This window comes from Cynocephalus volans, chromosome 4 (genome assembly GCF_027409185.1).
Source record: "Cynocephalus volans isolate mCynVol1 chromosome 4, mCynVol1.pri, whole genome shotgun sequence".
Lineage (NCBI taxonomy): Eukaryota > Metazoa > Chordata > Mammalia > Dermoptera > Cynocephalidae > Cynocephalus > Cynocephalus volans.
Window position 1 is genome coordinate 117,974,136 of NC_084463.1, and position 60,263 is coordinate 118,034,398.

Sequence of the window (60,263 nt, forward strand, 5' to 3'; positions counted from 1 at the left end):
ATAAATCTCAATAAAGTAAAATGAAAAACATTACTTTTAATACATGTTTTAACCCTAAATCCTTTTACAAATCTTATCAAGGTCTGAAAAGTAACACTAGCATTCATGATCTGCATAATTATTTTTTAAAAGTGACACTGCCAAGATGTCATACTTGTAAAATGGCAAAAGTCATATTAGGTTAATAATCATTAAATAATGCATCAAATATAGGCATATAGTGTACGGAAAGTATAGAGAAGAACTTTCTCTTTTTTTGTATATTAAGGCCAAAGCAAAGAGTAGCCTTATAATAAGGTATGCATGCCTCAGGAAGAATCATTCTCTTCAAGGCTATTCTAAGGCTGAATTTAATACCAGGGTATATGCAAATTGAGAGTCTAAAATGCATGCTAATTGTCTTGTGACTAGAGACTTAGGATGAAGAAAGAATTGTTTGGGACATCACAATGTGATTTATATGTATTATCAAGAAAAAAATCCTTTTGGGGGGAAAAGTCCTTTTCAGGAAAAAAACTAGGCCCATAGTAAAAGTTGTGCTTATAATTCTTCAGCTGGATCATGCCCGAATGGCTTTACAGGAAGGACTGTGTACAAGTTGCTTACACACAGTGATATGCAAGTTTCATTCCAAATTTTCTTCAATTCTCAATTATACTTTTAAAAATGACAATTGGAAACCCTGGAAAAGATGTTATCATTTGAACATCTTTGCTTCAATACCTTACCCCAAGAATTGCTGGCCTGTGGTCATTTCAAACACATTGAGCAAAACAACCCAATTAATATCCATCATGACAAAGCCTTCCATTTGTCATGCATTATAGTTTGCCTAAGGACCAGGATCCAAGCCCTTACCCATCCTAGGGAACTTTTCACCTCAATGTACCACAAAACTTCAAAAAATGGACTAAGAAATCCAAAGGATTTATTTCATTTTTAGTTTCTGTAGGTTTTTAGATTTCATTAACTCTGGGTCCTAAGTCATGTAGAAAACTCCCAGTGCATTACTAAGATAATCTTGAAAGCATCCAGGACATTCCACATCCAGGATACATGATTTACATAAAAGACAGTGTGAATGGTGCCCCCTGGAGTACAATGTAGCATTCCTGCTCAAGTTAATAAAGCAAATAGCTTGAGAAAATGCCATTACTATAGAAATACAGAGCATTCTTGAGTTATTAGGAAGGGCTAGCTATTCAGATTTTTAGCATGAGGGAGACCATCTTATAGCATGAAAACCAACTGTACTCAGGGAAATAGGCCCCACTACTTGGGCACATTTCATTTCCCTCAGTGTCTGCTGTCTTACTGTTTGCTTTGTGCTGTTTAAACAGGCATTATCACCCCCTCTCATTCAGTGCAAGTAGTCATTTCTCCTACAACAAGTCAAACAGCATTTGCTGGGCTGCAGAAAACAAAGCCAGTACCATTTGTCTAATAAATGATCTTTGAAGCTTTTATGAAAGGCCATCATTGAGTCTACATGAGGGGAAATGAGCAAACCTGATGAATTATCTCCTTTCTTTGTTTCTCCAACTGAGCTCAAGATAGTGTGGCCCATCTTTCACAGTAATCAGAAAGATTGAGAGAATCCAAATGTGACCACCTGGAAGAATCAAGAGAAGAAAATACACCACGTGGAGATAGAAGTAATGTCACTCCTGGAGTTCCAAATGGACACAAAGGAGAGATCTTCCTCTCATCCATGTAGATAGAAAAATCCTATCTACATGGCATTAATGCCCCGGGCCCCACCCTGGAGGAGATTAATCAGGGTCCCTCGTCATGGATGCCAGGTATTAGAAGACTTTACAGGCTTTACTGTGGCAGAAACTAATCAATAAAGCCCCAGTCTTTCCCTACAGGGTAGCAGCTGTGCCCTCAATCTGCCTTTATTCATCAGAGGGGGTTGCGGATGTGGGTGGGGGCTCTGGTTTATGTATTACATAATGTTTTCCTCAGTGGGCAACAAAGCCACTGATAATCACACACGTACATAACCTGGATGTAACCTATGAAGTGTCTGATAGGGGAAGAGGCCAAGAGGACTCACAACAAAGCATAGCCAGAGAACCCCAGAGCAGCTTTTGTATCTTGTATTTTGTAGACAGTATGGGTAGATAAAGCTCACACAGCCATTTAGCAAGTTCAGAGCCACCTCAAAACACCACTCAGAGCCTCTCCTCAGCTCCTGCACAGTGAGCTCCATTCTTTCCTCTTTAGTCTGTATTCAGGCTCACCCCACTGAGAGTCAGGGAGACACACTCTCAGGTGTGCACCTGGCCAAAGGCACAAAACAGGAAGTTCCACAGGTGGCCATTCTGTCTGCCAACCGGCCCACACGTACAGCAGAAATGGTTATTGTTTGCCTCTGTAATAAATCATTGAGTACATTTTGTAGAGGTTTGAATCAGCCTCATAATCATCACCAGGCAACTCCTCCAGGAAAGGTGGGGGTAGGGGGGGGAGGTACAGAACTCCAGGGACACAAAAAATGACCAAGATGTGTCTCTTGCAAAGGCCTTGCACTGGAAATGCTATTAAGTTAAAAACTGTGCTGACCATGAGATCCAAGTAATAAAATGCAAAACTCAGCATAACTACAGAACCCTGCCACTTGTAGCAACCAATTCTTCCACTCCAAAGTGGAGTTCTTTCTGAAAGCATTGCAAAAAACACTGTTAAGGTCATGGGACAAAAAATAAGGGACACAAGACCACAAAAAAGTGACATCTGTTGTTCGCAATGGTTCAGCTTTCACTTGGTGGTAGCCATAAGAGGACTGTTAATCTTTCAGCCAAATTATACTTCTGAAAATCTCATGCTTGGTAAGTAACCAGCTGACTGGACTAAGACTGCCTCAAGGATAGGGAAGGTCAGATCCAGGTTTTGTAGCACCTGAAGCTTATTCAATTTGGGGGCCCTGTTCAAGAGAAATAATACAAAATTTCCAATTTAAAATTGCTAGGCACCTCCTAGGGTCTTGGGACCACTTGGGGAGCTTTAAAAAGTCCTGACGTCCAGTTCACACCCCATACCAATTAAATCGAAATGTCTGGGGGTGAGAGCCAGGCATCAGGCTCTCAATTCCAATGTGCACCAAATTGGAAACACTGCCTTAAGCTTAAGCTTTATTAGCTTCAGGTAAGTTTGCCTCTGGCTAGGGAGCATAGTTTTCATTCATTTATTTAACTAACATTTCTGGAGCAATTGCCATATGCCCAGCACTGTATCCCCAGCACTTAGCACTGTGCCTGACATGTAGCTGGCTATCAGTAAATGCTTGTTGAATGTTTAAATGAACACTATATATCAATGTATAAATGAACACTATATATGAACACTGTCTAAGTGTCTCCTGTTCCACATTGGAGACTGGTGGTACACTGGATTAGAATCCTCACTTATCTTTTTCTTTAGATGTATCAGCATTTTAAAGGAATACTCTGGGTTTATCCCAAGGTAAAGACGCTCCATTGCTTCACCATACACATTAGGAGGACCCTATGGATTCTGCATATAAAAACAGTCAATCAGCAAGCCACCTGAAATTAAATCTTTTTTTTATCTATGTCCTCCTCTTTGTTTTCTTCAAAATGAATCTATGTATGAGGAGGAATATTGAGTATCTGACTGCAGAGATTCCAAAAGAAGCCTGTAAGGATTCTCACTTATCTGCTAAAACTTAGGCAACTTCATTTCCTTCTACTCTTTCCCAATGTTTCAGGGCCTCAAATTCAACTCATATACTGTTTGTTACTCAGATGTCGAGAGAAAGGTAAGAGCTTCATTTTGTCTATAACAAATCTGGTGTTTCTCAGGAGCCCCCATCTGTTAGTAGCAGGAAAATTAATAAACCAAAGATTCAATTTATCAGCACCGCACTCTACTGAGTGAGCCACGGGCCGGCCCTCAAAGATTCAATTTAGCTTAAATTTACTCTGATCCAACAATTTCAACAGACCCTTTAAGAACTGCCCCATTTTTAAGTTAAAAAAAAAAGTTTAGTGTCTTAAATAACTTCCTTCTAAGATGCTGTCCAAGTGTATGAAGGAGTGTAGCTATGAGACTTCACGGTAGATGTGGGGAAAATAGGATAATTTAGTCAGCAGGTCTGGTTGGGGGTCGAGCAGCACATTTCCTGTAAACAAGTTGTGTGGGTGCAGTTCGTGCACATGTGCACCAATGTATCTTTTTAGTTTTGTTGCTATTGTGTGTTCCTCAGTTTGTGAAGCAGAGCTGGCTGGCAGAGCTCCTGTCTAAAAAGAGAGCATGTTTACTCTCCTGGCAGCTGCTCAGTTTTCCTTTGGACTTTGCCAGTAGCAGTTGAGTTTCTGAGTTTCTTTTTGTACTGCCTAGCTCCTAGACGTGTGTGCTGAATAAACAATATTCCTTCTTCAACCAAGGCTCCAAGGACCTTTTTGCCGGTTACCTAGCTCATAGATCTGCGTGTGAAGGGTTTGTGAACAGGCTCAAGGGGTCTGTGAGCTCCAGACCCACCCCTAGCTCTACAGTAGATGTGAAGAGGATTATATTCTTTCCAACTCTGGCCTCTCAGTTTCCAGAGAGCTGGTTGCTTTGCCATCATTTGAGGCTGTGTCCTGCAATTAATGTAAATTTGGGACTTTGTTTTTGTCTGGAGTGAGGCTCCACAGTGCTCCAAGTGACTAGGAGTCACTGCAGCTCCCACTGGCCACAAACCCTTGAATCTCTTACATACACATCATCCCTCCAGCCTCCTGGGCTAGCACCTCTCCTCCCATCCAGTCTCTGCCGTGGGATCATTGTGCCCTGCTATGGCGGGCATTTCCACTAGCTCTCAATTCAGTACTAATATTGCATGGGAACTCCAGACAGCTCAGGAAAGCTAAAACTCAACCTCCCTTTGCAGATGGGATGTGGCCAAGCCCTCAGTTGGAATGGGAGCAGTCTGAGAGGTGATTTCCTTGTTAAGTTCCACAAGAAGAGTCGGGGCAAGTGTATCTGCGGTCCTTAATTGTCCTGGGGGGCGGGAAGTGGTGGGAGGGTGCTGCTGGGCCTGTATATAAACCACAGAGAGATATCCACCTACAAAAGGACCTATATATCTCTTACAATTGTGTAAGCCTCAAGAGAGCTCCAAATCTCTGATTAGTATGTGACATGGAAGAGTGAGAATACATTGCTTCTGGGGAAGTGACATGGACCTTGAACTTTTGGAAGCTGATGGAATAAACAGCTATTAACTACCTCCCTTGTCTTGAATTGCTACCTCCCTAATCCCACTGAGCACAGTGCTTAACACATGGTAAGTACAAATCACAACATACCCTGGAATGAATGAATGAATAAGTGTTCACCTACAATCCAGTTTCTCTTACTGGTTTAATAAACTTCAATAAAGCACTTAGTAATCACTATTGGAAGTTTATCTCTGACCAAAAATATGACAGTCTTAAAAGAACCTATGTTCTGTTAACATCCCAATTCTCCCATGGAGGAACAAATACTCTACCCATTGAAACTCTCCAAGGTCTAATAGTAATCTTACAGTAATCAGCACTAAGAGTGTAGTCTGAGAGCTTGTAAGAGTGATGGCAGAGGACTGAAAAAAAAACCTTACAAATTTCAGAGCCAGAAAAGAATAGATTTTAGCCAAAGATAAAAGTATTTCCCAAGCTCTGGGATGTGGCAAATAAGCTCATGGTGACTCCTCTGTAGCAGACACAGATAAAAATCACTAGACCAGTCAAATCCTTCTGATGACAATCACGCCAACTACAAAAACCTCTTTCTGCTCCCCGTACAATTGTTTCTAGGACCATATGTCCACAGCTCCATAGGACGACCCTCCATGTGTACACTGCACCCACTGCCCAGTGTTTCCATTCTGATTGGAATTACTTAGGTTTAGCTGTACCCCTCTTCCTGCGCCTACCTTCTCCCAGCCACCCAATTGCTTTCTTCTGGTTCTTTGTGTCTAGAATTGCAAAAGAAAATAAACATCTTGGCTCTCACTAGACACAAATCCTTAAATCTCTCTCATCATTTCTCTAGATGAGAGGCTTGGAGGAGAAACAAAAGAGGAAGAATTTTTCTTTTTCAATTAACTTCCATTTCTTTCAAGTCTGAGTAAACTGCGGGCCCAGAACAACCAGGATGATATAATTATGGAAACTATTAATCTCTCCATCAAAGGAGAGTCAGCTCATGGTTACGGAGCAGTTTGCACGTTCCTCAAAAGGGCTTCTGCAGCATGATCCTTTTGGTTTCCTTTGGGTACAATCTTTTAGGAAGTAGGCAACTTCCTAAAAGACAAAATAGTCCTTGAGTATTTTGTGAATTGTTTTGGTGAATTGTGTTTTCCCTCAATTGCTCACAGCCAACCCACATTAAAGCATGTTCAAATAGAATTTAAAAAAGGAAAATCCACTAACATTTTGCAGAGCACTCAATTTGTGAAATTTGGATCTTTAAAGACCATTCAGATATCACTTGGAATGGGCAACAAAGGGGTGCATTTGGGGTAAGAATTCTCCAAATTTCTTTGAATATTAAATACTACAATCATAAACATAAAATAATTTCTAGAGGTCATTTAGGACAAACAGAACGGTTATCTGGTTTGTCCAAACCTAAAACAAACATAAAATTACAAAATTTAAATTAGGAATTTTGTTCCAGAGCCCACATCAACAATTTTTTTTTTCCTCCAATGATGACAGTACAGATTTCTCTGTGATAGGGGAGTTTCTTTTAGAAGTGCTTGCTGATTGGCAAAATGAATACTTATTCCTGAGTCCAGGTAGGGAAAGTCCAAAACCAGTTGCATTTTGAAGTACACCCAGGGACTTATAAATGCCACCAGCCTTCCCTAATACATATTATTCTATTTGAAAGGAAGAGTCAATTTCCAGATGCCAAATTTCCAGAGATGCCAAATGGTATGGGGTCAACAGGCACTACTTAAAACAAAACTACATGATCCTACGTTGACTGCGCGACATAATAAAGCCATGGTGTATGCATTCACTTGGATTGTGGACTATGATTATGTATTCACTCCCCACCCACACACTGTGCTTTCAAAGTATCCTTCTTCCTTGAAGCAGCCCATATTTCAGGAAGTCATTCTCCTCCAGGAAAATACAGAACAGCTCTTTGTTCTCTTTCCACTATTGTTAGAGTCTGCATGCACATTGGGCCTGAGCAGGAAGATGTCACTTCTGTGAAGGGACTGTTTCCAAAACTTCAATGTCTCATGTAATCATATAAACCCTGAATGGTAAGGGGGAAACCCACAGAAGTCATTATAAATAGATTCCATGACGTCAAAGAAAAAAACAGCTGGAGAAAGTGAGTTTAATAAGCAGCTTTCTTTTATTACAATTGGTTTGACATCATTATTTATTTCCATCATTAAAACACAAAGCCATGTGCTACACTGTGGACCAGAATGAAGAAGATATGTGGACTCTGCTGAGTATTTTAATATCCTCTTATTGACAGTAGATAGAAGATCTGAACAAGGACTGGGAACAGGAAATGATTTTAGTGATTTCATTACAGTATTAGAGAAAAGCATTTTCAATGCTAGTGTTTGGCAGATGGTCTGGTAAGGCTTCAATTTCTAAACAGCTGGCAGGTCAACAAGCCCAATATTGATACAAGCTCAGTATGTAAATTAACGAGGTATCCTAGCAAGCAGAAAAGTTTTTATAAATATAAGCTGTAGCCTTAGCAGTGGAACACAGAAAGCTGGTGTTTAAAAGTTAACTTAAAACCATTTCACAAGGGAAGTACAGTTATTGAGAAGAAGCAAAAGGTATACTGTAGGACCACAGCTAAAGAACTCTTGATGTCCCTGTACAAATCAAATTTGTAATGAAATATTGAGCACAGTACATCTTCACTTAGTTTATCTCTAGTGAAAAATAAATTTAGTTGTACAATTTTCAGATTTTTAAAGACTTTTCAGATCTCATTCAAGAAACCTAAAAAATTATCAGTCAATTCATTTTAACAAACATCAAACATCATCTTGGTGAGGTCCCCTTAGAAACAGATTTCCCTGGAATAAAACATTAGTGCTTGGAAGCTCCTTAATATGTGAGATTCGTACAGACCTTTACAATTTCCAAAGTGCTTTTTATATGAACTCATTTAACACTTAAGATAACTGTAACATAGGCAGAGTTTAACATCATCATCTCTATTTTATAGATGAAGATGCTCAGAAAGATTAAGTGACTTGGTCGAGGTCATACTTACCCTAGATCAATCCATTTTTTCCTTTTCACCATTAATGAGATCTATTTCTGTTTGATATGATCTATTTCTGTTCAATATTTTATGTGTTTTAACATAATCAAAATCATATGTCATATACAATGTGTTAGTCCTTTTTAAAAAAATGTGCTTTCCACCATGCCATACATGCTGTCAAACATGGATGTGAAATGTATGATCCTTATAGGAAAGCCTTTCTGTGAAAGGTTGTAATTTTGAGTATCCAATACCAATGCATCACACAGAGCTGTTTTTCCTGAGCCCTAACAGGCGTAGTCACTTTCAAAGGTGAAAATGGTGAATTTGGAGTGCAGCTTCTCCATAGACGGTTTCCCTGTGAACCCAGTCACTTGTAAACTGTAAATCTCTCCGAATTTAGTCCAGTGTCTCCCGGTATAGCCTGTGTCTCATGTTGACACTGTTAGTCCTTTAAATGTTTGTGTACCTTGGGAATTTGTCCTAAGTCCTAAATCTGTGTCTCTAGCCCCACTCTCTCACCACAGTAGCAGGTCCATATGGAAACTGGACATCTCCCATGTGAATGTACAACAGGTATTTAAAACTCAACATATTCAAAATTGAACACATCTTCTGCCCACCTTCCATAACTGTATCTCCTCCTGGGTTACCTTCCCTACCACAGTGAATGCTGTCATTATCCATTCAGTTGACCAGGCCAGAAGTCTGGAATTTTCAGACTCCTCATTCTCCCTTGCCTCAAATCAACAGCCAAATTCTGTTGATTCTACTGCTAAATCTCTGTACATCAATCCCCTCCTCCTTCATAAGGCTTTCAGAGTATGATCATGACACTTTAAGCTTCTCAATACCTTCAAGGTGACACTTAGCATGGTGATATGCCACTGAGGACTGGAGAGTCTCTTTGCCACTGTATTTTACACAAAATCCTCCTCCTCAGCCGTGAGGCAGGTGGTTTAGATTTCAAGGGCACATAAGCAATAAATCAGTTGGCTCTTTAGAACCTTATATCATGGATGGCTTGTATCCTATCAGAATTGGGGGACTTTCACTATCCTGATTCCTACCCTTCTGTAACCCCACAGATACTTCCACATTTTCTTGGTCTGTCTCTTTTATAATCCCATTTCTGGTGACATTTTCTATCTTAAGAATGGGAATGCAAATGACTATGTCTCAAGTGAAATTTATTATAAGTTAAATTTACTATAGGGATTCGGGGATATCTCACAGACACCAAAAGCAGGAATTATTGCTTGGACCTGCAGGAGACGTGACATGAAGCTGGAAAGCAGCTGAGCACCAAGGGCAGCTTCACTACTGCCTTGTCCTACAGAACAGAAAATGGTGCTCAACATTTCATGCGCTTAAGATTTTCTGAACGCCAGACAGAGGTTGTTTCTTAATGTCTACAGTTGGTTTCTGCAAGATGTGCTTCATCAAAAAAAGTATATAGGCTGAGAATCAGCTTTTAAACTTTTTCCCACTTATGTGCCAAAGTTATTCAGTAACTAATTCAAAGCTAAGGCAATGGGAAATGTTAGAGTAGAAAAAAGTCTTTTGATCTGGAAAGATGGATCTGCAAAGAAAACAGTTAGTTATATCCCATTAGCTGCAGGAGAAGAATCTTTTAAAAAAAAGTGGGGGGGGGGGAGGCAGAAGGAGACCATTTCTTTCTAAGAGGTTTAGACACTTCAAATATCAAACTCAAATTTAACTGGAAATACAGTGACATATATGTAACAAATGCTAACTCAGATTCCTCTTGTAATTTTCCCCCTCCCCTGCAAAAAAGTATACGGAAAAGAATGAGTTTGAATTTCATTTATACATATAAATTCAAATTTTACATTTATGCTTCCGGAGAAAGCACCATTTCAAAATATCACTGCAATTGATGCAAGCGCTAAATTTTGTGTGAATTCTTCAGATTGTGTAGCATTTAAAAAGTTTTAACATTCCAGGTTTTGTTTTTTAAAAATGATTTATTATAATTTATAGATTTAGGAAGTTTTCACACACATCAAAATACTATGAAAATATATACATAACTAATAACCTGAAGTATTACTTTTATAGCATCTTAACTTTAAACTCAAAAAAATAACAAGAGTGGAATTTTAGCATAAACTAGCAGGTAAAAGTGATTTCATCAGTGCCTTTGAAATCGCATGTTAAATAGTCACATTCAGCACACTAAAAAGTCAGCACTGAGGACATGCTGTTTACATACTATAAACCTAGCAATCAGACTTTCAACTACTAAGATTTTACTTTTAGCCCAATTCTATTCAGCAGTGACACTTTCAACAAACTAGCTCCAAACTGGAAACTGTATTACCTCTTACCAATAACACTATCTCCTGTGTTTTATCAGAAAAAAATCTCTCAAGGAAAGAAAACAAAGTGTGAGTCAAGACCAATGCTTTAAAGCCAAAAAGATTCTGAAATAAACTGGGAACGGGCTGTACCAAAAGAGAGGTTTAAAAAGCTGGGTTTTTTATTCATAACTTACATTTTCTTAAAATCTATTAAAAATTCTACTTAGTATCTCAAATAATGCAAACTGGATGCTTCTGTAAGTGCACCTGGTTGATTATCCGAATATATTTCACTAGGAAGTACTATAAAGAACAATAAAGTATGAGGTGTAATATATGGAACAGTTGGTAAAAAATCAGAAGTTATTAAACTCCCTCAATCTTACTTTTAAAAATCTGAATTCACAAGCAAATCATTTTCTGAAAATCACCCAATGGAATTATGCTGAAAATAGAAAATTTTGTTAATGTACCTTTATAAAAATGTTAGCATTTCTATAAGTACAACATAGAAAAAAAAAATTGAAATGTAACAAAGCTAAACTAACAGCAATAACTGCTTTTGAGTTGTTACTAACAATCTGGCAAGGAATCAACAAAAATTACACTCACAAACTGGCTAAAATATATTTGTATATTGTGGCTATTCAAAACTCATTCACATCTCTCTTCTCTCTTGCCTTCCCCTCATATGGAGGCTGGAAAAGAAAAAAAAGTATGTGATTCAAATATCCAACAAGGTTCTAGCCAGGGAGGCCTGTACTTTCCAAATAAAAAGGTAAAGACTTGCTAGGAGAAAGACCCCTTTCCTCTTTCTCCTTTTTCCTCCCTGAGTGTGGATGAAAAGCCCAGAGATGGCACAGCCCCCTTAACCACAGACAATAAACATGAACACAATGGTCCACATGGCATATCACACAGAAAGATGAAAGGAGCCATCTTACCATGTCTGGACTGCCCACCCTGGACTTCTTATTGCCTGAGATACATGAAAGCCATCAGATCAAGCTACTGTAAGAGAGTTTTCTGTTACTACAGCTGAATACACTTGTAGTGGATACAAAGACAAAATTGTCACATAAAAATCAAATTAACCTACCCCTCAAATATCCTAAAAAGAACCTCAATGGTTTTATTTTTGCTTTCTTCAACTAAAAATGATAAGTACCATATAACCAATATAAAAATGGCAGGGGGGAGGGGTGATAGTGGTGAAATTTTAATGCCAAATAAAAGTGAGATAAGGCTGGGGGAGGAAGAAGGGCATGAGTGTAATACAAGACAATTATGGCCTAATATGGGCTTTATCTAATATTTCCTACGTGTCAATTTTAACTATTAGTGATGAAAATAAAGTTTATTTGTTGTACAGAAGAAAGTTCAATTCAGTTTTTAAGTCAGACCCTTCAAACTTGGGAAGCTTTCCTCCAGGTCATCAGCAAGGGCCTTATCAACCTCCTGCAGGATTTTAAAAAAGTCTTCCACCTATGAGTCAAATGAAAGAATCAAACATAGTGGAGGAAAAGGTGATTTAAGATACTAATTGCTGACTTTGCAAATGTCGAAACAAACTTGTGGTTTCTAAATAGCCCAATGCAAAAGAAACACTGACAGACCCCAAGATGACAATAGCAGTACTTCCTGAATAGTCCTCTAAAACATTATCAAGGAAATGACTATCCCTTACCATTTTGTTTTACTCCTGAGCTAGTACTTATCCTCCCCTGCTGCTTCCCCTTTAGGGTCCATTACTGGCATTTCATTACTACCCTCCTTGCTAACTTGTCCTCTCACTCCCACATCCCTATTTCATTTTCCTAAAAAAGTTTCTATTTTGAAATTCGCTCTAATGGTAGCAAATGTGATGTCATTTGAAGAAGCATAAAAACCTACTGACTATTCCTAAGAATCCTACTTTTGCTTAATATGTATGCTGTCTACTTCATAACCGAAAGGGTACTATAAATTCAGTGCTGATTCCTTCCTCTTAGAACTGTTACTCAGGCCTGTACTATGAATTACCTAGCAGTCATCTTTCCAACAAAGGCATTAAATTGTGTGAATTATATGCACTATCTTTTTTGACAATGACCTCAAAAGTCAAGTGCTTACTTGAAAACACTTTATTTAGTAACCCTGTGAAACTCTGCTACCTATACCCATACTCACCACAGGGCTATAGAAAGGAAGAAGGTTTTGAAATGCAGAAGAACACTTCTGTTTGCTGAACTGGCCCTCCTTTAGTCCCTGAGCCACAGTCTCCTAAAACAAGAAGATTTGATGTCAAAAAAGGAAACTTCCTGAATCTATACCTGGTGAATAAATGCAAATTAGTATATACAATTCTCTACTGGTCCTACAGGCAGGCATTTCTAATGTCCCAAACTGAACCCACCACCATCAAGGAGACTTACATAATCCCAACATGTTCTCCACTTAGTCCTTATTTTAGTGAAGGGCACCGCCACCCACTCTGCTGCACAAACCACAACCTTGGAGCACAGTCAAGACCTTTCCTTCTCACCTTCTGCTGTCTCCTCCCTGCAAAGTGTTCAATTCTACTCTACTAAATCTTTCTCTCATCCCCACTTCTCCTTTCCATTCAAACTTCCATTGTTTAGGGTCTCATCCTTTTTAAGATTATTCTCGAATATTATCAACCACAAGAGCCTGCTGGTTGGTCTCTTGGCCTCCAGACTCATCTGTCTGTAATTCTTCTCTACTGTTTCTGGAGTAATCTTTCTAAATTGATCATATCACTGATACTTAAAAGAAAAAATCCTTAGTAGTGCCTCAGTTTCCTCAAGATTAAGTCCAAATTCCCTAAGTACGGCATATAAGAATTTTCATGACATATCCCTGGTTTATTCCCAGCCTGCTTTCCTTCCATATTCCCGCCAATTAAAAATTAAGAAACATCTGTGTCCCTCTTTCCAAAAAAATAAAAGCAACAGTAAAGAATGGGAAAAAATACCTGCAACGAATAGGCAAAATATATATTATCCAAGGAGCTCATACAAATAATCAAAATGGATAAATTTATAAAGCAGGAAACACAAATAATATACAAATACATGAAAAGATGTTCAACCTCATTAATAATAAAAAATGCAAATCAAAATAAGGCACAATTTATTACCTGTTTAACTTTACTTGATATAAAAATTATAGTACACAATAATAAGGGTCAAGTAAAATCAACATTTTCACATCAACAGCATTTTGGCAATATGTAGCCATTATGCCTCAGTCATCTTCACATTTATAATGTTGAACACAGTAATCTAACTTCTAAAAACATATGCTAAGGTAATAACCCCAAATCTGGAAAATACAAATATGGGAAATAACAATTCACCAAAATAATAGAAATATTTCTGAGGAATATTCTTCCTGAAAAAAATTCAGTGGGTATGAATATATTCTTCACAGTTATATCCACAAATATATTTTCTAAATATATGGATAGAAAGAATATGCTTGAAGGAAGAATGTGCTGATAATCACTGAACATATTCAGGAAGAATATTCCTTAAAATGAGTTTGCAGTAAATTTTGAAAAGTGATTACTTGGCAAATTAGGTATTAAAGAAACTGGCTCTCAGTAAGATGTCTTTCAGTGAACCCATCTGGAGTCAAGAAAAATGCATATAATATAGTGTTATAGTGGAAAGGGCACTCTATAAAAACTGCACATACTCGGTTAAGGTATGTGAAAGATGCACTCATACATATACATATACACATAAACATACTGATATATTTGGTATACATACACATACACACACACACACACACACACACCCCAAACCACATCAGTTTGTGGCTTAAGATTATAAAGTTGAGGTTATACATAAGATTTTTCTTCCTTAGATATACAAATGGCCAACAAACACATGAAAAAAAATGCGCTCAACGTCACTTAGCATCAGGGAAATCAAATCCACACTGAGATATCATCTCACCCCAGTTAGACTGACTGATAGCAAAAAGAGTGGCTATTATCAAAGACTGTCTGTTATCAAAAGAGAATAACAAACGCTGGTGAGGCTGCGGAGAAAGGGGAGCCCTCCTACATTGCTGCTGGGACTGTAAATTGGTGCAGCCTCTATGGAAAACGGTGTGGAGGTTCTTCCAACAACTAAAGATAGAACTGCTGTGCGACCCATCAATTCTGCTGCTAGGTATATACCCAAAGGAATGGAAATCATCATGTCAAAGAGATACCGTCACTCCCATGTTTATCGCAGCTCTATTTACAATAGCCACAGGCTAGGACCAACCCCAATGTCCAACACTGGACGACTAGATAAGGCAAATGTATATATTTACATGATGGAATTCTACTTTGCCATAAAAAGAATGAAATACTGTCATTCATAGCAACATGGATGAACTTATATGTTAAGTGAAAATAAGCCAGGCACAGAAAGAGAAATACCGCATGCCCTCGGTCATAAGTGGGAGCTGAAAAAATAAACAAATAAATAAAAAAGAATGAAAGAAACAACAATCACAATAACATGGTGAACTTTCAAGAGAACATAACTGAGGTTACCAGAGGTGGGGGGGATGGGGGAGTAAGGGAGGAATTGGTAAGGGACCATGAAAAATGATTACATTGTATAATGTTGAATATACTAATTATGCTGATTTGAGCATCACATATTGCACATAGGTATTGATATTCAATTCTGTAGCCCACAGATATGTACAATCAACTATGTTTCAACTAAAAAAAATTTTTTTAAAAAGATTTTTCTTCCTTTATTTTCCCAAATCTACATAATATACTACTTTTATATTCAAAATAATAGCAAAGTAATATCTACAAGCATTATGCAATTCATACTTTCTTTTGCTGAGAAAACCATCAATACTTCTTTCCTACCTTTGTTAGTGCCTGAAAAATATTAGAGAGAAATTCACATGAAATATCCTTTAAGATTTTCAAATGTAAATCATCTTGTGTTAAATCAGAGTTTTTATGTTCTTCTGCATTAGACTCTGCCGAGTTCTCTGGTTTCTTCTGACAATGTTCCATATTTTGTAAGACCCGAATCAGGCTGTCAATTAGAGGAAGATCTATGTATAAACAAATCAAGAGGCACAGAATCAGCCAGTTAAGTTTGGTTTCTCATTCATGCATTCATACATATTGAACTAGTGCTAGACATCATACTTTAGTGGTAAATAAGACCGTCAAGGTGGCAGCCTTCAAGAAGATTACATTTTTATACTTTCAAATAAGTAAAATAGATCATTTCAGTTTTTGGTAAGTTCTATGAAGGAAATAAAGAGGAATATAATAAAGCAGCCCAGTAGGGGAGGATCTCTGAAGAGGTGACACTGAGTTGAGAACTAAAGATAAGAAGCATCAGCAATACAGAACAACATAGCAAAACATTTCAGCCAGAGGGGATAACCACAAAGACCCTAAAAGGAAATATGGAAAGTCTGAAAAACAAAAAGGAGGCAGTGTGGCTCCAGCCTAGCGAGCCAGGGGAGGAGCGGCACAAAGTGAGTTTAGAGTGAGGCAAGAGCCCTATCACGCAGGGCTTTGGAGGACACTGTGAGAAAATAATCTTAATGTTAAACATTAACTATCATAAAAATCTTAAAGCTTTTAAATGTTATATTTTATTACATTAAACAAAAAACCATTCAGTATGATTTATTAAAAGACTGAATGATCATTTTAATTAGCCTATATAATAAAAACTGAACATAAAAATAAAAGTTAGACTGAAAATGTATATTATAGCACGGAATTGCTAAAAGATAGCTCACTCTGATTTGGCCACTGATTCTGACTTTACCATTTCTGCTTAATAATTACAAATCAAGGAAAAAGGAGTTTTCTGTAGCACTGAATCAAGTATATTGTTTTAAAAAAATCTAACTTCACATCCAAATTTAAGTCATTTATAGTACATGGAAACAAAATATTTAAAAAATTAGCAACCTGGGAAACCTTCTTATTCTTTATTTCTCAACTCAGTGTCACCCATTCAGAGCACTTCCCCTCTCTCATACTATCACCAACTTGACTCAAAGGCACAACTCTTTACTTAATGATTTCTCTGAAGGTTACATCCATCCATACGAACTTCTCTAGTCTTTCACAACTCTAGCCCTAATTCTGCAAAGCCCTTATTCAAAGCTTAGGGCAGGGTGAAGGGGAGAAGGTTAAGCAGAGGCTTGGAGTTGAAGGAGCATCTCTACATTTCCTGCACCCAATCATAAAAATCATACATAAAGTTTTGGTGCTACGGGAGGATAAAGAACACCTAGTCCCACATCATCAACAAAAATGAATTCCTAGTATTACAAATAAAAAGCTCTCTACATGATTTTCAACAGAAAAATTACATACAGCCATGCGTCGAGTAACAACAGGATTACATTTTGAGGAAATGTGTCATTAGGTGATTTCATCTTGTACAAAAAGAGAGAGTACTTACACAAATATAGATGCTACAGCCTACTACACACCTAGGCTATATGGTACAGCTTATTGCTCTGACCACTGTCATATATGCAGTACATCGTTGACCTAAATGTCATTATGCAGCATATGACTATATATACAGCAAGGTTGGAAAGAGTAATGGGGTTCAAAGTCAGCATATCTCTTTTCCTTTCAGAAAACACCCCAAAGAAACAAAGAAAATAGGCAACAGAAACAAACTCCAGCTTAGATAAAACTAGGAGGCAGCTGAAATCTCAAACATAAGAAAGCTGTAAAAATTGGCAAAAATAGTGAAAAGCAAGCAGGAGGTACAGGAAGAAGTGGCGAGAGGATGCCTAAGGCTGCAGATCTCAGAAAGGGCCAGAAAAGTCTACTCTTCTAAGGTAAAGCACATACTCAGAGGTGTAAATCTAGACTCCACTGTTTGCAATATTAGGAATGGAGTGTTCAAGATGGCAGTTGGTGCTTATGTGCTGTTTCTGCGAAGCAGAGAAAGAAAGGTTGAATGAGTAATCCCAGACAAGCCATATTTGCAAAAAGCAAATGGCAAGAGGAAAGATGAAACTTTACCATAGCTATCTCTAGGAAAAAACCTGAAAACTCATACATACAACTCCTGTTAACCTAGAACACAGACTTAGCCCTTTTCCTGCATGAACCTCCTGCAAACAGCTAGTCCAGGAAAATCTCAACTCATTCAAAGATGAGTAAGCAATAAGAAAGCAGCATAGGAGCAAAACAAAGACACTACAAGAAAAAATAAAGGAACAGGAAAAACAAATGGCAGATGAAGAACACTTATCAAAAAAGTTGACATGACACTTAAGAATACTGAATCAAGCACAAAGCAGAGATACAAGAGTTCAGAGTAAGAAATGAAAAATAACAGAAGAGGAAACCTGAGCTCACAGAGCTCAAGGAAGAAGTTAAAAGAAGAAATGAAAGCCACTACATAAATGAGGACAAAACTGGCAGCAGCACAGAGAACAGACACTGCTGAAAGCACAGTAAGAGACATGGAGGTCACAAAGAAAAAAGCAAAACAAACGGAATATAAAGAGATGGTTTTTTGTTTATTTGTTTGTTTTAATGGAGAAAACAAGTTATGGAAGACAGGGAAGGAGATCCCATGTAAACATAATTATAACCCTCAAAGAAACCCAAAATGATGGAACAAAAAAAATATTGAAAGATGTAATTCAGGAACGACATCCCCTAAGACTTGAATTTGTGGGTTAAAAGTACTAGGAAAAAGTGATCAGGAAAAGGCAACACTGAGACATATCCTTCTCAAATTATTAAATTTTAAGAATTTTTGAAAAAAAAAAAAAAAAAAAGAATTTGGGGGGAAGTTATAATTACAAAGGTAACTACTAGACCAAAAATACAGACCTTCCTAAATGTTAGAACTACACACAAAAAGCAAATAAACCATATAATGAAAACATGACACCATTCAGATCAAACATAACTATTATATCAGTACATATAAATGAGTTTAACTCACCTATTAGAAGAAATCAATACACCAACACAAAGTATTTGGAAAGGTTGAAAAGAAAAGGATAGGCAGATGTATCAGTGGTAAGTGCAAACAAAAGGAAAACAGGGATAGTGATCTTTGTATCTAGTAAAAAAGGATTTAGGCCAAAAAAGCATTAAAAGAGACAAAGACGGCCAATTTAAATGAACATCTGTATACCAAATAACATGCCATGAACACTCATTAAGCAAACTGCAAATGATAAAAAGAGAAAACAACAAACATAACTGTATTAAAAGATATTAGTTTTCTTTTCATTTTACATCAAATCAAGTTACAAGAAATAATGAAGGTTATGAAAGACCTAAACAGCATAACAACTGAAACTCTAACATTTATATTTTTGGCTCAGGCCTCTCCCCTCAACCCCAGACTCAAACTGCCCACTCAACACTTCCACTTGGACATCTAATAGACATCTCAAATTTAACATGTTTAAAACCAGTCTTCCCTAGCTCAGTCTTCCCTATCTGATTTTTTGCACAAAATGCCAAACATATCCTTGAGTTTTCTCTTCTCACCCTCCCATCCTGTGAGCAAAACCTATTGCTACTAACTAAAAATGATCAAAATCTGACTATTGCTATCACCTTGATCCAAATTATAACATCTCTTGCCTCAGTTATAACAACAGCCTCCTGGTCTCCCTTTTGTACCTTTGCCCCCTACAGATTCTTATCAACATAGCAGCCTACTAAAGTCAGCTAACGTATATTCAATCTCTAATTAAAACCTCCATGGATCCCTATATCATTCAGAGTACAATGCAAAATCAGGCCCTCCACACTTTACCTCTCTGGCCCCATGTACTACTTCTGTTTCCTTTGCTAAATCTACCCCAGCCATACAGGGCCTCACTGCTCTTCCTCAAACATATCAGGCATACATCTAGTTCAGGGCTTTTACGCTCGCTGTTCCCTTGGTCTGGAATGCTTTTTTCCCAGGTGTTCACATGCCCCCTTCCATTGTCTCCCTCAGGTCTGTACTAAATGTCACCTTGTCTATGAGGTAAGCTATATCCATCCATAAATGTGGAAAAGACACTTGAACATATTCAACATAAAAAACTCTTAATAAAATAGGAACAGATTAATTCTTCCTTAAATGGTAAAACAAATACCTTATAATGCTTAATGATAGAATTCTAGAATCATTCCCAGTAAAGTCAGGAACACGATAAGGATGTTTTCTATCACCACTATATTTAACATCAGAGGCATTAGGCAATCAAATTAGGTAAGAGAGAGAAATCAGAGATAGAAAAGTGATAAAACATATCTAACTTAATGCCAAAGAAGTATGAGATAAAACCCAAGATTATCACTGGAATAACTATTAAAAAGAGTAAGACAATCCAGTAAGGTTACTGGAAAAAATTAATATACAGAAATCAATAGCCTTCATATATTCCATCAATAATCAATGGAAGAAAATACATCATAGATGATAGCAACCCAAAAGATAAAATATCTAAGAGTAAACGTAATAAAAAAAATGATTTATATGAAGAAAGCCATAAAATCATTGCTGAGGTACACAGAATAATCTTTAAATTTAACACAACCACAAGGGAAATACCAGGAAGATTTTTTGGTTTTGGAACTTAATCTAATTCAGTGTTAAATAAGAACAAGTTAAAAACACTCTGAAAAATCAGAATGAAGGGGGACTAGCCCTACAAGGTATTAAAATGTAAAACCTTAATAACTAAAACACTGTGGCTACTGATATATGAATAGAGCAATGGAACCAAATAAAATATATGAGAGAATTAAGAAAATAGTAATGATGAAATTTCAAGTCAGTGTGGGTAAACTGAAGTATCCACTAAATGATGTTGAGACAGCTGGGTAGTCATCTGGAAAAAACTGAAACCCTACCTTACATGTGACAACATAATAAATTCTAAATGAATCACAGACTTAACTGTAGCCATAAAAATCATTCTGTGAAAAGAAGTGTTTACATAGGAAAATATTCATTTTATATTTCTAAATGAAAAAAGTTAGCTGAAAAGCAGGACTTAAAAATATATATGCATGTGAATGTATGTAATTATCTCTGGTGTTCCTTGATGCCTTTTATAAATTTTATAAATTTTTGTATAGAGCATGTAATATTTTTGTAATTGTGGGGAAAAAGCATGAACAAAAAAATGGGAGAAAAAACCAAAAACAAACACAGGCTTGGGCTTTAAAACCTAATACTCCAGAATTTAATTTAGTGAACCAAAATGATACTTGCCTTTTTCTATCCTCAGATACTCTTGTTCAGCTTGTGAAGCATAAATGGCAGACAACACTGAAAAAACAGAGGCTAGCACTGTTTTCTGTTCTTGAAGTACGATGGGTGGATCATCAGACTGGCAGAAGTCATGGCAGACCAAGTCAAAAAGTAAATTCCAAGTGTCTTTTCCAGAGTCAGGACACTGTACTTAATAAAAATTATAGAGAGAGGAGTAATTTAAAAACAACAAACAATTAAATGATTAACTATAGTGCATCTCAATAAACCATCTTACCAATTGCTTGAATTCCATCATCCACTGTGGTAAGTAGCTGTAAGATATGCATGTAAACATCAAGACCTTCTGGATTTTCAGAACTAAATACAAAAAGCAAAAGTATTGAATCAACAACTTCACTGTCCAGGGGATTGTAATCACTCACGCATTCAACGAATATTTATTACTCTGTGCTAGCCAATGCCCTAGGTGCTAACAATAAAACAGGGAACAGAACAAGGTCTCTGCTCACTAGAGCTTACATTCTAATACTGGAAATAGTAAAACAAAGAAGCAAACAAATATTCTCTTAACAGAATCAATACACACAGGACAAGAAGTAAAAATTCTTTTTGGCCCTATCCCCCAAAAGCAACAATGCAGAAACATGCTAGGTGATACTTCATCATTCTGGTTTACTTGAATAAATTAGAACAGAAAAAAATGACAGACTTTTGTAGTATGAATGTAAAAACCACTGCACCAAGCATGATAATAATAATGTTCTTAAAACTTCACAATATTATCCTAGCACCCTAGCTGAGAACACTAAAACCACGTAAGTATAATTCTTATAACCAACACTTTGGATTCTCAGAAACTCAGTCTTAGTTCTTCAAGCAATTAAGTGAAAAGATAGTGAAAAATTAAAATGATGAATCAGTAAATATTTAAGTACCTACTATTTTCAGGCACTATGTCAGAGGCTAAGAAAACAGAGATGTATAAGATGTTATCTCTACCTTCATAAAGTTTATAGTCTAACAGGAAAGAAGATAATTAAAAGGGTAATTACAATAAAGTGATATGAACTGTGGCACTAGGGGAAGTCTCAGGTGATAGAAGACCACCACAGCAAGCAGACTTTATTTAGTTTGGAGGGTCAGGGAAGGCATCTTAAGAGATATAATATTTACACAGAAACCTGAAGGGGCAAAGAAGTGTTTGAGGTAGAGAAGACATACTGTGCAAAGACTTGGAGGCAGGAAAGCTTGGTTCAGTTGAAGAAAGGAAGGAAATTTCATATGTTTGAAACATACAATACAAGGAATAAAAATAGAGAGGCACTATACAGGGCCTTATAAGTCATGTTTTTAAAAAAATTTGGAACTTATCCTAAGGAGTGAGATGATGACTGTGTGCTTTGCAAAGATACCTCTAAAGTCTAGACTCAGAAGGAGTTAAGCCCAGAGGCAGGGAACTTATGGAAGAGTACGTGGCAGTAGACCAGGTGGCAGAGAACGGTGGCCTGGTGGTAGCATACATGGGATCCCAGAAAAAGTCAGAAACAAGGCTTGAAGGTTGACTGACCATGGGAAAAGAGTGGGGGCTGGGGGCGGAAGAGTCAGTAGTGGCTTCCACATTTCTTACACAGTACCCAAATGGGATAATGATTGGATCGAAGAAGGTTTGGGGAACAGATGATGAATTTAAACCTCACTTGATAAAGGACATAAAATTAATAGGTTTTAACATGGCTTATTAAGCACTAAGAATGCACTACTGACTACTAAGCAGATCAGTTCAAAAATTAATTTTCTAGTGACCAGCAATAAACAGTTTCAAAGACCTATTAAACCTAGTAATCTCTCTCGGCAAGACATCAGAGCCCCCAAACCAGTCACTTATGCAAGATTGGCATATATACACGGAAGCAAGAAAATAAATGATTTCCAATATTAATTAAAGAACTTGTCAAAAGTTCAAAGTAAAATACACCACAAGAAAATCTTTTCTTTGATTTAAATTACATAAAATTGCTGATGATGTTAAGATAGAAACCACAGTTAAAGTTGAATAGCCTATAGCTAAATGATATTAGAACAGGATTGCAACCATTACCATTCTTGCAAAGAGCAAATACATCGTCACCACAAATATTAGCAGTGAATCAAATCCAACAAAGATTGGTTGTGTACTTCACCCTGTGGAAAGGAAACTAAGAAGGCTTTTATATCTAAGGATACTTCTAGCAATTGGATTTTCCCGGAACATTTTGCACAAGAGTCCACCTACCGTACTTGTTTGGCAGCTTCAAGTACACAAGGAACAATCCTAAACACTGGCTGCTCTTCAGAATCTTCCTGGGGTTGGTCCAAAGGCTGAACAGCCCCATTTCTAATCCATTCCAACATTAGTTTCTCATCCAAATCAAAGAGCTTGTCCACAACCTCCCCCACCTTCACCAGCAAGTCAACTACAAAGTATAAAGCAGATATTGAAACGAGAAAAGAAATGTTAAAAGCAATAAGGTTAAGCAAAATTCCTAAAACTATTCCAAGAAAGCCAAATGTTGCCAAAGCAGTATTTATTCTAAGGGTGATTTATCTCATATGTTTAAACTTGCTTATCTTCCTTCATTTTTAAATGGAGGATTTATTGGTATCCTAGGAGTTTAAGAATAAATTTTATATCTTGAATTTAAATATTTTGTCACCTTGCACTAAGCCTTTTTTTTTAAAGTGCCTTACACAAATTTACATGGTTGCCTAACAATTAAATACAACCTAAAAAATTTCTGCTAGATTTTGGTAACTTACCACTTGTTGAACTTGACATGATGAAGCAAATGCTGTCATAAATAGCTGGATATTCCCGGATCCTTTCAACCCAGACACTGGCCACTTCTGTCTGGGAAAGGCAAGTAAGCAACAACCTACGTGATAAATGTGAGCTTAATGTCTATCTTTCAAAAACAGTAAAGGAAATTTGAGAATGAAGAATTAAGTCTATTTTTGTAGATTCCCTTATAGGTAACTTTATAGAATTCATAAAAAGAGAAAAGCATACCTGCTTGTTTCCAGCAGAGTAGGTGGGTCTGAGTCATACAAACAGTGCAATAACACCTGCCTATAAAAATAAAAAAATTTAACCCACATGCCTCACTTCTTTCATTTCTAATATCAGAATTTTCTTTCTTTCTTTCTTTTTTTTGTCGTTTTCGTGACCGGTACTCAGCCAGTGAGCACACCGGCCATTCCTACATAGGATCCGAACCCGCGGCGGGAGCATCGCTGCGCTCCCAGCGCCGCACTCTCCTGAGTGCGCCACGGGGTCGGCCCATCAGAATTTTCTTTTAATTTTAACATTTTTATTGTGAAATATAGCATATATACAGAAAAGCCTATAAGGAAACAAATCTATAGTTAATGAATAATTATAAAGCAGTTATATTTCCAAGAAACAGGACAGTGTTGTATCTCTGCAGCCCCCATGTGTCCATTCCAAATCACAATTCTGTCCTGACTTTTCCAGCAATCATTTCCTTGCTTTGCTCACATTCTATTTTATATATTTTTATTTTTGCTTTTGAACTTCATATGAAAGAAATTATATTGTATGTACTCTTTTGAATCTTAGTTTTTTTGCTCAAAACCATGTATTTGTAAGATCAACCCACATTGCTCATGTAGCTATTGTTCTTTCATTCATTCCCGCAGGACGTTCATTGTATGAATATAACAAAATTTACTTTTCCAGACTACTATTGATGGACATTTGGGTTGATTCCAATTTTGGGCTATTTCAAGCAATGCTCTTAATTGTATGAGTATCCTGATGTACATTGCAGTTTTTCTTACTGTATATTTCTTACTGTATACAAGTGGCATTGCTGAGTAGCAGGACATGCATATCTTCCAACTTGGCTAGATAATGCCCAACTATTCTAAAGTGGCTGAACAAATTTATATACCATTAGTAATGTAAATTTTTCCATATGAGCTTTAAGATAAGCATTTAATTGAATTTACAAAATTTGTTAACATTTCTCATCAGTTTTTGAAAGGGAACACTAGAGACCAAACATAATCAAGTCATTTGCTCCATAAATGATTGTACATTACTGAGGAATAAATACCTTAAACTAGGATCTTAAAGTCCCTCTACACCTAGAAGAGGTAATCACTTCTTTTTTAGAGACCCAGGTACTTGAATCCTGTGATTAAACCCTAGCTCTGACAAGAACTGCCTACAACAGTTTTCTTAACCTATTTTGGTCACAGATTTCTCTGAGATTCTAATTAATAGCCATGAACTCTCTGCCTAGAAAATGAATATACCCACAAAATTTAGCATAGAATTTCAGAGTGTTCTCAGAGCTCCTAAAGTAACCACCAGGGTTTCCACCATTAAAAAACCCCTGCCCAAAACTTTCCTACATGTGGGAGAGAACTAGACTCCAAGCAGAAGTATGAAGGCCATTTAATCACAGAGGCAACCCTTTATCTTCTAGTCTCTTGGCAAGTCTTACCCTCTCATCTAAGTCCAGGTTCTCAGGATAACACTATTCAACAAATCTAGTTTCTCCAGACTCTATCATTGTGTCCCTGAATCCCCTGCACCTAAAGTGTTTTGGATTCTAGTCAGCTGCCCCATCTCCAAGTTTTGCCCCACTGGTTCTTTTCCTACCTGGCTTATCACCTGCTGACAATTCAGGTCCCTTTGCTACTGATGAAGAAAACAGGCTTAAATCCTGAATCATGTCTATACATAGTATGAAAGCCCCTTGCTACCATCAACACAAAATGAAGTTCCTGGAGAGTTTTCATCAAGACAAAGGAAGCACTGTATTTCATATTTTCCTCTCTCTCTTGTGGATTAGGATCTCCTTAGGGATATAAAATATAAATCTATTTAAAAAATAATTATTATGTAGTAAGACTTACCCAAGATTTTTATCACTGCTGATGGACACACATATCTCCTGGAAACAGGCCATATTACCTAAAATTCCCACACAGATTTCCTGCCAAATCAAATTTCCACAGGTCACAATGGCTCTGAGGTGAAAGACAAATACAAAAATAACAACTTGAACAAAAACTTTCACTGAGCCAAGTTTGGGGGGAGGGGAAGGGGAGGCAGCATACAGAAGTACACCACCTGCACCCTAACCATGACAAGCTTACAGCATTTGAGAAGGGATGAAAGACACAAGGAAAAGAAAGATCAAAGGCAGGAGTTATGGAAGAAGAAAATTTATGGATAAAATGAGCCTTAAATGGTTGACAGAATTTAGTTATGCAAAGAAGAAAGATGTTCAAACAAGGGGAAAGTATCAGCAAAGGCAGGAAGGGAATGATATACATGGCTAACACAGAGAACAATAAAGAATCACTCTGGCTGTAGCACGAAGTGTGAGAATAACATGATATAAATACATCAGGTAAAAAGGATTGGGATTAAAGGTTTTGAATGCCATGCTGAAGAGTTTAGACTTAATCTGGGAGGTTATCTGGAGCCATGAAGGTACTCAGAAAAGGAAGACCACACACCGAAACAATATTTTAGGAAGATTATTCTGGCCGCAAAATACATAATGCATTATAGTGAAAAAAAAGTTTAAAAGAAATTAAGAATCAACTTCAGTAATAACAGCTAATGTTTATTTAGCACTTATTACCAGGCACTACTCTAATCATTTTACATGTCTCATTTCATATAATAATTTATGAAGTAGGTATTATTATTATGCCTGTTTCTCAAATGAGGAACCTAAAGCAGAGAGAAGTTAAGTAACTTGCCTAAGATCTTCCACTAGGAAACAGCAGAGCATTTAACCACTATTCCATACTGCTCTTCAGTAACCAAGATGAAAGAAGATGAGGGTGGTGATGGCAGGCATGGAAAGGGATAGAGGTGAGGAAGACTCTCAAGGTGAAAGCAAAATAATCTGACAGGAGGCAAAGGGAAAAAGCAGTTGGACATGACTCCTGGGTTTCAAGTTGCCTCATTTTCCCGAAAGACACTGGTCCCATTGACAAGAAAAGTGGAAAAGAAGGTGTATGAAAGGACACAATGAGTTCAGATAGTACAGTGTTTCCACACTTGCTGGAGCATGAGAATCACTCAGGGAGCTTGTTAAACATACAGATTTCCAAGTCCCATCTCAGATCTTCTGAATCAGAATTTCAAGGGTACAGCATAGGAAGCTATTGTTTACCTAGCAGATGATTTTTATGATCAAACAAGGGTGACAATCATTGAGTTAGAACGTATGAGGGAATATGCTATTAGAAAATGTAGCACGCAAGTAGAGAATGCCTAAAGAAAGTTGGAGATGTAATGTAGCATCAGTTATCAAAAGGGAAGTCAGGGCTTTGATCCTACAGGCAGAGTTGTAACTTAAAGGTGTAAAGAGTGCATGAACTCACTAAGGAAATGAATATAGAGAGAAGAAGGAATCAGGGTCTACACCGTAAAAAGAGTACATTTCTCAGGGAAGTATGAAAAAGGAAGAAAGAAAAAAGCCAATAAAAGTGACAGAGATGTGACCAAAGAGCTCAGAGACCAGAGACTGAGAAGGCACAGAAGCTGCAGGAGTGGAGAGTTTCAATAAAGTCTGGGTGGTCAAATGCTGAGAAAAGATTAAAGGAGAGTAGGGGCAGAAAAGAAACACATACATTACCCTTATAAACTAAAGAGTGAATAATTGAACTTCTGATCAAAGACCAAGTTTCTCAGTCTTGGTTGTTCACCGAAATCACCTGGAAAAATTTAAAAGCTGCCTAGAGTCTTACACTTGGAGATTCTGTTTTAATTCATCTGGGGTATGGCCTGACTCAGGATATTTAAAAGCTCCCTAGTGCAAAGCTTCTCAAAGTGTGGCCCCTGTCCATAGCACTACCATCACCTGGGAATGTATTAGAAATCCTACACCCTCTCCCTGACCTACTGAATCAGAAACCCTGGGGTGGGCTAAGCAATCAGTGACCCTGGGACATGCTGAAGTTTGCCAGCCCATGTCCTAGGTGATTCTAACGTATAGCCAAGGCTGAGAATCACTGTTGTAGTAGGCTGTGGCTAGAGGATGTATACAACAATATGACTAATTGCTAAAAGGTGCCATTTCCTGACATAAGCTCATTTCTTTAAGTACTAATTGTGAGTCAATATATTTTAGATAGAAAAGCCCAGGAAAAAAAAGTTACATAACTCAAATCTTTATATTAATATAAAGACTCAAGGAAAAAGTGGTTCATCAGGTCCCAAATATGGTAGAGCATCCTATTAAAAAAAATTTTATTTCAATGCTCAATTTGTAAAAATATATAACAGAATTATCCACTTCAAAATCTCAAAGAAAGAGAGGCAATACAGTACAGTGGTGATACTAGATTCAGGCCTAGGCTCAGATCCCAGCTCTATTCTGTCCTACTTGTGTGATCCTAGACACATATCCTAACCTGAGACTTAGTTCTTTTATCTATAAAGTATACCTCATAGGAGTAGTAAAAACAAATACTAAGTAGCAATTATTTATAACTTTATTATACTATTCAACAGATATTTACTAATCATCCATGATAGGCACAGCACGTGGCAACTTAAACAGCAATAAACCACAGCACACTGCACAGCACATATATAAAGACCTCTCATTTAGTCTTTATTGTTCTTGGGAGTTTATTACCAGGAATAACCACCAAGAGCTTACTTATTTGGGAAGGCACAGAAGTACCTCCTCGAATAACACATGTGAATATTGAGAAGGATGAAACGCAGACAAAGGGAGGCACAGAGATGGTGATCACAGTAAGCTGATGAGACAGGATATAGACAAGCCTGGCTAAACCAGAAGGACCATCTGGAGACAAGATTTTATGCTGGAAAAATGAGTTAGGCTCAGATTGTGGAAGTCTTCAGCAACAGGCTGAGTTTAGAATGGTTTTAAGCAACAGAGGATTTTGAGCAAAAAAGAGCAATGAATTGAGAAACAGGAGGTCCAGGCACTATTCCCTGTTCTTCCATATTAGCAGCATAGCTATGGTTATGCCTACCTGGTTTCCACAGCTGTTCAAGGAAACTATTGATCTCCCTGTTCTAGCCCAAATTTAAATTTTATGACTCTAATAATTTTAAATAGCTTATTACCTAGAACCTGGCAATATTCAATAAACACCTGCAAGCTGATTTGTTGATTTACAGCCAGTTAGAAAACCAAAGTGAGAAAAACGAAAGACTATTCAGCACTATCTGCTATTATTGCTCCAAAAAGGAAGGCTTTAGAAATGTACATACTTACCCTTAATCGAGGACACTTGGATTTGGCCAGTATTCCCATAAATATATCAGGAGCATTAAATTCTTGGAGGAATAAAGCCACATCCTGAAAATAAAAATGATTATTAACTTGAATGAATATTCCTATTTAAACCCCATAGCTTAGGCTACCATAAAAAAAGTTTAATTCCATATATACCTCCTTTCAGACATAAGGAAAAAAAAACAAAAACCAAAAGGTTAGGAACTGTGTCAACAGACAAAAGTCACATTAGAGTCTCTGTGGCATTGGTCTCAAGACAGTGGAACGATTCCACAAACAAATCTAAGCTAACTGTGATACTCCAGGGGACTGTCCTCCTTTTTTCTGCTCTTGAATCTATTTACCTCAATGATTTTTCTACCCACGAAGAATTTTCATTAACTTACTCAAACACATTTGCTAAATACCAGGTATTATTCTAGAAGCTTGGGATAAGGAAAAAGAAAGAGTAAAACTTATAATTCCTGTCCCCCAAGAGCTTAAAACATGATAGGGGAAACACATGAGAACTGCTATTGGGTCATGTCCAAAATCAGAACTTGTGTTCTCAAAATTTTCAACAGAAAACAATTCTGATCGCAGTGTAACTGCAACATCCTCATACCTTCTTCCTAGAGTCTGCCCAGTACACAGTACCTAAAGAGGCATACCACACACGTGAATGAACATTGAATGGACATGTGACCAAAATGAGCCAAATCTCACTTAGAAATGTGGGATACAAAAATTAACTCAGTTAGCTGTGGGGACTTGCACTGTAAAATATATAAATAATATTAAGCTTTTAGCTGTCCACTACCTCATATTTTCACCAAATTTGAGGTGTGTTTTGGGATGGCTTAACTTAAAACATAGGCTACATGGCTTATGTGAAAACTCACATGGAAGGACCTTGGGGTATCTCAAAGATAGAGGAAGTTATCCTCCAAAACAGCTAAAACTGAGGTAACCTGCATGACTGTTGACTGGGAGAGATAAACTATATTATTAAAAGACCATGGTCAGTTGACAACAGGAATGTCAAGGGTTTGGATCCACATACTGGCCAGCTGCCCCCCCCCACACCACAAAAAGACATCATCACAGAAAACAGTACCAAACAAAATGAAGACACACATATCAGAATTTGTGGAATACTAGTAAAGCAATATTTAGGGAAAAATTTGTAGTGCTAAATGCTTATATAATATTTTTAAAAGTCTTAAATCAATAACCTCAGCTTCTACCTTAAGAAATTAGAAAAAGAAGAGCAAATTAAACCATAGTAAGCAGAAGAAATGAAATAATAAAGAAAAAAATGGAAATCAGTGATATAGAAAACAGTAAAGCAATAGGAAACAAAAAAGAATCAATGAAATCAAAGGCTGATTGCCAAGATCAATAAAGTTTTTAAACTTCTGGCCAGACTGATAAAGGAAAAGACAAAAGACCCAAGTCACCAATATCAGGAATGAGAGAGGTAACATCACTATAGATTCTACAGATATTAAAAAGATAATAACATAAAACTATGAACAACTTTATGCCAACAAATTCAACAATTTAGAAGAAATGAATAAATTCTTTGAAGGACACAAAGTAACCTGAACACCCCTATATCTATTAAAAGAATTTATAATTTTTCCCACACTATACCAAAAACCAGTGAATGGTGAATTTTATGGTAGTAAATTGTACCTCAATAAAACTTATTTTTTTGAAAAAAATGATACGCAAAACTAAAAATCAAATAAAACAGAAAAATCTTTCCACAAAGAAAACTCCAAGCCCAGATGGCTTCATTGGTGAATTCTACCAAATATTTAAAGAAGAAATAATACAATTCTACACAAATGCTTTCTGAAAATTGAAGAGGGAAAGCTTCCCAACTCATTCTGTGAGGACAGCAATACCCTGATACCAAAACCAGACAAAGACAACAAAATTAACATCTCTCATAAACACAGATCCAAAATTTCTAAACGAGATTTTAGCAACTTGAAAAAAACCAATCAACAGTTTACCATTTAACAAACTAAAAAGAAAAGCCACAGAAAAACTACATGATCATCTCAACAGACTCAGAAAAAGCATGACAAAATACCAAATCCAATCCTGATAAAGATCTCCGCAAATTAGGGACAGAAGGGAACTTCCTCAGTCTGATCAAAGATAGACACCTTCAAAAAAACCCCACAGCTAACATCATACTTAATGGTGAAAGACTGAAAGCTTTCCCCTTCAAGTTAGGAACAAGACAAGATGTCCATGCTTACCACTTCTAGTCAACATCATACTGGAGGTTCCGGCCAGAGCAAATATGCAAGAAAAATAAAGACACTCAGATCGATGAATAAGAAGTAAAATCGTCTTTATTCACATATGACATAATCATTCATGTGGAAAATCTAATGGAATCCACACACACAAAAAAGTAATGGAACTTAAGCGAATTTAGCACAGCTGCAGGATATGACATACAAAATCAAGTACGAGGTACTTCAAGTTCATGGAAAGATTCATCATGCCTTTTAATTCTATTTTCCTAATGAACTTTTTGAAGTGTTTCTATTTACTAGCAATGAACAATCAGATATTAAAATTTTTTTTAAATGTAATTTACAACAGCATCCAAAAACATGAATTATTCAGGAATAAAGCTGACAAAATATGTGAAAGACTTACACACTAAAAACTACAAAACTTTGCTGAGAGAAACGAAAGAAAAACTAAATAAACAAAGAGCTATAACTTGTTCATGGGTCAAAAGACTCAATATTGTTAATTTGTCAGTTCTTCCCCCAACTGATCCATAGACTTAACTCAATCCCAGTCAAAATCGTAACAGGCTTTCTTGTAGAAATAGACAAACTGATCATAAAATTAACGTGGAAATACAAAGGACCAGGACAATCAAAACAACTCTGAGAAAGAACAAAGTTGCAGGATTAACACTACCTGATTTCAGGATTGATTATAAATTTACAGTAATAAAAACAGTGTGATACTGGCATAAAGACAGACAAATAGATCAAGAGAACAGAATAATGTCCAGCAATAGACCCACATGTATATGGACAACTGATTTTTGACAAAGATACCAAGGTAATTCAGTAGAGAAAGGATAATTTTTTCAACAAAAGAGCTACAACAACTGGATATCCACAGGCAAAAAAACAAACTTCAATCCATCCTTGCACCATATACAAAAATTAACTCAAAATGGACCATAGACATATTTATAAAACCTAAAAGTTTAAAAGAAAACATAAGAAAACAACGCAATTAAAAAATAGGCACAAGATCTGAACAGGCACTTCACCCAAAAAAGATGTATGAATTGCAAATAAGCACATGAAATATGCTCTACATTATTAGTAATTAGGGAAATCCAAATTATAATCACAATGAGATGTCACTACACACTTATTAGAACAGCTAAAATTAAAAAGACTGACCATAACAAATATTGATGAGGATGAGAAAAAACTGAAACTGTAATTATATCTCATAGACTGTTGTAATGTGAAATGGTTTAAAAAAAAAAAACCTTGGAAAACAATTTAAAAATTTCTTAGAAAGTTAAACATACACCTACCATATGATACAGCCATAACAGGTATTTACCCAAGAGAAAGGAAAGCATATATCCATATGCACTTGTACACAAAAGTTCACAATAGCTTTATCTTTAATAAATAAGTCGAATATTCATCAACAGGTGAAAAGATAAATAAATTGTGGTATATACATATGGAATACCACTCAGCAATAAAAAAGAATAAATTATCGATATACATGTGGATGAAACTCAAAATGATGCTGAGTGAAAGCGCCAGACCAAAAAAAAAGATTATGATCACATTTATGTAAAATTCTGGAAAATGCAAACTATTCTGTAGTGATAGAAAGCAGATCAGTGGTGGTTGCCTAGAGAGGATGGACACAAGGGGCAAGAGAAAGAGATTACCAAGAGCCATAAAGAAATTTTGGGGGTGATGGACATGATCTCTATCTTGATTATAGTAATGGTTTCATGTATACAAACATCAAAATTTATCAAACTGTACATATTAAATATGTGAAATGTTTTTATGTCAATTATACTTCAAAATATACAGCTGTCCCTCAGCATCTTTGGGAGACTGATTCCAGGAATCCCCATCAATACAAAAATCCACAGACACCAAAATCCACGGATGCCCAAGTTCTGTATATAAAATGGTGTAATATTTGTATATAACCTACACACATCCTGCCGTATACTTTACACCATCTCTAGATTACTTATAATAGCTAATACAATGTAAATGCTATGTATATAACTGTTGTACTATAATTTTTGGATTATTTTTTATTGTTGTATTGTTATTTTTTTGGAATATTTTCTATCTGTGGATGCAGAACCCATGCATGCAAGGGCCAACTGATGCATTTTTTTGTGTAAATAACACCTCAGTAAAGTTGTTTAAAAAATGGCTGAACAGCCTAGTGGTGATCAAGCCACCACAGGAAGTGCCCTAGGCTCTCCCAAGCCAGGGTGGTAGGGGGCCGAGGGCCTCAGCCACGCCTCCCCCAACATGTGCATCCAGCCCAGCAGCAACCACCAAGCCACAGCAAGAAGGGCCCCGGTTCCTGAGCTGGGGTGGTGGGGGGCAAGGGCTTTTGCCACACCCTCCTGACATCTGCACCCAGTCTGGCAATGACCAAGCCACTGCTGGAAGCCCCCTGGTCTCCCCTATGGGAATGAGGGGGTGCCATAGGCCTCAATCCCACCCCTCCTCCTTCCTACTTCTTCCGTCACATTTCCTTCCCCTTTCCCCTCTCCCCCTCCCTCCCAACTGCTCCACAACAACATCCTAGAATGTAAAAAATAATATTAATAAAATTACATTCTCTTTAAAATAAATAATAAAAAATGGCTGAAGACAATTTTTAAGAAAAAGAATATAATTAAATCTGTGTTTTCAGAAAAGAGATAACTTGGGTGGCAATGTGGAGGACAGAAGGGAGGTGAAAGAGACTAAAGGGCTTTAATCAGGAATCTATTGCAAAAATCCAAGTAATAAAATGAAAGATTATGTGAGTTACTTAATCTCTTTTTGTGTCTATTTTCTTACCTGTAAAATAAGGATACTACCCAAATCACAGGGTTATTGTGCAAATGGAATAATATACATGAAAATGCTTTTGAGCTATAAAGTACAATACAAATATTAAAATGTTATTATTGCAATTATATGTATGTAATTCATTCTTATTCCTTCCTTCTAATATAATCATGGTCCATCAGTGGTGTTCTCACACCTAACCTGCTCTCAAATATAAAGTTCTCTTTAGGTAGATAAGTATCAGAACTTTCCTGGGCTATATGTGTTCTCTCATTCAGGAGAGCTATATATTTAGCCCAAATCTAATGAGAGCTCAGACCCTCTACCTCAAAGACAAAAGTTCAGCAGTTATAGCTCCTGGGCCCTCATTCCCTGTACTGCATTTGGGGATACAGAAAGTGACTGAACCTTTTCTAAAAATGCATTTACCACCTCCTCACCCAACAGACTTCCCAGAGTTTCATTTCCAACCATATACCTCATCCATTGACATATCCCATACTCTGCAAATTTCATTCTCCATTTCTTCATTAAGCTCCATCTGCTGCTCCTCATCATCTGAGCTGGATTTGGTGTTTCCAGGGCTAACAATCTTCAGAAACACAAAGGAAGAAAAGATATGAGTGAAAGCTGTCCAGAGTACTCCTCAAGTAAAATTATCCCATAATCCTTTAGAAGTCACAAAGAGACTATAGCCTCAAAGCATCTTGTTTAACAAATTAACGCATTGTGTAGAACTATCCATTAATATTCATGGGGTAAATACTGTTGGTAGGCACTGGAGTAGAAATACAAGGATGAATAGAACATAATCCCTTGCTTTCACGCAGTTTAGGATTTAGTGAGGGGTAACCAAGTCACAACAGAAAAGGCTAAATAATTCAACTGAATTGTGGACAAAGAGTTGTGGAGCAAACACGATGGACAAAGACCTATTGCTGGGAGATGGGGGACACTTCTATTAGGAGGTGATATTTTAGCTAAATCTTGGAGTGAAAATAGGAGTTTGTCAGGTGAAGAAGAGAAGAACATTCAGAGGAAAGTGTAGCAGTTCAGATTTAAGAAAGGACGGAGCATGTCTGGGGATTGGTGAACTGGTCTAGTATTGACGGAAGACAGCGTATCAACGGGCAGATGTAGCTGGAAAGGTTGCAAAGAGCCCTGGATTCCAAACTAAGAAATATGCATTTTTCTCCTACAGGCAAAGGAAACTAAAAGAAGTCTCATGAACATCGTTTTTCTAAAAAAGAAAGATTATTCTGGCAGCTGTGTATTAAATGGACAGGAGAGGACAGAGATTTGGAAGCAGGGAAATGTGATTAGAAGAAAGTTACTGAGAGCCTCCTATAAGCCAAACACCATGCTAAGCATTCTATGGCCATTGTAATCTAATTTAACCTACACAATAACCCTACATACGATAATATAAGTATTATCATCTTATTTTATAGAAATTGAGAGAGAAATCGGGGCTCTGAGAGGTTAGGTGACTTGCCCTAAATCAGGCAAGTAGTAGGGATGAAGCGGCGTTTCTAATATCAGAGCTGTATGACTCCCGAGTCACCATTTATTCTACTACCACAGAAGTCCATGAAATATAAATATTACGACCTGGGCCTCAGAAATGACAATGGGGATGGGAAGCAAACCTCGAGTAAGGCACTTATACGGCCATATATTCTGGTGAAATTGGCAATAGTAGACTACGATAACCGCAAGCATTCCAGCACCCCTGCCATTCCACATCCCTTTGTGTAGAGAGCAGTGGAGTGGCTCCAGGCAGTTTGGGTGTCCGCCGAGGCGTCCAGAACCGGAGGCGTGAGGCCCCGCAGCGCGCCCCCGGGGAGGGGTCGTCGTGGGGATGGCGGTTCCAGGGGAAGGGGCGGCTGCCAGAGGCGGGGCCGGGATTCCTGGGGGATGCAGGGAGTGCCCACGAATGACGCGAGTTTCCACACCTGGATGAGCCCGCTGAGGACGCCGAAGAGCCAGTGCTTGCTGTAGACCGTGCTCCCTATGCAGTCTGCCCCCGCAGCCACCTCCTCCTCCTCCCCCTCATCTCGACTCCGCGGCGGCGGCGGCGAGGGATTGCGATCCATGACTCGGCCGCGAACAGCGTTCCGCACCCGGGCCGGAAGCCGCGGAGGAGGCCAGAGGGGCGAGAGCCTCCTCGCGCTAGAGAGCCCGGCGCGGCTCCCGCCACAGCGCCCCCTGCTGCCCGGAGCCCGGCAGATCTCAGGCCCAGCCCAATGGCTTGATTTTCCCCACCCCACCCTACCCAAAACCCAGGCACAATTATACTCCTGTTCACCCTCACTCGATCAGATATCCCCTTTCTCCAGGAGCTCTTAGCCTGATTGCAGAAAGAAAGGGAAGGGGGGATGGAGCGGGTAGAGAACAGGCCAGTGTCTCTGGTACAGATGTGAATCTTAAAACTATCGGATCTATTCCGCTCGCCTTCCGGCCCGAGAATCCTCTGATCTCTGGCCACCTTTGCCATTATTAAAGACATCCAGGTATGGTTGGAATCCTGGGAAAGACAAAGTCACCTGTAAGAATGCCAATTTTCCAGCTCCCCGCAATTCCTTCTTCTAATTAGTTCAAAGGTTCTCAACCTCAGACCCTATGCTCCCCGAACAAATATCTTACAACATCCACTTCAATGTAATGAAATGAAATCTGTAGATGATATAACCTACTTCCACATGTAAGTTAAAAAATATAAATTTGATGCCTAACAAAAATGAAGAAGAAAAATTAATTAAAAAAATAATATGCATTGTAATATTTCAAATGTTCAGGCACAACTATACTAGAAGGCATAATGAAGATGTCTGATGTTTGCACGTATACTTAGAATCACTGTGAACACAACAGTTACAAATACAGACTGATATAGGTGTGGTACCATGAAGGATGTGGCTTTTCAAAATCTTGAACAGATAGTAAAATTTGGTGGTAAAATTTTTGCCAAAACAAAGTTCCAATATACACAGTAGTACCATTTCTGGAAATTTTGAGGTCTGTAAAAACTGAGCAAAAAATAATCTGTGTTAACATATAAGATGCAATTGGGTCCTAGGCTCAAATAATTATGAACACATTTTATGGGCATAAGCAGACTCAGGTTTTGTGGGGACTGAATTATGCAATCTGAGGAGCACTTGTTAGGAAAAACAGTAAAAAATAACAAATATCAAATTAGATACAATAACATTTATTTATTTATTTATTTATTTGGGAGATGTGTGTTTGTGAGTGTGTGGCTGACTGGTACAGGAAATCTGAACGCTTGTCCTTCATGCTATATAACTAACTGAGCTAACCAGCCAGCCCCAAAAATATTTAGAATGGAAAAATATAACAACAAATTACAAATTTTAAATAGTTGACAAGTACTGCAACATCATAAACATCACAAAAGCCCGAAAATATCCAAATATTTTTACTAATGACCAGCCCAACATACTTCTACAATTCTTTTTTAATATAATTTTTGCTAGGTTTTCCTAATCATTGTGCCAACCGAAAATGCCCCCAGAAGTAACCAAGAGCTCGAATAGAGATGGGAATGGGTGGAGTACTATTCCTTTTCAGAACTAGGGCATAACTAGCACCCCAAAAACCATAATGCAGGGAGCCACCATGGCACAATGCCTCCATCACAGAGCTGTGGTGAGGACTACATGAGATGCCTTGGGAAATGTAGTTGTTATGATTCTGTCACGTGTGTTCACTCTCCTCAGGCTCCTCTTGGAACACACACCAAATACCCCATAGACTGGCTGCTCAGCTTCCAATTTCTGTCATTACTGCTTGCTAATCAGCTCAGGGTCTGCACGTTTCCCAGCTCAGATGCCTGAGAATGAGTATCTAGCCTACCTCAGAGGCTTGTTGTGAGGATTAAATAAGATCATACAAGTAAAGTTCTGTGAGTTCATGAGAAAATGAATTGCCTTTTGTAGTGAATGATGAACGTTCTGTCTCTAATATTGTCTCCTCTCCATGTGACCAGATTACGTGAAGCCTGAAGTGGATGAACCTCTTGCTCATGGTTACCTCTAGGGGGAGTAAAAGCAAAGGATCGAGGTGACAGTCTTACAAGTATCTACATAAGGACAGGTAAAAATTGCCACCGAGCTCTATAAATAACAAACGTTACACAGAGGGTATCAGTGACGGACAGCGCAAGAGTGTCACAATGTTGAATGCACAACCTCCTGAGGGAGACGTGGACTTGTGCTGCCCAGATTCCCTTCGAGGAGGGACTTGCTGCTCAGCTGCAGGGAATTCGGTCAGCAGCTGCTCCCCACTGTCAGCTCTTCAGGGTTGGCTCAACTGCAGGAATATTTCGCTCTTCCCAGGGCAACTCTCCTCTGGTGACTGAGCAGCGGAGTCAAAGGAGATGGGGGTGGGGGTGGAGTGAGGGGTGTGGTACAAAGGCCTAGTCTGTTCAGCCTAATGTGGGACACTCTGGTGGGGACCACTCCCACCAAGGCTCCCGCCAGGTTGCCAGGGCCTTGCCAAGCCTGTAGGGCACCTCTACTGCACTCTCTCCAGTCCTGCTCTTCCACCTGCTTTGTACAGGTGTTGATCCCTAATAAACATCTTGCACCACAAACTCTATGCAGCATCTGTTTCCAGAGAACCCAGCTAGGACAGTAGTCACCTCTCATTCCCACCTCAGAGTAGGCACGGCTCATTCACCCCACTGAAGTATTTGAATCATCAGAGCGGCTGCAGTTCATTTCAAGAGTATTTAGCCAAGTTGGAAATTGTGACTAGACCACCCAGAAGACATAGATCCTGGATATGTGCAGATAAATAACACAGACTTACACTGAAATTTTGGGTTGTGTCATTAATTGCTGAGCAATGTTTGTTTGGGTCCACTTGGCTCTATTAAAATACAACCATACAATTGAAACTTCTGAAATCGAATTGAGCACTATCCTCAGTGGTAAGTCTTGGAGTAACATGGTGATGTGCCCTGATCAGACATGCCTTGCATAAAGAAGACCAAAAACCAAGAATACTTAAATAATTGAGCAAACAACAAGTATTGAGTGCCTAATATGTGCCAGGCACTACTCTAGGCACTGGGTTGTGACAATGAAGACAAAAAAACAAAAACAAATTCCACTTACATTCTGGTAGGGGAAGACAAACAAACAGATAACTAAATACATACGATATGGCTGCTCCCTTAGTACATCAGTAGCCCCCAATGAATCATGCCTCCTGATCCCCACACCCTTGGGCGTGTTCCTCTCTCACTCACTCTGGCTGGGTCATGTACTTTCTTTTGGCCAATTGGACATCCACGATGTGACACAAGCAGATAGTTGATAAATGCTTGAGTGGACTGGGGTTTGCCCTCTTGGGACACCACTGTGGGAGAAAGCCCAGTTTTGTCTCCTTAATGATGAAAGACCACATGGAGATAGAGACCTAGTAATCTCAGTTGTCCCAGATGGGCCCAGCCCCAGCGCCTGCCAACCCTCCAGCTGAATGCAGCAGCATAAATGAGGCCAGGTGAGACCAGCAAAAAACCTCCTAGCCAACTCTTAGAATTGTGAACTATAGCAAAGCATTGTTGTGTTTAGTCACTAAGTTTGGGGATGGCTTGTTACTACAGCAATAGATAACTAACTCAATATGTAAGAAGGTCATGGGTGCTGTGGAGAAAAATAAAGCAAGAAAGGTGGGAGGGCTGCCATCTATCAATATTTATAACCCAGTGTGCTCTTGGTACAGAGTGGGTACCTAGGTGAATGCAGCAGATCCCTACGCCCATGCATCCTTGCATACAAGGGGACTTTATATATGATGGAAGTGGAATTGCAAAAAATGGCAACAATGATTAGTACTATTCAATGGTTAGTACTAAGACACTAGTTAATCATATGGAAAAAAATAAAAATAAAATTGAATCTTCAACAAAAGTCAAATATGTGTGAATTGAAGAACTAAATATAAAAAGCAAAACTTGAATGCTTTTACATGAAACTATAGGCAACTCCTTTTATAACCTTAGAGATAGAAAGGATTTGTTTAAAATACTCAAACCAAAAGCCTTTATACAAAAGGTCGTTACATTTGCACTGTTGCTCACTATAAGTCAAGATAAACAGTTTTTAAAAAGCTTCAAGTTGGAAGAAGATATGCTCAATGTCTAACTGACATAGGTTTACTATGCAAAATAATAAAAAGTCCTATAAATCAGTAAGAAAGAGACAAACAACCCATTAGAAAAAGGAGCAAAATTTAGGAGCAGGCAATTCACAAAACGGGAAATAAACTGAAGGAAAAATATTTATCATTTATTAAAAATCAGAGAAATGCAAATGAAGCTAATATGAATTACTATTTCACATCGACAGGGTTGGCAAAAAGTCTTTTAAGTCTGACAATTCCCAGCATAAACAGAATTGTAGAGAAATAGGAATGTTCATACACTGAAAGGGAACTTCACATTAGCACAGTTACTTTGCAGAACAATTTGTGAAGACCTAGTGTATTCCAACAGTGGCAGCCCATTACTGAACTTTGAAATAGATTTAGTGAGTCATTACCAGCATTTTAAAAACATACAGAATAGACTAGATCATAACAAAAAACACAAGAGGTCATGATGTGTACCAAATGTTAGCGTTGCTTCACGAAACTTTTGTTTTAGTTATACACAAACACAAAACCATGATCCTTGGTTATGACACACTCTCATATGTCATCATTATGCTGATACAACAATACTGATTTTTTTGAAATTAGAAAGCTGCTTTATTGTTGTCTGTTTTTGTTCCCAATGTCCCTTTTATTTTGATCCTGAATAAAAACACAAGTCAATTCATGCCTTCTCCAGTTACTCATAAGTGATCAAAAGTGCTACAGTAATTTTAAGCCATAGGTTTGATGGCTTTCAGTTTATCTCAAAATGGTAACTAGATGGGAGGGGGAACAGGAGACAGGGAGAGGTTGGTAAATGGGTACAAACTTGCCAGGTTACAGACAGACAGGAAGAATAAGTACTAGTGCTCTATGGTGACTTTAGCTAATAATGTTGTATTTCAAAACATTATTACATCGGAAAAGAGGGTCTTGAATGTTATAACCACAAAGAAATGATAAATGTTTAGGTGATAGGTATGCTAACTATTCTGACTGGATCATTATACAATATATGCATGTATAGAAACAACAAACTGTATCCCATGAAAATGTACAAATAAATAAAAATGGTAACTGGAAAGTCCAGGTCCATGTAATGCGTGAAGCTTCTAATTCACTTAAAATGAAAATTTCTCTCCTTTTTTTCCAGTGGGGCTCATTATAGAAGGACTACTTCACTTTGGAGGGAGGTAGTGACGTTGTTTCCATTTCTCTGTTCCTCCCCACACAGATTGCCAGCTGCTCTTTATGACTCCTCCTGGATTGGGAGGAAGGGCTGGAAGTGAGAGGGGTGGGGAAGGAAAATTCTTACTTGACTGGTATTTTCATAAAATGGTTGTATGGTCTCAGGGACTAGAGGTGTTTAAAGTGGATTTCGTGTGTGTGTGTTGTGGATTCTTCGCATGCACCCCTCTTCATCACTGGACATGTCCCTCTACAGTTCCCTTAACATGGTGACTGCAATGTCCTCCAACTCGTTGCTCGCTTCCTCCACGGCCCATTATTTCTCCCCCATCACCACTATACGGACTCTCCATATGGACCATATGAGATTCGTAGATTTGTTGTGAGGTGGTATATAAAATACATTCACTGAAGGAATGATTAAACGAACTAATCTATGCAAAAAAAAAAATATGTTTTATAAACTAAACTTCAGTACGATTGCTACTTAGAGCAAATGGTTAAGAATGCTGGCTCTAGCATCAAGCTAACAATGTGACTTGAATGTTATTTAAACTGTTTGTGCCTCTTCAAATTTCCTCAGCTCTAAATAAGGATAATTAAAATAAAATGATTCAATGGGATAAGACAAGAAAGCACTAGAGCAGCGCGTGGCCCTTAATCACCTTGTCACAATTGGTAGTGGTCACTATCACTGTCATTCTATTATTAACTTGTGTTAGAGGAACTTGAAAACCCCCCACAGGTAGACCGACACATTACCCACTGACTGACAAGGATGGTCGGTTTCTCAGAAGGCATGAACAAAGTGCTGTAGAGGCGTTCACTGTAACCCCGGGGTAAGGATTTAGGAGTGGACAGATCTCATGCAATGGGAAAGTGACATTCTATCCTGGCCTGAACCAAGGAATGAGGAAAGAGAGAATGGAAATGGCTTTGAAAGGTATTTTTTAGTAACCGTGGACAGGGACTGGTTAACACCTGTTCAGGAAGGATAGGATGGGGGAGGGAAAGGCTCCTGAGACTAGGTCTCTATGGCAGAAAAGAGACCTGAGGAACCCAGATTTTGGGGAAGCAAAGAAGCGGAAACGACAGAACTGACTGGAGAGAGACCTAGAAATAGTCCACTGTACCCAGAGACACCTGGGCCAGCAAGACCCAGTGGAGAGGGCCTAACTTTGGATAGAAACTGTGTGGGGTGTCTGAGAACATCTCTCTCCAAGATACCGAGATCCTCTGGGATTATACAAGAGGCATAACCTCAGGCTGTACTTTGACCCTGGAGATGGCCACTACTGGGGCTAATCTATGGTAACTAAAAGTACTTTTGCTTTTTAGTACGTTCCTTTCATTTTGTTGGTGTCAGTGTTTTCCTACCTTGTGGAAAAGGTGGGGAAGTATTTTCTCTTCTATTGTCTACTTCTCTTTATGAGAAGTTTCAATCTTTTAAAATAATTATAGGATAATTCATATTTTCATTTCTTCTTGAGTCAGTTTTTGTAAGTTGTATTTTTCTAAGAATTTGTTGATTTTTATCTAGTTTTAAACTTTGTTGCTAAAGTTGCATGTAGCATTCTCTTACTATCTCTTCCCTGTTGTGGAACATATAATTATAGATTTATAGTAGGCCCGTGTTATGGTGCATGTACTATGGTCCATGTATGGACATGTCGTTTTATCCTCAATTCCTATTATTGTTTATTTGTTTCTTATCTTTTTTAAAAAATAAAAAAATGACATTTATTGATCATCCCAATAGTACGAAACAAGCCTATGTCCCAAGGAATACTGAAGACTGTCATTTATGTCCAGATTCCAATGACAAATTGGATTTCACAAGCATTTATTAAGCGTTTTGATGCGTTCTGTAGTAAATACTAGGGATATGGAATTCAGTAAATCTAGTTCAAATGCTGCTGCCCTTAGCGGCTCTCATCCTGGTCTCCTGAGAGCAGAGTGAAGAGGAAGCTCAGTACTTATCAGGCAGGCCGGCAGGTCTGAAGTGATTGGGGTCTTTGCCACTCCGGCCCCACTCATTGGCAGCTTGGTCAGCCTTCGAATCCTCAGCTCCATGGCCTGTGAGTCTCTGAATATTCTCTCTGGCATCGCTGTAATTGAGGCAGGTAGGAAGGAGATTAATCACCAGGCAGATGAGCAACAGTCCATCCTCCCAACTCTCCCCTTTCCAGGGGACAACGCTGAGAGGAGCCCAGGAAGACCGAGGAAGGAGGGGCTAAAACACTGACCCTGCCTGGGCACAGCCCTACTCAGCCCAGGCTGGTCTCCCTTATGCTGGATGAACAGCACCCAGAGAGGAGGGGTTGAGAATCATTCACTCCCACCAGCTATTCAGACCTCACAGCAAGCAGAGAAGGAGAGTGGACAAAAGTAGGAGGGGCCACAGCCTCTACAGGACACTGCTCTGCAAGGAAGCTTGCCCCCTCATGACTATCCAAGGCAGTCAGGCTCTGATCACCCACCCCTGGCATCCCCAAGATTCTGCATTACCTGATCACTTTAGCAGCCCAGGCACCCCCAGGTCCCCTTTGGGCTGCATCATAGTTCCCTCGAGCATGGAAGTATTTGTCCGAATCTTTGTAATTGGCTTCTCTCATGTCAGAGTAGGCTCTCCACATGTCTTTAGCCCCTGGAAAGTAAAGGAAAGGATGAAGGTGATCATGTGTTGGCAAAATAGAAGGATAAAAAATTTCCTTCCACTGATTCCAAAGATTTCAGTCTTTGGCAGAGCCCTTGGAAATTATATTGGCTTGAAATGAATATTCTTCTACTTTTCACTACCCTGGGTTAATATAATAAGAATCAGACACATGCAAGTTTAATTCTGTTTGATTCCATTCTGAGCTTGTTGCTACTTTGTTTTTGACTGTGTGTGATGCATGTAAGGTAGATGCGGATGGTCTTAAGGGGTGTTTCTTTGCATCTCTACCTGGAAAGATGCAAGGAACCATCTGATTAAGGTGTGAGAACACAGGGATTCTGAAGGAGACTGCAGGCACACAAAGCTCCTAACCTAGTCAGTGGGAGAAATTGATTCCCGTTGGCAGAGGGGACAACTCAGTCCTGAGTATATACATCAGAGTGTCCAGGGTATATTTAGAACCAGGGCAACTGTCAGAATTAAATCAGCTGGTGATAAAGGTGAGTTCTCTAAGAGAACTTTTCATAAACTAGGTCATCACATATAGAAAACTGGCAATTAACCCACTAGTTCAAAACTTCAGTGACCTCCCCCATAAAAAGGAGGAGTATGCCTGCCTCAGAGTGGTTGTGCAAAAGAACTGAGAAACACATGTATGATGTCTAGAACATTGCAGGTGCTCAAGATATTATCACTTCACTTCTGTGGTCTTCAGAATGGTTCAGACAAAAAGAAAGAATAAGGACTAAACTAAAATGAGATCACAAAGTTATAGACTGAAGGAATCTGATCAAGCTAGAGTTAAAAGACAAAGATTTTTTAAAAATAACTGATGAGGAAAAAGGGGGAATCTAATATGGAATTATAATCATGGTTTATACAATTTTTTCATTTTATGTATTTATTACTTTATATATTTATTATTTTTGCTTTTCAGATAGATCACTTAATTGAGAGTTACAACATTTTTTACTGTACTTATTCTATCTCAGGTAATGATTTAAATGGATCCTTGGAGTTCAGACTGACTTAATAAGTATTTCCACAATGCCCGGCACATTTTCTCTTGAGGAAAGCAAAACAAAAGGTAGTGGTTCTCAAGATTTACTATGCATAGAAATCAACTAGAGTGCTTCGTATTGGTCAGATTTCCAGACTCCAGCCCCAGAGATTGTGATCCAGTGAAGAGGGTGATGAGGACCCAGGGGTCTGCATTTCACAAAGCCCCCCACACCCCAGGTGGTTCTCATGCAAGTGGTCCTAGAACAACCCTTTGTAAGACACTGACCTAAAGAATGAAAGATATTTTTAGCTGGGTGTGTGAGAATTTCGATAGGATTAGCAGCAAACCCTTAAAACAATTATTAAGAGACCATCACAGAAAAATAGTAACACCTGAAATTTAAAATACTACATTCTGTAAAAAAAATTTTTTTTGGCTACTTTATTATGGCTAGTGGAGCATATTTTCTTTGCTATCAGTTTCTTGGCCATGTCTGAGCCCCAGTAGAGCCATCATCCAGGGAATTCATTGTTACTTTTATTGTGCAGAGAAGACCTAGTGTTGCCTTCCAAAGGCACCACATCCTGACCATTTGCCGTTTCTCAGATAAAGAACAGGATACAAGTTCACAAATCCCTCACTCTTATTTCAGAAGCAGTAGAGCACCATGGTTCAGAGCAAGGTCTGAGCAGTGAAGCTACCTAGGTTAAATCCTGCTCTGTTTTGGGACTAGGCATTATTGTCTCTTTGTGGCTCAATTTCTCTGTTAAGACATAATAATGTTGCCTACATTGAAAGATTAAAGATGTAAGTAACTCATTTGTACATGTAAAGCTCTTAGAACAGTGCCTACCATATATTAAAAGCTCAGTTAACCTGGGTTGTTTTTACTGTGTGGATGGGGACGGGGCTGGCTCTGCTCAGCCTCCCTGCAAATACTCTCTACACATGGATGCACCTGCTTCTTGGCTACTGGAGACCTAGAAGTGAGCTGTTCCTGGTTTTCTAATGGAGACAGTAGAGCCCCAGTAGTTCTAAGGGTAGGTACACCCCTGAATTCTAGGTCTCTACCACACTAGGGCTGAAATGTTGCAGCCCAAGCCCTACGTGGCACCAGGCCTGGGGATCCTCATAGAAAAGGACCAAAGCAGACCAGAAAAGTGAAGGGAACTCCTTTTATGAAAATCCTACTCCTATCCATTAGTGGCTTCACTGGCACCTCTGCCTAGTGGGCATGTGGCCTCTGCTCAGGTGAGTCCTGAGGTGTCTGATGCAGCCTCCTGTCCCCATCTTTTGCTTCTTACCTTGACCAGCTTCCTTGAGGAATGTTGACCATCTCTGGCTGCTGACGCCCAGGACCAGGAAGCAGAAAATGATGCCAATGGAAAGCTTCATCCTGCTGCAGAGACAGGGAAACAAACCAAGGATGACACGTGTTTGTTTGCAGGTTTTGTTTTTTGTAACATTCTCCTCCTCTCCACTGAATCACAGTCTCTAAGGCTGGAGCCATCCTTGTGCTCCAAGGAGTCCCCTCTCAATTTTGTGTGCGTGTGTATAAATATATGTCTATACACACACACACACACACACACACACACACACACACACACACACATACACACACATCTACGTGTATAGATAGTGTGTATAGATATGCGTGTATAAACAGATGATAGATGATAGATAGATAGACAGACAGATGACAGATAACCAGAGGATCTAGTTCTCCATCTCCATTCGTCTCTTTGGAATCCCAATGTCTGAGAGATTGCTATGGACCTTAAATAAAACCTGTTTTCCGTTTCAATCATCCCATATCGCCCCTAAAACCCAACTATACAGGAAGTTTCCAAAGAAGTGTTTAGGGGGTTGCAGACGAACATACATCTCTGTAATATGAAATGGGTTAAACAATCAAAAATATTTGTAGAACGCCTGCTGTCCCCAACACTGATTTCTCACAGACAAAGCACACCACAAAATCCTCATACTAAAAAGTATTCTCATCTGGTGAATGCTAATGATCAGGATAGTAGATTCAGGGAGGATCCAGAGAGAGCAGAGGTGCAGCACAGGACTGCTGCTAGGGAAAGAGAATTTCCAAAGAATAAAACTGTTGGAAAGTTCTAGCACCTCACCTTTGGCCGTTCCTGCTGAAGTCCCAGGTGAAGCTAAGCCGCCTGTGCCACCTGCTGGGGAGATGTGGCTGGTGTTATATATACTGACACGTCGCTAATGGAACCAATGGGAAGGGAGAGGTTTGAAGCAAAACAACAGGATTTGGGAAATCCCTCATGGCCAGAAAACAGCCTCCAGAACACCAGGATTTTTCTTCACAGAAATCTGACTTTCCCAGATTGGGCAATCTGGCAACTGCCAGGAGGGGGGCAAATTAGGGTTTTCTGCCTGTTTACATTCCCACTCCTGGTGAGGAAAGTTACCCCCCCACCACCACCAATAATGTACTAACAATTTTTCTTCCTGAGATGTGATTTCCCCAGATTGTGCAATCTGGCAACTTTCAGGAGTGTAGCAAGTTAAGATTTTCTTCCTGTTTCCAGTCTTACTCTTGGTGGGGAGAGTATTTTTCCTCTCACACAAGAATGTCGTGACTATTTACTGTGAAGCACAGTCAATACTAGAAAAAAGAGATTTGATTGTCTAAAGAATGAGAGAATACAGGGCAGATGGAACATCTGAGCTGGCTCCATTGCAAAGGACAGTTCAGGATGAAGCTGGGACCCTAGGGTGCAGAAGTAGAAAAGGAAGGAGATAGACAAGCTAGGAAAATAAAGCTTTCAGCACCCATGTGGGTGGACTCAGCACTAGAAGAGGGAGTCCTCTAGACTCAAATGTATTCATGATCAGTTGTTATTGAAGGTCACCTGGCAGGTTATATCTGGAGGATGTCATCATCCAGGAATGTTGCACTGTAGTATAGAAATTTGCTACAATATCATGTAGAAGTTACACATGAGCAGGAAATGGCCTATTGGCAGGTAAATTCTCAGAACAGTAGATTCAGGAAGAAAGCAGAGAGAGCTGGGAGGCAGCACAAGAGGGTGTGATGTTAGAGAACAGCTGTTTTAACCAGAAAAGCAAGACTGTGCTTACAATGTCAGTTTAGGAAGATTGTCTTGGGAAGAAATTTCATGCAGCTGTCATCAGGGGGCTGGAGTCCATGGTCCAGTCACCTACCCCATCCCTATCTCTTCATCCAACATGAAAATTTTAAAGACCACTGGATTTCCCTAGAGAAGAAAGGATGATGCAGGTGTAACATGGCAGAGATGATGAGGAAATCCAGAGGACATCAGAACTGGTTCTTGTTACTATGGGATCCTGGGGTAGAGCCCGAGGAAAACAGAAGGGCAAGTAAGACCCTTCCCCGGGAATCATAGCTCAGGATTCTTGCCTGGAGTATTTACTGGGAGAAGAGAAATGTGAGCAGTGCATTCAATACACTGGGGAAGTAATCTCCAAGACTGATGCAAGCGAATCATGGAGACTTGATAGCAGAGATGTTGGGAGGTGGTATCTAATGGCCAGGAAAGAGGTGGGACTTGTGCTCAACTAGGAATCCAGAGAAGAACGGGGATGAAGGACTTCCAATTTTCTTACAAGACTGGAGGTATTATGAGTAGAATATTAGAAAGAGAGGTGGTACCCAGGGTGAAGCAAATCAGGCAATGATTATACCATGTTTGGGAATCACTGTCTTAGATTTGACCTGCCAAATTTAGGAGTGATATGCCTCCTTCTGGGTCTGAGTGTTATTTTAATTCTTTCAGGCACAATGAGGTAAAGATTATAATGCAGGCAGTTGTCAGAGGATTTCCTTTTCCCCTTGGTTGTCATTGAAGGCTATGATAAGCAACATTTGGGTAGTCCTTACACAACTTCCATTCCTTGGGAAAGGTGGGATTCCCTGTGGTCCAAGTAGTCTCTGAGCTGGGTTTGGTTTCTTGGTCATAGGAGTAGACAGGAGGTTGGGTGTGGAGAAGAGCAGAGTTGTCAACGATCCACAGCCACTGGTCATGGCTCGTGTGGGGGAACTGCTTCATAGAGGAGGGTATGTGATGTCCAGACCTCTTTTTCCCTACTGTCCTTGGGACAGAAATTGTGGGCCAGTGATCACATCCTTTTGCATTATTTTACTACCTTTGTGATCATTCAGTGTCAGAAATCCACTCCCCACTTTCTCATCTCATTCAAGTCATTCTCTTGTGTGGCAGAAAGATCAGTGAGTAAGCAAGTGCAATTTCTAGACACCAGGAAGAACTCGTCATAGGGACGTTTACACGCATTGCTTGTTTTCTTCCTTTGTTACCTAATGTATTCTGCCTTCTGGGAAGGGACACACTGTTCCTTGCAGGGCTAAGCTTAGAACAACAGACTATAGTGGCAGTCAGCTGTTTTCAATTGTTTCTCCCGAAAAAGAAAACCTGTTGTGGTGAAAAAAGGATTTCCTAAGAGTCTCCTGTATTTGGCTATATGTCCTTGTTTGCAAGAGCTAGTCTCTCTTAGCCCCTATTGTCTCAGCTTAATTATTAATAGTGGCACCTCCTTTAATTCTCAAAAATGACCCGGCATGAATTATAAGCTAGATGGTAACTCTACTATAATAGTCACGTGTGACAGGCTGCTTGAGAGGCCTCAGACACCTCCATTTCTTTCTGCTACAATTAATTTGATTGTAAAAGGAGAATGCCAAGGCTTGATTCTATTAAGAATTAGAAAAACAAAAATGAAAAAAGTCAAAAATTTCACAGATATCATGACTAAGAATGGCATCTCAGACCTAAGCCACTGTCTTAGAGGACCAGCAGAAAGAATGATGGGCTGTTTCCTAAACATAAAATGAAAAAATAATGATGCCTACCTTGTATGATTTTCGTGAGGATTAAATGATTAATGCTGACAGAGGCTTGGATTAGTTCTGGGCACATGTAAAGCACTTAATACATTTTAGCTCTTCCAGCTTAACCAAGAAAATGCATAATCATGTATACATTCCAGTAGACAGAAAGATTCATTAAAATATTATTACCAAGGCAACTCATTATTAACACATTAATAAGCATTTACTTTCTTAGTTTATTTAGAGTTGCTATAACAGAATACCTGAGACTGGGTATTTTATAAAGAATAGAGGTTTATTTGGCTCACTATTCTGGTAGCTGGAAAGTCCAAGGTTGTACAGTTGGATCTGGCTTCCTTGTTATGTTCAGATTTACTGAGCCCCTTTTGACTGGTTGCTAGAAATTTCCTGGGGTTTTTTGTGTGTCTTGTTTTAACTGTTCTTTTTTAAAGTTCATTTTGATTACATGGAAAGAGTGATTCCGCTGTGGTTTGGTTTGGTCTGTTGGGGCCTAGTGTAGGAGCTCAGCCCAAAACAATGACCTCCCTTAATTTTATGTAACAAATAAATGAGGAGCTGCTGAAAATTCATAACTTCAGCATCAGAAAGGCTGCAATCCCATTCCCCATTCTTCAATTCACAGGGAGAGATTAAAAGAAAATATCACATTCAAACAACTGAAGAAATTATTAAATTCATGGGTAAGTTGTTGATTATATACCTGCGTTTTCTTCCTGATAAAACAAACATGAGGAAAAAATGTATACATAGGAAATAAAATATATTTTATTAAAATTTTAATTTTATATACTTCTGGGTAAAATTGATGTTTTTGTATATGTATATATTGTGGAATGATTACATCAAGCTAAGTAACATATCCATCACCTCCCATACGTTTTTCTTGTAGTAAGAACATTTAAAATCTCATCTTGTAGCAATTTTGAAATATACAGTACAGTTTTTTAAAAGAAGGACATTTCATCATGTGACAACATGGATGAAATTGGAGGACATTAAGCTAAGCAAAATAAGCCAGGCACGGAAAGACAAATACATCATGATCTCACTTATACGTGGAATCGAAAAAAGTCAAACTTATATGGACTGTACTTCAAAATGTTCAAGGAAGAATTCATATTATCTTTTAATTCCATTTTTCCATGATCTTTTTGAAGTATCCTGGTAGAAGTAAAGAGAATGGAGATTATCAGAGTGTGGGTGAAGTTGGGAGAGGGGGTGCAGAGATGTTGACCAAAGGGTACAAACTTTCAGTTAGACAGGAAGAATAAGTTTCCACAATTTATTGCACAGCATGGTGACCATATTTAATAATTACATATTGTGTATTTCAAAGAAAACTCAGTTACACAGGTGCTCTGAGCTTCCTGAGAAGAGGACCTTTGCCTATGTTTGTCCTGCAGAGGGCAGCAAGCTTCCTAATACTTGGTAGTGAGCAGTGGGTGCCTTCTGCTCTGGATAGTTCCTTGCTCTCATCCTGGTTTAGGATTGTGGGAAAATGCTCTCCACTGGACTGTAAGTGTCATATAGAAAGATGACCAACTTTCCTAGAGACATAATTCTAACTCGACTAGCTATCAAACCTAAAAGCAATCATTTAAGAGAATAAATCCACAATGTTTCTCCTCTGAGCTAACTGCTGATGGCTCACAGATCAGACTACACCTGCATTTCATGTATATACCCAATAATATCTGGCAAAGGCCACTAGCCAGCAATCAAAAACAATAACTACAATAAGAACATAAAATGAAACAAAAGTCTTATAATATTATTCTACCTTTCAATGACTATAGTACTTCTCAGAGTAAAACTTTAACAACGTAATTCTGAGCAGGTTAGAAACAATTCACAGAGGCAGACAGACTCCGGACAGAGACCACAGAGAGCCGAATCTGAGTTCCACTTTCCTGGTTCAAGTTTGGGCTTAGTATGGACTCACTGTCCAGATCTCAATTTAATCAGTTCACAGTGACACACCATTTGTTAATTTAGATGAAATAAAACCCTCAAAGCTATTTATTTAAATAAGACTAGTTTTTGATTCAAGGAGACACAGATATCTTTAAGATGCAAAATAAGTATTAGATAAATTGAAGTGATATCAAAGATCTCTCCTTCCCTATATCCCCTACTGAGGCCAAATGGTTGTTCAGGAGAGTTGTAGAAAACAGATAAAGGATGACATACAGCTCATTTTAAAGAAGTTAGAGTAATATAAATTGCAAAACCAGAGATGGACAATATAAGGGAAAAATACCTTCATTTGGTTTCAAGGATGCAAAATTTCAAAATAAAATACACTGTTAACTAACCAAATCTGAGTATTAAAAATGCTTTGTGATGGAGTACAGTTTATTCTTGGAATGCAAAAAAAAGATCAACACTACAAATTCAATCAGTGCAATTCATCACATTGATAACCTAAAAGAGAAAAATAATATTATCTCAACTGATTACAAAAAAGGAATTTGATAAACCTCAAAACATTTATGGTTTTAAAAATAATTTAGAAAAATACACATCAAAAGGAAATTTCTTTATTTTATAATGTTATATGCCAAAAGCTATAGCAAACATTTTTCTTAAAGGAAAAACTTTTACTCATTGTCCTTAGGATTTGGAATGAGAAAAGGGTGCCCACCATCACCACTGCTGTGATAATAGTCTAGAAGTACCCGCCAACATCACAGCAAATAGAGAGAAATAAAAGATAGAAGGATTGGAAAGGAAGAGAGAAAACTGTTATTACTTGCAGGTAAGTAGAAAATATACAGTCACACATTGCTTAACAGTGGGAATATGTTCTGAGAAATGTGTTGTTAGGTGATTTCATTGTTGTGCAAACATCATACAGTATATGTACACAAACCTAGATGTTATAGCCTACTACACACCTAGGCTGTATGGTATAACCTGTTGGTCCTAGGCTACACCACCTTCAGATATGTGGTCTGTCATTGACCAAAATGTCTTTATGTTGTGCATAACTGTAATTTAAAATAATATACAGTTGATGGTAACAACACAACTGTAGAGTATCTAGAGTTTAATTTAGCCAGGAACACACAACATCACTATGGAGAAGATTTTCAAACTCTAATAAACACCCTAAAAGATGATTTAAATAAATGGAGAGAAGTTCCAAGTTCTTAGATAGGATAACTTAGTATTATAAAAACAAATTAATCCACAAATTTAATGCAATCCCAATCGAAATTCCAATTGAATTTTCTGAGAAACTGAATAAACTTACTCTAAAATTCATATAGAGAAATAAAGGTCCATGCATAAAAAAGTCAATCTTAAAAGAGGTATTAAGAAAGTGCACTTGCCTTACAACGTGTTAAGACATACAAAAAACCATAATAGTAAAGCATGGTACTGGCCCTAGAAAAGGTACATTGACCAATGGAAGAGAATAGAGAGTGCAGAGCCAGGGCTACATATATGGGACCTTAATATATGATCAAGAACACATCATAAATTATTGTGGGAGGGATGGGTTATTTAATAAACACTTTTGGGAAAAAATGGTTACCATAGCAAGAAAAATAAAATTGGATTTTTACATAACACACATAATGCTATGAATTGAATATTTGTCTCCTCCAAAATTCATGAGGAAGCTTGATCCCCACTGTGGCAGTGTTGAGAGGTGGGGCCTTGGGAAGGTGCTTGGATCCTAAGGGCATAGCCATCATGAATGGATTAATCCATCCAGAGATTAATGAATTAATAGGTTAATGGGTGAGAGGATTATCACAGGAGGGGCACTGGTGGCTTTATAAAGAGAGCAAGTGAACACATTAACACATGCTGTATAGATTCTCTCACCATGTGATACCCTGCATTGCCTCAGAAATCTGTAGAGTTCCCACCAAAGAGAAGGCCCTAACAAAATGTGCCCTCTGTATCCTAGACTTCCCAACCTCAAAACTGTAAGAAATAAATTTTATTTTTTTACAAATTATCCAGGTTCAGATATTCTGTCATAAGCAACAGAAAACTGATGAATACACATACAAATGTCAATTTTGAAGTACTAAATACCTAAAGGTGAAAGGTAAAATTATAAAATTAATAAAAAAATATCAAAAATATATTTGGGATATAAAGATAAAGAAGAAATTCATAAACAAAATTTCGAAAGCACAAACCATCAGGCAGAAAATGGTGACTTTCATTAAATTTCATTAAAATTAAAATTTTATTTTAGATACAAAATGGGAAAAGACAATGTCTAAAATCTGGCAAAAGATTAATATCTCAAATATACAAGGAACTTCTATAAGTCAGTGAGAAAAAAGACAACAAACCCAATAAAAAATGTGTAAAGGGTGTGAAAAAATTAGTTCACAGCCAATACCTAAGAACTAATAAACACATGAACACATGTGCAAATCAACCATTATGAATACTTGTGAAAGAATAAAACTCACAGGTAAAGCAGATACACAAATGTGAAGAAGAAGAAAATCACATCTTATCACTAGAGAAAACCATCAAAGTGAAAAGATAAACAATGAGGGGGAAAAAGGAACAAAAAATATACATAACAACCATAAAACCATTAACATTTGTATTATGGTTTTCTGGAAGTGGAGGAGATGGAAAAAGTCATGAAAATCCTAATGAACAAAATAATAGCTGAAAACTACCCATGTTTGAGAGGTATATGGACTTCCAGATCAAAGAGGCTCAATGATTCACAGACAGATTTAACCCAAAAAGGTCTTCTCCAATACACATTGTGGTCAAATTGTCAAAAGTTAAAGGAAAACAAAGAATTCTAAAAATACCAAGATAAATGGGTGAAGTTACTTGTAAGGGAATCTTCATCAAACTGAAACCAATGAGATGATATATTGAAATGCTGGAAGAAAAAAAAACTGCTGGCCAAGAATACTATACCCAGCAAAGCTATCCTTCAGAAATGAAGGAGAAATAGTGTCTTTCCAGACAAACAAAAACTGTGTGAATTTACCACCATAAGACTGTCCATACAGGAAATCCATAAAGGAATCCTATGTATGGAAGCAAAAGAATGACAACTACTATCATGATTACACATGAAAGAATAAAACTCACTGGTAGAGCAGATACGCAAATGAGAAAGAGAAAGAAGTATATCTTATCATAAGAAAAAACCACCACACAGCAAAGACAAAAATAAATGGGAAAGAAAGGAACAAAAGGTATATAAAACAACCATAAAAAATTAATACAATGTCAGGAGTAAGGCAGTATCTTTCAATAACAACTCAGAAAGTAAATGGATTATATTCCCCATTTAAAAGATATAGACAGACCAAAGGGATTAAAAAAGAAGACCCAACTATATGCTGCCTACAAGAAATTCACTTCACCTGTAAAGACACACAGAGACTAATAGTGAAGGGATGGGAAAATATATTCCGCACAAACAGAAACCAAAAATGAGCAGTAGTAGCTATACTTACATCAGATAAAATAGACTTTAAACCAAAAACCATAAAGAAACAAAAACAAAGACATGATATAATGATAAAGGGATCAATTCAGCAAGAGGATATAACAATTGTAAATATATGCACCCAAAATCAGACCACTCAGATATGTAAAGCAAATATTATTGGATCTAAAGAAAGAGATAGACCCCAATACAATTATGGCTGGAGACTTCAACACCTCTCTCTCAGCATTGGACAAACCATCTAGACTAAAAATCAGCAAAGAAACATTGGATTTGAGCTGCACTGTAGACCAATTGGATTTGACAGACACTCACAGAACATTTCATCCAACAATTGCAGCATATACACTGTCCTCATCAGGACATGTATCATTCTCCAGGATAGATCACATGTTAGGTCACATATCAAGCTTCAATGAATGTTTAAAAATTGAATTCGTATCAAGTATCTTTTCAGGCCACAACAGAATAAAACATGAAACTAACAACAAATGAAACTTTGGAAACTATAATAATACACGGAAATTAAATAACATGCTCCTGAGTGACAAATGAGCAAAAGAAGAAATTAAGCAGGAAATCAAAAACTTCCTTGAAACAAATAAAAATATAAGCACATAATACCAAAACCTACATGGTACAGCAAAAGCAGTTGTAAGAGGGGAGTTTATTGCAATATGTGTTTACATCAAAAAAGTAGAAAGATTTCAAATAAGCACCCAAACATTACACATCAAGGAACCAAAAAAGCAACAACAGTCTAAACTGAAAATTAGTAGATGGAAAGTAATAAGAAAGATCAGAGCAGAACTAAATGAAATAGAGACTAGAAAAATGATACAAAAGATCAACAAAACAAAATGTTAGTTCTCTAAGACAAGAAACAAAATTGACAATGAGATTGAGTCAGTAACTGGCAGTCTCCCAACAAAGAAAAGCCCAGGACCAGATTGCTTCACTGCTGAATTTTACTAAACTTTTAAAGAAGAATTTATACCAATTCTTCTCAAACTACTCCAAAAAGTGAAAACAGAGGGCATACTTCCAACTCATTCCAAGAGGCCAGCATCACCCTGATACCAAAATCAGACTAAGGCACTAAAAAAGAAAACTACAGGCCAATATCCTTAATGAATATGGATGCAAAAATTGTCAACAAAATACTAGCAAACAGATTTCAACAGCATGCCAAAAATATTATACACCATGATCAAGTGGGAATCATCCCAGGGATGCAAGAATGATTCAACATACACAATTCCATAAATGTGATACACCATATCAACAAAATGAAGGACAAAAACGATGTGATCATCTCAATAGATGCAGAAAAAGCATTAGATAAAATTCAACATCTCTTCATGATAAAAACTCTCAACAAACTGGGTATAGAAGAAAAGTATTTCAACACGATAAAGGCCATATATGGCAAACTCATAGTTAACATCATCCTCAATGGGGAAAAGTTGAAAGCTTTTCCTCTGAGAACAGAAACAAGACAAGGATGCCCACTCTCACCACTCCTATTTAACATAGCACTGAAAGTTCTACTGAGAGCAATTAGGCAAGAGAAAGAAATAAATGGCATCCAAATTGGAAAAAAGGAAATCAAATTGTCTCTGTTTGCAAAATACATGATCTTATATATAGAAAAACCTAAAGACTCCACCAAAAAACTTAGAGATGATAAAGACATTCAGGAAAGTTGCAGGATACAAAATCAATATACAAAAGTCAGTAGCATTTCTAAACACCAACTATGAACTTGCAGAAAAAGAAATCAAGAAAGCAATCCCACTTACAATAGCTACTAAAAAATAAAATACCTAGCAATAAATTTAACTAAGGAGGTGAAAGATCTCTACAATGAAGACTACAAAACTCTGATGAAAGAAATTAAAGAGGACACAAGAAAATGGAAGGACATTCCATGCTTACAGATTGGTAGAATTAATGTTGTGAAAATGTTCATACTACCCAAAGCAATCTACAGATTCAATTCAATCCCTATCAAATTACCAATGACATTCTTCACAAAAATAGAAGAAAAACCAAAAAAACCCAAACATTCATATGGAACAACAAAAGACTTCAAATAGTCAAAACAATCCTAAGCAAAAAGATAAAGTGGGAGGCATTATGCTACCTAACTTCAAATTATACTACAAAGCTATAGGAACCAAAACAGCATGACACCGGTGTAAAAACAGACACATGGACCAATGCAACAGAATAGAAAACCTGGAAATAAATTCACACCTTTACAACCAACTGATCTTTGACAAAGGAACCAAGAACATACACTGGGGAAAGGACAGTCTCTTCAATAAACAGTGCTGGGAATACTGGCTATCCATGTGTAGAAGAATAAAACTAGACTCCTATCTTTCACCATTTACCAAAATCTATTCAAATAGATTAAAAACATAAGTGTAAGACCTAAAACTATAAAACTTCTAAAAGAAAACACAGGGGAAATGCTTCAGGATATAGGACTGGAACAAAATTTTAAGAATAAGACCTCAAAAGTGCAGGCAACAAAAGCAAAAATAAACAAATGGGATTATATCAAACTGAGAAGCTTCTTCACAGCAAAGGAAACAATCAACAGAGCAAAGAGACAGCCTTCCGAATGGGAGAAAATATTTGCTAAGTATACATCCAACAAGGGATCAATATTCAGAATATACAAGGCCCTCAAACAACAAATAATACAATTAAAAAATGGACAAAGGAGCTGAATAGACATTTCTCAGAAGAAGACATACAAACAACCAGCAGGTATATGAAAACATGCTCAACATCACTAATCATCAGAGAAATGCAACTCAAAACCACATTGAAATATCATCTCACCCCAGTTAGACAGGCTATCATCAAAAAGAAAGAAAATAACAAATGTTGGTGAGGATGCAGAGAAAGGGGAACTCTTACTCATTGTTGGTGGGATTGAATCTAGTTCATCCATTATAAAAAACAATATGGATGTTTCTCAAACAACACATGAATGGAACTACAATATGATCTAGCAATCCCACTGGGTTTGGGTTTATACCCAAAGGAAAGGAAATCAACATGTTGAAGGGATACCTGCACTCCCGTGTTCATCACAGCTCTATCTGCAATAGCCAAGATTAGGAACCAACCTACATGTCCATCCACAAATGACTGGGTAAAGAAAATGTGGTATATATACTCAGCCATAAAAAAGAATGAAATTCTGACATTTGCAACAGCATGGATGAGAAAATTATGTTAAGTGAAATAAGCCAGGCACAACAAAGAAATACTGCATATTATCACTCATATGTGGGAGCTAAAATAATAATAATAAAATTGGACTTTTAGAAGTGGGGAGTAGAACTGTGGTTACTGGAGGCAGGAAATGGATGGGGGGCAGATAGTAAGAGGTTGGTTAATGGATAGAAAATTACAGCTGTATACGAAAAATAAGTTCTATTGGTATTCAGCAGCTCTAGGCATCTACAATTAATAATTTACTGTATGTTGTCAAATGGCTAAAAGAGAGGAGCTTAAATGTTATCACAAAGAAACAATAAATTTATATAATGATGAGTTTGCCAACTACCCTGTTTTTATCACTACACGTTGTATACACGTATTGAAATATAGCTCTGTACTCCATAAATATGTAATCAATATGTTTCAATTAAATAAAAATTGAAAAAATTTTGTATTAAAGACAGATTAATGTCTAAATATTAAATAAAATGTTACAGAGTTGCTTTCACAGGGCATAATAACAATATTGGAAGTTTTTTTTGTTGTTGATGTTGTTACTATTGTTGTACAAAACTCCTTTCTTAGAAATAACTTGGTAAGTACAGTTTTTATTATCGTATCTGCTAGTCTGGCAGCAGCAGAAGAAGGGGGAACATTTTCTCTTTCTTATCTTTAAGAAACCTCTTTTACAAGAAATTAGTATCACCTCTAGTTTCCAAGGCCAACTACTGAAATTCCATTGGCTAACCCTGAAAGAAATGCAGGCCTGAGAGGAAGTGGGATCACATGGAGAAGAAAATGTCAGAGTAGGATTATTAACAGATGGAATATGGAGCATATTTTATTGTAATATTTATTCATTTAGATGTGATATTTATGTGAACCTCTGTGTTTGCACATTCATTGTTATGGTGTGTATGTGTGTGTGCACGTGTGTGCATGCATGTTTGTGCGGAGAGAGAGCACTAGCCATATACATGTAAACTGTATTATGAATAAAACATTTGTTGTTTTCCCTGTCTCAACATTAGAATACCATTTAGGACAGGAAGTGGGTTGTTGGGTTTCTGCTATGGACACTCGGTGCCTAGGAAAGTGCCTGGAACATAGTTAGGCTTAATAAATCTTAGTTAAATAAACATGTTCACTGATGAAAACTTGAAAAATATGAAAGAAGTATGCAGACAAAATTAAAAAGCAATGCTAACTTCATCATCCAAGTTTGAGGGAGGGGGTGGGGAGAACCACTATAAAAACCTTCTTATTTAGCTTCCAATCTACTTTCTAAATGTATACACATATAAGAATACATAAACACAGGGTGATACAATACTTATCATTTTATATTCTGCTTTATCATTTAACAACTTAGCATGAGCATGTTTTCATGTTTTCATCCTTAGCTAGCATGAAGTCAGTGGCAATGCTGAAATTCAAAT

At 37.8% G+C, this 60,263-nt stretch overlaps 2 protein-coding genes across 3 annotated transcripts; both read right to left on the reverse strand.

The window, feature by feature from the left end:
- Positions 1–11,148: 11,148 nt before the first annotated feature.
- Positions 11,149–36,341, reverse strand: SAAL1 (serum amyloid A like 1). Of its 2 annotated transcripts, none has more exons than XM_063094320.1 (12): positions 36,185–36,341; positions 34,708–34,821; positions 29,119–29,202; positions 25,760–25,839; positions 23,883–23,942; positions 23,633–23,748; positions 23,109–23,289; positions 21,111–21,193; positions 20,834–21,022; positions 15,466–15,659; positions 12,744–12,836; positions 11,149–11,272 (listed from the first exon to the last, which is right to left on the reverse strand). In XM_063094320.1, the coding sequence occupies exons 1-12, from the start codon at positions 36,323–36,325 to the stop codon at positions 11,222–11,224; spliced, it is 1,386 nt and encodes a 461-aa protein (XP_062950390.1). In that variant the 5' UTR covers positions 36,326–36,341; the 3' UTR covers positions 11,149–11,221. The 2 variants fall into 2 exon arrangements, with proteins under 2 accessions (XP_062950390.1, XP_062950388.1); XM_063094318.1 differs by having other exon boundaries at positions 11,189–12,059.
- A 7,147-nt stretch (positions 36,342–43,488) lies between these two features.
- Positions 43,489–47,411, reverse strand: LOC134377189 (serum amyloid A-3 protein). The gene is made up of 4 exons (XM_063095803.1): positions 47,383–47,411; positions 46,549–46,643; positions 44,091–44,229; positions 43,489–43,690 (listed from the first exon to the last, which is right to left on the reverse strand). The coding sequence occupies exons 2-4, from the start codon at positions 46,637–46,639 to the stop codon at positions 43,552–43,554; spliced, it is 369 nt and encodes a 122-aa protein (XP_062951873.1). The 5' UTR covers positions 46,640–46,643; positions 47,383–47,411; the 3' UTR covers positions 43,489–43,551.
- Positions 47,412–60,263: the final 12,852 nt, after the last annotated feature.

Coding starts and splice junctions, on each gene's coding strand:
- SAAL1 (XM_063094318.1), bottom strand. CDS start 36,325: ATGGATCGCAATCCCTCGCCGCCGCCGCCGCGGAGTCGAGATGAGGGG. Junction 34,822..36,184: donor TCCTCAGCGGGCTCATCCAG/GTGTGGAAACTC, acceptor GTGTTTCTGAAG/ATTGTTAGCCCTGGAAACAC. Junction 25,840..29,118: donor CCAAGTGTCCTCGATTAAGG/GTAAGTATGTAC, acceptor TTGATTTGGCAG/GAAATCTGTGTGGGAATTTT.
- LOC134377189 (XM_063095803.1), bottom strand. CDS start 46,639: ATGAAGCTTTCCATTGGCATCATTTTCTGCTTCCTGGTCCTGGGCGTC. Junction 44,230..46,548: donor CCTCAAGGAAGCTGGTCAAG/GTAAGAAGCAAA, acceptor TTTACTTTCCAG/GGGCTAAAGACATGTGGAGA. Junction 43,691..44,090: donor TGGGCTGCTAAAGTGATCAG/GTAATGCAGAAT, acceptor CCTCAATTACAG/CGATGCCAGAGAGAATATTC.